The sequence below is a fragment of the Odocoileus virginianus genome, chromosome 7, assembly GCF_023699985.2.
Source record: "Odocoileus virginianus isolate 20LAN1187 ecotype Illinois chromosome 7, Ovbor_1.2, whole genome shotgun sequence".
NCBI classification, from domain to species: Eukaryota; Metazoa; Chordata; class Mammalia; order Artiodactyla; family Cervidae; genus Odocoileus; species Odocoileus virginianus.
The window spans coordinates 20,610,625-20,682,713 of record NC_069680.1 but is presented as its reverse complement, the minus strand read 5'-3'; the positions used below and the strand labels follow the sequence as shown (position 1 = coordinate 20,682,713).

General features: G+C 40.9%; 1 protein-coding gene across 5 annotated transcripts; it reads left to right on the top strand.

Moving 5' to 3' along the window:
* Positions 1-13,140: 13,140 nt before the first annotated feature.
* FAM204A (family with sequence similarity 204 member A) lies at positions 13,141-41,999 on the top strand. 5 transcript variants are annotated; one of them, XM_070470265.1, is made up of 10 exons: positions 13,141-13,236; positions 13,620-13,778; positions 18,753-18,790; positions 19,239-19,477; positions 19,999-20,086; positions 20,213-20,243; positions 20,429-20,528; positions 29,004-29,093; positions 40,940-41,046; positions 41,347-41,999. In XM_070470265.1, the coding sequence occupies exons 4-10, from the start codon at positions 19,244-19,246 to the stop codon at positions 41,396-41,398; spliced, it is 702 nt and encodes a 233-aa protein (XP_070326366.1). In that variant the 5' UTR covers positions 13,141-13,236; positions 13,620-13,778; positions 18,753-18,790; positions 19,239-19,243; the 3' UTR covers positions 41,399-41,999. The 5 variants fall into 5 exon arrangements, with proteins under 5 accessions (XP_070326366.1, XP_070326367.1, XP_070326364.1 ...); XM_070470267.1 differs by lacking the exon at positions 13,620-13,778 and adding an exon at positions 13,556-13,601 and having other exon boundaries at positions 13,219-13,236; XM_070470266.1 differs by lacking the exon at positions 18,753-18,790.
* Positions 42,000-72,089: the final 30,090 nt, after the last annotated feature.

Genomic DNA, 72,089 nt, shown 5'->3' with positions numbered 1-72,089 from the left:
CTCTTTCCCAAATAAGACCTATAATTTCCCAGGTTTTTCTGAAATGAATTTCCCTACCAGATACACCTACTAAGTTATTTTTATCCTCCTATTTCCCTTTTTTTCCCCCAAGGCCAGTATATATCCAACATCTACCAAGAAACTATCCTGGAATTTCAATCAGATTTCATTGCTTCCTACTTACTGCAATCATAACACTTTATTCTGTTTTTGAAATAGCACTTATTGTTGTCTGCTTTATATGTTAGGGTTATTTATATCTGTCTGCTCCTCTCCCCAACAAGATTTTGGATTTTTGGGTGGCAGGGACCATGTTCTTACCTTTCTCATTTAATCGTCCTTCCCTTTCATCCTAAAATAGTCAATGTCTCCCACGGTGCCTTATATCTAGTAGAAATTAAATCAATATTGAATAAATTGCATTAAAGCTTCATTTTAAAAATGTAAGAAAGTAGGTTCCTGTATTTTTAAAGGAAATGTAAGGGTTTTTTTTCTAATAGCATTTTTAATGAAAAAATACCTGTTATTAGCTAAGTGTTCTTATATAGAAAAATTTTTCTCAATAAGAAGGTATTCCATATAGGTAGAGAAATTTTCATGCTACATTAACTCATTTTTCATCATATAATTATTGACTGAATGTCCAATGTATAGGACAAGAGAGCTGGCAGACAATACAAAAAGTAGTAAAGGGAAAGTGCTAGTCGCTCAGCCGTGTCAAACTCTTTGTGATCCAGTGGACTGTAGCCCACCAGGCTCCTCTATCCATGGAATTCTCCAGGCAAGAATACTGGAGTGGGTAGCCATTCCCTTCTCCGGGGAATCTTTCCGATTCAGGGAATCTTTCCGATTCAGGGATCAAACCTGAGTCTCCTCCATTGCATGGATTCTTTACCATCTGAGTCACCAGAGAAGCCCCCAAATCTTTACCTTAAAAACTGTAACCAAAAATGAATAAACTCTAACAACAACAAACAGCAATAAGATTACATGAAAAACATGAAAATGTTTAAGAAGATACACACCTATCTGAATTAGAAATGCTTGCATTTCCAGTCATGGCCAAGTAAGCTCCTCTGTGGCCCACCATTCTACTGATGACAACTCTAGACTCTGGAAGAAGCAAAATTATTTTTTGAAGACATTGGAAAGTGAAAGAAAGCAGTCAGACACTGGAGAGTTCAGATACTCAGAAGAAGCGGACTCAAAAGGATGAGCTTATCATTGTTTTCCAGCTCTTAGCCTGAGGGAAGGTCTCAGTCAGCTTTATGCTTAAGGGCTAGAAATAGATCAGAAATACAAGCTTACTGGGGAAGAGTTTGGATCAATCACAGGTGCTAAAAAGTAAAAAGGTGTCTCAAAAAGAAGAGACAGGGGGTGAGCCCTCTCTATTCTATTTATAAACTATGCCTTGATCTTTGGACAGGGCTTCCCTGGTAGCTCAGTGGCAAAGAATTTGCCTGCCAATGCCGGAGACATGGGTTCGATCCCTGGACTGAGAAGATCCCTCAGAGAAGAAAAGGGTGACCCACTCCAGTATTCTTGCCTGGGAAATCCCATGGACAGAGGAGCCTGGTGGTTGCAGTCCATGGGTTGCAAAAAAGAGTCAGATGTGACTTAGCAACTAAGTAGCGACAACAACAACACTCTTTGGATGATCCTTGAACTATGCAAGTTAAGGACAGACTCCTTGCAGCCCAGCGAACACTAAAATAACTGAATTTAGATTTTAACTGCCACCTATCAAAGGGAGACAGAGGTTGTACTTTGAGCTTAGCCAGTTAACTGCCTGCTCTGAAACAAATCAAAAGCAGCAGCAACGACAACAACAAAACGATGTTCTTTAGAGGAATGTAAGAGAATCCAGTGTTTCTACAACACGTCATTCAGTTTCCTGGATGAAATCCAAATTTTTTCATTGTCTGTAGACATGAGAAAATATGAAATGTTAAAAAAAAAAAAAAAGGAAAGTCAATGGAGACTAACCTGGAATGCCCCCAATGTTGGAATCAAAAAATAAAAACTTTAAAATAGTTATGCTAAGGCTTGAAAGGAGAATACTATACTATAATGAGTGAGGAGCCAAGGAAATATCAGTCAAGATATATAAATTACATAAAAAGAACTGAATAGAAATGATAGAATAGAGAAATAAAATACATATAATGAAAACTTCACTACATAGCTTAATAGCAGCATAAGTATGACAAAAAAAAGATTCAGAGAACTGAAAGATGCATCATTATAAGTCATACAATCTGAAGAACAGAGGAAAACATTTGTAATAAATGATCAGAGCCTCAGGGTGTTGTAGATCAATATCAGAACGTCAAATATTTGAGAAATGGAATGACAGAGGGGAATATAAAAAATGTTTGAAGAAATAATGGCTGAAAACTATCCAAATTTGTTTAAAGACATAAATTTTCTAGTTCAAGAAGTTCAGTGAGCACTTACAAAACATATAAAATCTAAAATGTGCACCTAGAAACATTATAATTCAACTGCTGAAAACCAAAGGTAAAGAGACAATTGTATAAGCACATGAGGAAATTTCTGTGCTTTGAAAGACACTTAAGAAAAGAAAGACACAACCACAGACCTCATTAGTTATTAGGAAAATTAAAATTAATACCACAAAGAGATACCACTAGACATTTATTTGAGTGGCTAAAATTCTTTTTTGTGTCTCTGGCAAGAATTTGGAGCAACTGAAGCTTTCACCTATGGCTGATGGGAATAAACAGTGGTACAACCACTTTGGAAAACAGTTGGTGGCTACATATATAGTTAAACACAAATTACCATATAACCCAGCAATCCCGCTCCTAGGTATTGACTCAAGGGGAATGGAAACCTTTATTCACACAAAAACCTACATTAGTGCTTTTAGTGTTCTTGGTTCATAATTCATAATTGGTAAAGATGAAAACCATTCCAAATATCCTTCATCTGGTGAATGAATAAATAAACTGTATGTTAGCCACGTAACTGAATACTACCCAGCAATAAAAAGGAACAAACTGCTGACAGATTCAACAAGAATGATTCTCAAATGCATTACATTACATGAGAAAGGCCAGACTCAAAAGACTACACACAACTAGATTTTACTTGTATAACTTCATTCTGGAAAGGGCAAAACCGTGAGGACAGAAAACATCTCAGTGGTTTCCAGGAGCTGTGGGTGGAAGAAATAATTTACTTCCAAGAGACATGAGGGAACTTGAGCCAATGGCAAAATGTCATGTATATCGATTGCAGTAGTGGTTACATGAGTATATGCATTTGTCAGATTTCATAGAATGTACACTATCGGGGTAATAGAAATAGAAATCTTTTTTCCTTTATTTTTTTATTTTTTAAATTATGACAGTATGATAACACATTTACAGGAGACTTGGAAAATACAGAGCAAAATTACATATATTAGTAGCTCCACTGTATATTACAATTATTTTTAAGTAGATAAAGTATCGATTTTAGTTGCAGTTTCAATATCAAACTCTCAAAAATTAATAGAATGAATAGACAAAAAAGTGGAAGGATATAGTAGGCACGAAAAGTACTATGAACCAATTCTACGTAATTAAGATTTATACAATTTTCACACAACAGTAGGATACAAATTCAAGTTCCCATAGACTATAAACCAGGAGACAGTGGAACATATCCAGGGACGTAAAACAAGATGCAAAAATTTCACAGACTAAAGATATTGAAATCATACAGAGTCTGTTTTCTTATCACTATGGAATTATGTTAAAAATCAGTATCAAAAGATATTTGAAAATAACCCACATATTTTCAAGTGCAATGGGACATTTACCAAGAAAGATCTTTGACAAAGCCATTGAAAGCCTCAATAAAGTTAAAAGGCTGAAAAAGCACAGAGGGTGATTGCAGAGAAGAAAGCATTCAAATGAGAAATTAATATCAAAATGAGAAATCACTATCAAAGATACTTTAAAAACCAGTAAGGGGTAAATTTGATTGTACTTAAATTCTACCTCAATAAACTTGACTGAGAAAAAGAATGATATTTTCAGGTAAAAGAAAATGAAGAAAATCCATTGCTAGCAAATGTACTGTAACAAAACATGTTAAAGGAAATTCTTCAGAATGAAAGTAAATGAAAGCAGATATAAATTCACATCCATAAGATGGAGTGAAGAGCATCAGAAATACTAAATGTGTAGGTAGATGTAAAAAACAAATTCCACCTCTTTATTCCTTTAAAACACATTTAAGGTTTAAAGCAAACACTGGATTGTGGGGTTCACAATATGTGTGGCTCCAGCGTCTGTGACAACATTGAGGTTGTGTCTAGAATGGCAGATGTACCTATACAGCTCCAAGGTTTCCACATTTTTCATGAACTGTTAAAATACTAACTTAAAGTCATCTGTGAATAGTTAAGGATGAACACTATAACCCCTAGAGTGACCACCAAACCAATATATAAGTTTAAATGAAATTCTAGAAAGGACCTATGAAATGCACCTGGAAAGAGGGAAGGCATTGCTCTAGGGATGGTCAGGCTCAGAGCTGGGAGGCAGGATGGCAGAGTCTGTGTAGCTCAGTTACTAATTTGGTTGGATGGGCTGAGAACTTAGCCATGGAGTAAAATGTGCTTTCCTTTCTTTTTGATTCAAGTATAGTTCATTTATAGTGTGCTGTCAGTTTCAGGTATATAGCACAGTGATTCAGAGATTATATCTATCTCTTTTGATATATTCTTTTTTCTGGTTCTTTTCCCTTACAGGTTATTAGAAAATATTTTTAAAATGTGTTTACTTTTGGCTGTGCTGGGTCCCCACTGCTTTGCGCGTGCTTTCTCCAGCTGCAGTGAGCAGGGGTTACTCTTCATTGCATGCTCGGGTTTCTCATTGTGGTGGCTTCTCTTGTTGAAGGGTGCAGGCTCTAGGCACACAAGCTTCAGTAGTTGCAGCCCTTGGGCTCAGTAGTTGTGATGTGCAGGCTCAGTGGTGGGGGCACATGGGCTTAGTTGCTCCGTGGCATGTGGAATCTTTTTGGACCAGGGACTGAACCCGTGTCCCCTGCATTGGCAGGCAAATTCCTATCCACTGTGCCACCAGAGAAGTCCACCAAACATTTTGAGTATAATTCCCTGTGCTATACGGTAGGTCCTTGCTGAAAATGTGCTTTTCTTAACTGGAATTAAATTAGTACTTACCCACAGTTTAATCAGTCAGTTCAGTTCAGTTCAGTCGCTCAGTCGTGTCCGACTCTTTGTGAACCCATGAATCGCAGCACGCCAGGCCTCTCGGTCCATCACCAACTCCCGGAGTTTACTCAAACTCATGTCCATTGATTCGGTGATGCCATCCAGCCATCCCATCCTCTGTCGTCCCCTTCTCCTCCTGCCCCCAATCCCTCCCTGCATCAGGGTCTTTTCCGACGAGTCAACTCTTCGCATGAGGTGGCCAAAGTAATGATAGAAAGCAAATCAAAAACATTTCCAAGTTAAAACCTAGCAAGGGAAAATTGTATGAGACAGCTCACTCAGGATGGCCTCAGTTTAGCAAATACATGGTTTCAAGTGTTTGTTTCGTTAAAAGAAATTCAGAAAAGCCATTTCACTAGAGACAGACAATATCCTAAATGCCAATTCAGTTCCTGGGTCATAGAAAATAATGCCATGTGGCAATAAAAACCAAACAAAATAAAGAATAATACTGAATAAGAAATGATTCTTGCTTACTTTGAAAGATGGAAACTTTGGAAAACTTTCTGATAGGCTCTTTCCTTTCAGACATTCAAAGTGAGATGCTAGTTCCGTAATTAGTTGCTTCACTTTAAACTTCCAGCTCTCTTTTTCCTCACCAGCACATCATCACCTTGTGCTTGGCAGTCTGGATGAGTGTGGTGGGTAGCGGTGTTTTATGTATCACAAAAAAAGATGATGGAGAATAAGACACCAATATTACTGGGTTAAAACTGGAAAAGAAGCTTCCAAATGGGGTATCTGTATCTATGAGGAAGAGATTTGCTGGAATTTCCATCTTGTGAACTGTAAAGATTGAAGGGGAGGCAGAGTACCTTTTTCCATTCTCTGTACCAGAGGACATGTGTTGGTCAGCCTCCAAGCAGGCCACCTACATGACCACTGCTTACCTGGAACAGCTTTGCTGTTTTTTGGAATAATTTGAGGATGTGGTCCTGAAGGTGGAAGGGAGGTGAGAGGTGGCATACAACATGTTTGCTTGAGTAGGTTATTTGAAAGTCAGATTTGACTAACGAAGTTTCTTGATGAAAAGGATGCTTGAAGATTGTGTTGAATCCATAAAACTGAATGCAATATAGGAATGGGTAGAAAGTAGGGAGCAGTAAAAGAACAAAAGCATGAAAGTGAGAATGAAAGGGAATGAATGAATGAGGAAAACATTACCCTTGATGATCAGATTTCTTATCCTCATTACCATTACTTTTACCCAGATGCTTATCATTTATCCCATGATGGTCTTCTAGCTAGGCATCTTTCATGTTGGCTCACCTACTTCCAAATCCATCTTTCTTATTCACAAGACTATAATATTAATCTTGTTGTGGAGGACCTGCTTCTTCTAATTATTCCCTTGATCAGAATCCATTGATTTCCTCCTCTGTATCAAGGTAGAAATTGTGTGTTTGCCTTAGGGAAGTCCCCTAGGACGTTGACCCACATTGGTTTTTTATGTCTGACCTAAACCACAGCATTCTTGCCATTCTACATTGGTTCCTAAACACCTTCCCTGTTTCTCTTCATCTCATGCCTTGACATCTCCACTTTCATCATCCATCTGTCTTCTCCCCAAACACTGGATATTTGTGCCAGGACAAGGACTTTACCTTCAAAGGAGCTCACAGTCCAACAAGGTTAGACTCACCTATGACAACTGATCGCATTTCAGTGTGATGAAGCCCTAGCTGGGCTGTGCATCAGTTATTATGAAGGCACAGAGAATAAAGGCATGAACTGTGTGTCAGGATAGATTTAACTTAGAATATAATATTTTAATTTAAGTTCTGAAGAATGAAAAGAAGCTCAACAGCTAAAATGAGAAAGGCATTCCAGGAAACAGAGATAGCACATGCCAAGTTCCATTCTGGGGGGCTTCCCTGCGGTCTTATGGTTAAGACTCTGTGCTTCCATTCCAGGGGTCCCGAGTTTAATCCCTGGTTGGGGAACTAAGATCCCACACATTGTACAGAGCACTCAAAAAAAGTCCTCTTTGGGACTTGTGTAATTTCTACTTATATCATGGACCTCATAATTTTAGTAATTATGGTACAAAATATGCCATTTAAAACAACATTACATTTCTTGCACTAAAGACTTCTTGACAGGACAGTTTACATACTTCATTTGTATTCTCTTCAAACCTTAGCAAAATGCTAAGCATTAGGTCCAAAGTAAGGATCACAAAGATGCTGACAGATTAATCTGGCAAATCTGTTAACATTTATATTCTTGGTTTTTTTGTGTATGTGTTCCCATAGAACTTTATTTACGGATACTAACATTTGGATTTCATGTAGTTTTCACAAGTAATATTATTCTCTGATGATTTTAAAACAGTATTTTCAGAGCAATTTTAAATTCACAGTAAAATTGAAGCAAGATACAGAGATTCTTCCATATATCAATCGCCCTCCCCCTACACCATGACAGGTATTCTCTACCAGCACGCTACATTTGTTACCACTGATGAACCCACAGTGATACATCATAATCACCCAAAGTCCATAGTTTACATTACAGTTTGCTTTTGATGTGGTACACTCTACCAGTTTGGACAAATGCTTATGGTATCATTATGGTATCATACAGAGTATTTTCTCTGCCCTAAAAATCCTCTGTGCTCTGCCTATTCACTTCCCCTCCCCTCAAACATGCACACACACACTCCTTAGTTTTTACAGGTAAAGGGAGAAAACTGGTGTTTATTGACTATTTACATTCCAAGATGAATGTTAAAAGCTTTACATGTGTTTTCTCATTTAGAGAGATTAAGCGGACAATGGGCTGTTTTGGAAGATGAAGGTATTAGGAAAAGGGAGAGTAACATAGATTTCTTTTTTTTCGTTTATTTTTATTAGTTGGAGGCTAATTACAACAGTAACATAGATTTCAATGCAGCAATCAATGAATTATTGAATAGGATGGGATTTGATAATAGGATGGGATTTGATCATTCACTACTACCAAGAAAGATGGAGACAGAAGACACATTTTGCTCCTGAAGCCTCTCTTTCCATGAGTTCCCACCCAGTACTCATCCCACTGGGTAGTGATGATGTCTACACTTTATTGACTGCACTGCGTTGGGATTTACCAGGAACTTCACTGTAAAAGGGACAGTGTGTGACAGTGGAAAGAGCAGGAACATCAGAGTCCAGTGAAACTTTCCGATCTTAGTTTTGCATATTATTATTGTGCCTCTTGAGAAACCTGTATGCAGGTCAGGAAGCAACAGTTAGAACTGGACATGGAATGACAAACTGGTTCCAAATAGGAAAAGTAGTATGTTAAGGCTGTATACTGTCACCCTGCTTATTTAACTTATATGCAGAGTACATCATGAGAAAGGCTGGGCTGGATGAAGCACAAGCTGGAATCCAGATTGCCAGGAGAAATATCGATAACCTCAGATACGCAGATGACACCACACTTATGGCAAAAGCAAAGAAGAACTAAAGAGCCTCTTGATGAAAGTGAAAAAGGAGAGTGAAAAAGTTGGCTTAAAATTCAACATTCATAAAACTAAGGTCATGGCATCTGGTCCCATCACTTCATGGCAAATAGATGGGGAAACAGTGGAAACAGTGGCTGACTTTATTTTTTTGGGCTCCAAAATCATTGCAGATGGTGATTGCAGCCATGAAATTGAAAGACACTTACTCCTTGGAAGGAAAGTTATGACCAACCGAGACAGCATATTAAAAAGCAGAGACATTACTTTGTCAACAAAGGTCCGTCTAGTCAAGGCTATGGTTTTTCCAGTAGTCATGTATGGATGTGAGAGTTGGACTATAAAGAAAGCTGAGTGCCGGAGAATTGATGCTTTTGAACTGTGGTGTTGGAGAAGACTCTTGAGAGTCCCTTGGACTTCAAGGATGTCCAACCAGTCCATCCTAAAGGAGATCAGTCCTGTGTGTTCATTGGAAGGATGGATGCCAAAGCTGAAAACTCCAATACTTTGGCCACCTCATGGGAAGAGGTGACTCATTTGAAAAGACCCTGATGCTGGGAAAGATTGAGGGCAGGAGGAGAAGGGGACGACAGAGGATGATGTGGTTGGATGGCATCACCAACTCGGTGGACATGGGTTTGGGTAGACTCTGGCAGTTGGTGATGGACAGGGAGGCCTGGCGTGCTACGGTTCATGGGGTCGCAAAGAGTCAGACACGACTGAGTGACTAAACTGAACTGAACTGAACTGATTTGACCCTTGACTATATTTGTGACATTAGATCAGTTTCTTAAACTCTTGAAGCCTTAATTTCTTTTGTCTGTTAAATGGATACAATAATAACCACCTCTTGGGTTTATATGACATTAGTTACATGGGGTTGCTAAGAGTGGAACATGACTGAGCAACTTCACTTTCACTTTTCACTTCCATGCATTGGAGAAGGAAATGGCAACCCACTCCAGTGTTCTTGTCTGGAGAATCCCAGGGACGGCGGAGCCTGGTGGGCTGCTGTCTATGGGGTCGCACAGAGTCAGACAGGACTAAAGCGACTTAGCAGCAGCAGCAGCAGTTACATAATAGCAAGCACCCAGAAATGTTTCCCCTCCTATCTTCCTATGTACAACCAGTTGGACCAGAAGAATCTAAAAGTAAGGCATGATGAATAAAGAAACAGTACTTTTCTTTGGCAAAATCCTATATGACAGAAATTTCCTTTCCTCAAATGTCAACTGTTGCTAATGTCATAGTGTTAGTTGTTCAACATATTTTTGGAAGATTAACATTACCTAGAGATGCTCCAATTTGCAAGTTTAAAAAATCCAGACAGAGAAATTGTCATATGATATCTAAAGTTCAGAACTCCCTTGATTCTATTCTTTTGCATAAGTCATTAGCCTAATTTTTCTTCAATGCAGAAAGAAGGGCACTTTATACAAATGCAAAGAACTGTTCTCTTTCTCAGTTTCAGCCAGAAGTACATTTATCATACGTTCAACAAAGTAGCATTCACTTTTTCCAACTGAGACATATTTAAGGGACTGCAATATATTTGGGGAAATTTTCATCAGAGATTTAGCAGCTACCAAAAAAAAGACCTCCACAATTAATTTTTTATAACATGAGTGTGACTTGTAATCTCTATGCTTAGGATAAATATTACTAAATATAAGGAAAAACAATTCATAAACTATAATATTTCTTGGCAAAGAAAAACTGCTTTATGATTTTTAAGATGTTTGAAAATTTAAATGAAACTTACATGTTTGAAATTAGTGCCAGATGCAACACAATTCAAGCACAATTCTCTAGATGAATCACATTTACTATGATTTAGTAAAAGAAATTCAATAATTCTGTATTTCATAGAAATCTCACAAAAACAATATTTCATTCACAAAATGCATGATTTGGCAGGTTTCCAAAGCAGGAATTTGCTGGAGGGAAGGTAAATTTATTGATTAAAATAAATCAAATGACTGACAGCTCCTTTAGAAAACTGGCAAAATAATAATATTCAGAGACTGAAAGTCTTACAACCGAAACCAGAAGAAATGTCTGAGCTATTTACATGTATTATAGGAATCCAATAATGTCACAAGAGTAAGTTAATCAGATATTTGAACATTCTCAAATTAACATTGAGAACATTTTAAACTATGTATTTTGGGAGTAGGATTTTCCAAAAATCTTTGATATGAAATCCGGTGGTTGTAAGTCTTTAGAGTACTTATAATTATATTCCCCATTTATCCTTTGCAGATTTATATGCACTAAATAATGAGTATTCTGTGATAGAATTTATATAGAAACAATCCAGACAGTTCTTAAACAGGCCGACAATACTTCCTTCCAATCCTTTGTCTCAGTTCTTCCCTCTCAGCATTTGTTATGGACTGATTGTTCCGGTACTCCTAAAATTCAAACACTAGAATGCTAAACCCAGGGTGGCTGTATTTGGAGATGGGGTGGTTAAATAACTGATTAAGGTTAAATGAGGTCATAAGGGTAGGGCCCTGATCCAATAGGATTAGTGTCCTCTTGAGAAGAAACACCAGAGAGCTCTTTCTGTCCCTTTTCCTCTCTTTACACAGTGCACAGAGATTTTATGAGCACACAGCAAGATGACTGCTCCCTACAAGCCAAGAGAAGAGGTATCAGAATGAAAGCTACTTTGCTAGCACCTTGATCTTAGATGGCCCAACCTCCAGAACTATGAGATATAAATTTTTGTTGTGTAAGCTATATAGGCTTCCCTGGTGGCTCAGTTGTAAAGAATCCACCTGCCAATGCAGGAGATGAGGGTTCCATCTCTGGATCAGGAAGATCCCCTGGAGAAAGAAATGGCAATCCACTCCAGTATTCTTGCCTGGAACATCCCATGGATAGAGGAGTCTGGCAGGCTACAATCCACGGGGTCACAAAAGAGTCAGACAGGACTTAGTGACTAAATAACAACAACAAAGCTACTTAATCTGTGATATTTTATTATGGCAACCCCGGCAGACTAAGATAGCAATTAGGAGGCTTAATGTAAGAGCCACAACAGAATTTTCTGACACACTCTCTCTTTAACTGCTAAACTTGTTTTCCTATCTGGATACAGGGAAAACACTATTGAGAGGCTGGACACACTTGGCCTGGAGAGTTTCACACAGATCCTGAAATCATTCAGCCCTCTTCTATTCTAAAATCAGAGAACGTGAATGTAAGAAAGGGTCTTTGTAACCCAAGCTTGTCAATCCAGATTTTGCTATCATTCTGGGGTCATAGAAAACTACTCCATATACCTAGCACATCTTCTGGAAAACAGTGGGGGTTAGGTTCAGTTCAGTTCAGTTCAGTCGCGTCCGACTCTTTGCGACCCCATGAACTGCAGCACACCAGGCCTCCCTGTCCATCACAAACTCCCGGAGTTTACCCAAACTCATGCCCATTGAGTCGGTGATGCCATCCAGCCATCTCATCCTCTGTCGTCCCCTTCTCCTCCTGCCCCCAATCCCTCCAAGCATCAGGGTCTTTTCCAATGAGGGGGTTAGGTAGTGGATAGTTAAGTATTAAACATGTTTATACTAAGTCATATGTTATTTAGTGCCATACACAATTTTTACACAGTTTTGGAATGCTTCAAAGGCATTATTGACAAGGTCAGTGACAATAACAACAAATAGCTGAAAGACTGGAAATGAATGGGGGCCAGGTAATGCCTTAAGGGGTTAACATGTATTTTGTTACATGATCGTTACCACACTAGAAAACAGAAATGTATTTTTATTATTACAGAACATTATTTCAGAGTATGAAAGCATTTCTAAAATAGTCCCACTCCCATCATGGTCATATGCTGTTTTATTTTCCTCATAGTTTTTTTTGGGGGGGGGAGGTTATTTTTTTTCCCCTTGCTTATTTTCTATGTTCCTCCCAACCCCCTTCTCAGAGCCTAAGTCAGTGGCTGCCAGGGAAAAGGAGCTCAGTGAGTTTTTGGCCAAGGCCACACAGCCGGTCTGTAGCAGCTGCCACCATCACCAGATGCTAAGCGCCACGAGAGCAGGGGTAGAGACCATTTTGCTCTAAACAGAGGCTGGCACGGTGCCTGCTCAAAAAAATATGTACGGGGAGGGGGTGGGAAAGTAAGGAAGGGAGCGGGAGGAAAGTTTGAATGAATGGAAACGTTCCCAGAAGGGTCTAGAGAGCTGCTGCAGCGAGTCTCGGTCTTTGGGGAATGAACTCACTTTAAGGTCTATGACAGCACTTTCCTCACCACAGAGCACCAGAGTACAGCAGGGGATGGAAAAAGAAGTCTTTAAGGCGTCTAGAAGAAAGGAGAAAATGGCGAGAGAAAAGCAGAGGGGAAAAAAAGAAATAGAAAGAAATGAATCGCCCTTTTTCGTCTATTTAAAAGGCGAGGCAAGCGCGATCGGTTACCATGGCGACCCCAGGCCAGAACGGCCCCAGCCCATTGGCCGAGATGTCGGAGCCAATGAGAAGGCGCGATGTTGCCAGGTCTTAAGATGGCTGCCGGTCGGCACTGTCCGGACCGGTGAGTACGGCTGATTGCGAGGCTGACTCCTGGGCTCCAAGGTGACGGGTTCGGGGAAGACCGGGTGCCAGGAGCTAGGGAGCAAGCGTGGGCGGCCTCACAGCCTCTCGGCCGAGCTCGTAAAGCCTTTGGTCAGGCCCGCCAAGCCTTTGACCGGGCCCGTGGGAACGTCGGCCGAACCGGCCTCCGCTTTGCTCTGACGCGGCGTCGCGGCGGAGTCCCCGTCCTGTTGGTGGGAGAGGGGTTCTCCGTCCCACCCCGGCCGGAGTGAGACGGGATGAGAAGGCTTTCGACCCGGGAAACGCGCTCTTGTTTACAGTTGCCGTACCCGGAAGCGAGCTGCAGTTGATGGGAGAGCCAACAAGGTAAACATCCTATTTCAGAATCTGTGGCGCTTAGTTCTGTGCCGGGAGGGGATTCTTCCCATCTGGGAGTCGGAGTGTGGCCCCGCCGCAGGGGGAGCCTGCAGAGTTCCGGGTGGTTCAGCCGTGCCGCGAAAGGTGTACTTTTCTAGAGCCTCCGCTCTTGCAGTCTTCCACCCTGTAAGTATTCTCACGGAGACATCCAGTTTGAAAATGGGCTTTGAACTATTGGCTACCTGTAAATCTTTCTTGCAGGGTCTTGACTCTCGGGGAGTGTTTTCTAGCCCTAGGCTGAACAAGACACTCGCTTTTGACATATGCGTACGTGCAAAATCCTGCTAAATAGTTTATCTGGGTAATCGGATTGGTAACTTAATTCCGGTTAGGCCTGAGATTCAGTTGTACTTTCTGTTCATTTTTGAGAAAACGGAGCACATTTATTTCATAAACGTGAACAGGGCATTTGCATTAATGTTAATGATAACATGCTTAGAAGTATTTCAGTTAAGTAATTAATGCCCAGTCACAAAAACTGATTATTGTGTAAATTATTTAACAGGATCTTTATACTGGTAGGTGGTGGTTTACGATTTCTGTAAGATTTAAGTTCAGATCAGACAAGATTTTCCGTTTTCTGTGATTATTTTTAATTGAATACAAAATTTGGGAGATAAGGCAACTTCATTCAGTAAAAATGGAATTGAAAGTCTGGAATATGAGAGTCAGGGGACATTTACCCATAAACTGCTTAGTTGAGTTTTGATTATAAGCAGTTACCTGGACTGCAGAAAATGTGATATTATTACCCAGGCCTGTATTCAATGTGGTATAACATTTTTATATAGCTTTCTGCCCTTAAAAAGTGAGAAAAAAATTTCTTCTTGATTAAATTTTAACAGAATTACAGGCTGAAGATATTCTTCAGACCCACTCTCAAATCTTCGTCACCAAGAATATAATACTACTTAAACTCTGCACTCTAAAGAGTTTTGAGTCACAGAGTTCTATTTTTCTAAGATTAGTGGATCACCAATCATTGGATGAGTCTGTTACCGCATCTGTAAAAGGGTTTTAGGTAATAATTCCTAGTGGAAGGGTCATTGTGAGGGTTAAGGGTAAAACAGTGCCTGTCACATTGTTTGTATGCCATTTATAGCGATGGCCTGGTTTGTTTTTCTTTTTGGTTCTGTTTCTTCTGTCACAGTGGTGTTTCTTTCCCTTTCTCCAGAACATCTTTTAGGTGTTTCCTCTGGAGTGCAGGGTCTTACCGAAAACTTGCAAGCTTGGCTGTGGTGGCTGGGTTAGGAGAGAAACCTTATCTTCTGGGGTGTTGGGGTTTAATTAGTATTGTTCTGACTGAGAGAGAATGGAGTGTTACATTAAAGAATGAGGTGATTCTGGGCATTTGGGCACACATAATATTGAGATCCATAAAAAGGCATAGTAGAGCCTCTAGACGTCTCAGAGATTTGATCAAACCCTTCATGTTTTAGGTTAAGGGTGAAGACCCAGAAGATGCAGTAACTTTTCCACAGTTATGTTGATCGGGACTATAAACCCATCTTCTGACTTCTAAAACTGTTCTTTTCCCTTGCTGTACCGCTGGCTCCCAATCCTTTCACAACCTAGAATCTCATTTATTGTAATTTGATATCTCCGTGGATGCTGTATTTTGAAATATTGCCTCTACTAAACTATACCCATTTAATTTGTGTTTTTTCCTTTTTAGTAAAACTTAGGCCTTTAGCTACCAATCAGATGAATGAAAATGTGGTGAACAATAATGTTTCATTGAATTTAAGTTTCCTAACCTAAAGGTGCATAATATTGTTTGAGGGAAAATGAAATATGTTGGGCTTTTTGAGTAATGAAATTAGCTTAGAAATCTCAATTACTATCTTCATAAAACTTTGAAAAACACCTAGCTGAGGAGCTGCTGAGCTGTGTCATGTTCTTCTAGATACACTGCTATCTGCCCAGGTGTGCTAAGTAGCAGCTGTGCTTGATTTCCAAGGGCAAAAGAAAGCCCAGCCATTCGGACTAGGATGTGACATAAATGTTTTTGTTCATCATAAATGATGTCAACCCTGGACTGCATAGCATACACAGAATTTTTCTTTGTAGAATAACTGTGGATTGGGAAGAATCTTCACTCCAGCAGTACAGAGTATGTGAAATGGAGAAGCTGATATTAAAAATCGCAGAGAATAGGGGGATTCTGAATGATTCACATCTTCTTTGGGGCTAAATGATTGAAGTATTTGACTTACAGGCTAAAAGCATGAAAGTTAATATATCAACACATGGACTGTTATATAGACTTGACTATAGTCTACACTAAAAAACTTGTTTCTTGGTCTCTGGTATGTGATGTTTCTTGAGAATGGCTGAGTAATGCTCACATTTGAAGGGTTATCTGCTTTAAAATGAAAGAGTGCACTCTGAAAGGTATGAGATGAAAGATGCTTCAAAGAACTAGAGAATCAGAATCCAGAGCAACCGAAACAGAAGTAACAGGAGGCCTAATGGGACCAACTGGTACTGTAGTACAATTGGAAATGTATAAATAACATGCATATGCTTTGACTAGAAAGACAGTGTTTTTGAATCTAAGCCCAAAACAAGTCACAAAGCAGCCACTCCATATTGGCTGATTTGCAGTCAGAGCTGCTGCTCAGATGGGCAGCTTCACTTTGCAGGCTGCTCAGTTAACTATCTGTGTTTGTCAGTGGCCACCAAGTTGTACTGCTATTTGTGTATATGTGTATGTTATGGTCACAGGAGAATGGCACATCACTTTAAAGATATTTAGGGATTAAATTCAGAAACATGTCTTATTTGATCTCCACCTTTTATGGATTTGGACATAGAGTCCACTTTTTAAAAATTATTTTAATTTTTCCCCCACCATGGGCATACGCAGGAAGTTATCATACTAGCCAATAGCCTGCTGAGGACAGTTCTTAATGCCACATCAGCAAGAACTTATTAAACATATATGAAGTTGAAGAAGTCCAAAAGTGATCAGAAATGATTAAGAGCTGATGAAAAAAGGCGTGCCCTCTCCACGGTTACTAGCCCTGCTTCCCAAGGTGAAGCCCCTTGGGGTGCCCAGAACGTAGACTTACCCTGTGACGATACTGCAGCAGTGGCCCCGTGGGAGAACTGTGCCCTTCTGAGCTGCCACAGCTGAAGTCTGGGCTGAGTGGTCCTTGGCTGCTGATGGACAGAAACTTGCCATTTGTATAAGAATGTTGGTCCCATGAGGGTGGGCATTTTTGCCCATTCTGTATACTGCTGTTTTGAAGAGTGCCCGGCACACAGTGGGTATGCCGAAGATGCTGTGGACAGGGAGAAGAAACCGTGGCTCCAAACCATAGAACCCCCAATTAGTTCTAAGAAAGCTAACTCTGAAACTTGTTACCATCCTTAAGTCCTGAAGTGGATAGTGAGTCTGAAGGTGTATTATATGCCAGTGGCAAAGTCATGATAGAGCAGATTATCACAGCCTTCCTCCTGCTTCGCAGAAGAGCAGAAATGTTTTTATTAATAGCTCCACACCTGTTTTTCTGTATTGGCTTGTTATACGTCATGTCTTTTGTGCTAACAGTATCTCAGTACTGCCTCCACTCCAACTTTTAAAATCCTCAGTCCAGATGTAGGGATGGATTCAGGTTTCCCCAGTGGCTCAGTGGTGAAGAATCTGCCTACAGTGAAGGAAAGGTGGGTTTGATCCCTGGGTGGGGAAGATCCCCCTGGAGGAGGAAATGGCAACCCACTCCAGAAAAGTCTGAACTTCAGGCATTCCAACTGCCTGAAAAGTCCCATGGACAGAGGAGCCTGATAGGCTACAGTCCTTGGGGTTGCAGAGTTGGACATGACTGGGCAACTAAGCACGCATACACAGAGTAGGTTTTATAGGGCTTGGAATTTATGTAATTTGAGTCCTCTTTAAAAAAAGGAATACAGATTCAAAATACAAAATCAGGTATAGTGCTTTGGAAGAACTTACGCAAAAGACAAGCCTTGAAGCTTAGGTTCAGTCTTCCTGGTAATTTGCTTCTGATTTTATTGCTCCATTCAGAAAACCAGACATCAGTGTTTTTAATTGAAAGTTCATGTCAGACTGTGGAAATCAGGGAGTTAAATGACTTGTATCAATTACTAAATAAATTCATCTCAAACATTAGAAATTTCAAAACTTCCTAATATAGATGCTGCCACCCATAATAGAAATGATAAAAATGCAGTACATGGCCACAGAAATAAATGATAATGGCACAAAGAACCGGTCATTGATCAAGTCCCCAGAACCTCCTGAACACTGTGTAGAGTGTTTAAGTAGCTTACCTCATTTCATTCTGAGAATAACCCTGTGTGCAGAGTAGTTAGCCCCATATTACAGATGAAAACACAGGGTCAGAGGTGTTAAAAATGACTTCCTCAGAATTACAGTTAGAGTAGTTAGATGTTAGAAATCTTCCTCTGAAACAGCCAAGACAGTGTTTTGGTGAAGATGCTTTACAGAGAGGCAGCAGCTGATGAGACTGGACCCAAACTGTGAAAAGTGAGAGCTGATTCTTTGGACTTGGGAGGAGGTCCTTAAAAGTTATCAGGAATCCATTGTTGAGAGTATGCAAAATGCCATGACACTTTGTCTCAGAGACTGTGCTGGTGGTTTTCTTACAGTCGTTAACACAGTAGAGGGCAGAAAGATAGCGAGAAAGATTTCCACCCTTCCGTTTCATTCCTTCAGTTGACGGTAAATCGTGAGCAGAGCAACCAGCTTCTCTATTCTAGGGATCTTTTAAATGAACTAGTTTGGGCTTATTGTGTATGCTAAACTAGACTGATTACAACTTCAGTTTTTAAAAATTATTTTTATTAGACTTAACAATAGTTAATGATTCTCTCTACCAATGGGCTGTATAACTAATGATAAAAGTCACCCTGAACTTGTTTTCCGAATACAGTATTGTTACTTTAAAAAGCTATACGTTTTTGTTAATTTGTGAAAATTATACTCCATTTAGTATTACTTTAACAAGCTGTGTAAAATGTAAAACTGGGCCATCCTTTTACCACTATACTTTTCTCAAACTGCTTGCACAGCTTAAACATTTTCCTTTGTGTAATTGTTTTCCTCCTCCATAGATAATAAGTCCCCTGAAGTTTTATACGTTCAAATACAGGTGAGAAATCCAATTTTATTTTCTTCTCTAATTGTTACAGCTTGAAATATAGTGTTATAATTCTTAAATTACCTCCAGTGTATATTTTTAGGCTTTTAACATTCTTGACTATGCTTTTACTGAATTTCCTCTCTTTTTTGGACAGAATTATTCATGTATTAGAGGATCAAGGTTTTGTTGTCATTAAGTCATTCAGCTGTAGGTGTGTCTTGTAACAGACTTACTTAAACTACCTTACACTTCTAAAAAATTTATATAAGCAAAATATTTAAGCTATTTTGATATGGAGGGTATATCCTGCTTTGTACCAATTTTTAAAAAGTATAAATGGACTTTCCCCAAACCATTGGTATAATTATTAGATTCCTGGTATATCTTTTAATGATTTTAAAATTCTTTCCGTGTCTACTTTGTATATCTTAATTCATTTTTTTTCCCCCTCGAGCAGAAAAGATGTGGAGTGGGCTGCTCCCTCCTGGCCTAAATGAAAGTGATGTTGAATTGAGTTCTGACGATGATACCACATTAGAGAGCTCTGAACTTAACTCACAAGAGGGCAGAGAAGATGGGACCTGTAAAAAGACAGAGGCCACAGACGTTCCTCCAGACGGACCAGACGCTGAAGCAGAGGCAAATATAAATGCGTATGAAGAGTGTCCGTCTGGGATTTCCTTAAATATGTGGAATGTAGGTTTTCCCTCACATATTCTCACTGAAGTCTGTGCCTGTGTATCTGCCAGGGTCAGAATGTGTATGTTCTTGGTGGGTAACGGGTAGGAAAGATTGATTCTGAATGATTTTATTACTCTCTGTGTCTATGGCCAACTCATTGGTCACTCAGGTACTTGCATTCATTTTTGTTTTCTTTTTCATAATAAGAGGAAGAAAAAAACATTTAGTAGGATTAACTACTTTGCTTAACACAATGCATGAGGAGTTTCAGTCTTAATCTCTTTGTTACAAAGTCTATGAGTCATTGACTTTTACCTCTAAATTACCAGATTGACTTGTTTGGAAATAAATGAAGATAATTCAGGTTGTAAAAGTCTCAGACAATAGAGCATCTTAAGAACTAAACTACTTTCATTATATTTGTATTTTTATAAATGTTAAGAATATAGTTTTTGTTGACATGTTATTTTTCAAATGTATACTTTGCTTCAAAACATATTTGCTCTTTTTTTTTTTTTTTTTTTGCTTTTATGTAGAAATTTCAAGAATTGCATAAAAAGCACTCTGAACAGAAAACTTCATCTTCTAGATCCGAAAAGAAAAAAAGAAAACGCTCCAGAAAAGGTGTTTTAATTCAGGTTAATTGTCAATAGTGTTAAATTGTGACCAGTTGGACTTAACAATTTTTAATAACCATCATTTTGAAATAACCAAATGCTTAGGTATTGATACTTTGTGAATTCTTTTCAGGTAAATTGAAGAATGAAGAAGAATCTCATAGGTAGGTGGAATTTAAAATGTCTGTCTGTCCTAGACAGTATTGTAGAACTTGTACAAATAGTTGAATTACCTCTGAAACCTAAGAAGTAGTTGATGTAATATAATTGTAGTAATGAATTAAAAACAGTAAATGTAAAAATGAGTGCATTTTGTGTGAAACCTAAGTTATTGTCTATCTTTTTACAGTGAACAGTCTTCAAGTGAAACCCAGTGGAAGGAGCTTACCCAGTATTTTGGAGTCAATGAGAGGTTTGACCCACCTGTTAAAAGGAAAAAAGTTGAAAAGGTAAGATCTCTTTTATTGCATTTTCTATTCGCCAGTGGTAACTGTTTGTAATTAGTCTTGCCTAAGGTATTTCTCCTCATTGATTCATTCAGTGAAGAAGTTAATGTGTGAAGGATGCTAGATAAACAAGTCAATATATAGTTACAAGTCATTTTTTTAAAACTGTTAAAAAAGAAACAGGGTATTGTGAAGAAATTAACATGGAGGCCCCACGTTAGCTGAGTGGTCTCTGAAGGCCTGTCTCACTAAGACTGAGGGATGGCAAGGAGCCATCTGTGTGAGACCCACTAGTGCAGAGGTGATAACCTGGGTAAAGATCCTGCTGGGGAGGAAGGGCCATCATGGGACATGTGAGGAGCAGTGAGAAGGTCAGCCTGGCTGGATGGAGTCAGCCAGGAGAACGTGAATGGTCCAGGATTAGACTGGAGAAGCAGGCAGGCAGGGACCAAACTGCGCAGGACCGTAAAGGACGCAGCGAGGAACTGGGTTTTGGTTACGAAGCAGTTGAGAACCATTCAAGGGATTTATGTGAAGGGTTCACATAAAGCGATCACAGTTAAGTTTGAAAAGATTGCATCTTACATCGAAGATGGACCTTGGAGCAGCAAAAGGAGATGGGAACAGTTAAGAGACTCAGCTAGACATGAGATGATGGGAGCTTGAGTGAGAATGGTCCTGCTGAAGGGAGACGAGAGCATGGGTTTGAGGTACACTGTAGAAGTAGAATGGACAGTATTTGCCTCTGGCTTGCTTATGAAGTGGTGGGGAGATTGGAATTAGGAGGATGGGAGAGAACCATTCAGGCTTTTACTTAAGCAGTGGTGTGAATAGCTACATTGATAACAACGATGAGAAAGCTTTGAAGGGGAGATTTAGAGTGAGGCCTATCCAAAGTTCATTTCGGGGCATGGGTGGTATCAGTAAGCAGAATAGAGTAGACCACTGGTAAGATGAGGCAGGAGCTTGGAGGAGAGTCTGTCTTGAGATGCATGCTTGGCAGTTGCCAGTCTATAGATGGCGTTAATATTTGTTTGGTAGAGGCTAGAATGAATGAGTAACTTACACATTTATCTCGGGGAATGTTGACAGATGTCAGGAGCGTGGAAATTGAGCTCTAGGCTGGAATGGAGGTACAGAGGCCTCTTGGTTAAAGCCCAAGGATATTGTGTCTTGCATATACGGACAGGATCATTGCTGTATAATACTGTATGTATGTAGATATTGTTACTGTTTTCTGGTTCATCAGTATTTCTTGTGAAAAACTGCTTGATTTTTAAACCCATCATTGGGGTTTAAAATTGGGTGCCTCATTGAGGGCACATGCATTAAAGAACTGGCACAACAGAGTTTTTACATGTGAACTGTTGATTCCAACTTTGCCAAGAATTCTTGCCACCTAGTCTGTTGGACACTGGGGAATTGGTACCAGGATCACCTTGTACTGCAAATAGTTAGAGATGTTGAGCAATCTCCTTTTCCCGAATGTTCAAGCAGGTACAGAAATGCTAAATTTATTACAGAAATCACTGGTTAGAGCTGAAGCTAAGACCCAGACTTTGTTCTACCATTCTCAGTTCTCCAGCTTCACCATCCAAAAGGCTGATAAGCATTTTAACGTGATTGCTGTGCTCTTGACGACTGTGATTCTGGTGGCCTGGGAGGAGGGATCTTGTGGGGAGGATGCTCTTGACTGTGACAAACCTGCTCCAAAGCATGAGGGAGGAGGCTCATGCTAACAGCAGTGGTCCCCAGGCCATCTCTGGCCAACCTGCTTTAGAGTCCTAACTGCTGACTAGATTGTTATTTTGAGGGGAAAATGTTAATTAAAAAAAAATTTGTTTTATTTTACCGCCATGATGCATTCATGTAGGCTCTTAGTTCCCTAACTAGGGATCAAACTTGGGCCCCTGCAGTGAAAGCACCAAGTCCTAACCTCTGGACCACCAGGGAATTCCCAGAAATGGTGAAATACTGGTTCTCGTCAGAAATATTTTTTAATGATCTTCAGTTGTTTATAATATTTGTTATGTTTTCTCATAACTATATTGTAAGTCACTCAGTCATGTCTGACTCTGCAACTCCATGGACTGTAGCCTGCCAGGCTCCTCTGTCCATGGGATTTTCCAGGTAAGAAAGGGTTGCCATTCCCTTCTCCAGGGGGTGTTCCTGACATTGGAATCGAACCTGGGTCTCCTGCATTGCAGGCAGATTCTTTACCGTCTGAGCCACCAGTGAATCTTGTATTTACTTTAGAATATCTAAATTGTTTCTTAGTGAAGTTAAAGCTATAAAATTCAGTATTTTAGCCTTTTCAAAAAGTAGAAATTTTGAGAGTATTTTTTACAGTCTATCTGTATTAGAATATTATTGCCCTCCATGTATGACATTGTACTTTCTTGATAATTGGCAAGATATGGCTAAGTTATTCTTTGTCTAAAGTTTGGAATTTGTGAAGAGTAACTTTAATAACGGATACTAGGATTCCTTGTGCACAGTCTTTTGTACAGCTCAGTTTTAAGAGCTAGTGTTCTGTTTCACATTGTATATTAGATGTATTCTAGAAAACAATGATAAGTCAAACTCTATTTTAAAAAGAAATTTCTGTTTAAGGGAATACTGCTGTAAATCCTTTTATAAATACTCACTGATCTGTTTTAGAAGTTTGGATTTTCTTAACAGCAGCATTTCTCTGTATAAGTGATATCTGACTAAGAAAGTCGTGGCATCTCCTGAACAAGGAAACTGATGCTGGCCAGGCTAGTACTAACCCAGGATGTTGCCAGCACTTAACATTCTATTAGTAAGTGTAAGCATAAGAGGAAAGGAAGGATTCAGTGAAGCCAGATGATTTCATATTCTCTTGGTGAAAAGTGAAAGTTAAGTCGCTCAGTTGTGTCCAACTCTTTGCGACCCCATGGACTGTAGCCAGCCAGGCTCCTCCATCCATGGGATTCTCCAGGCAAGAATACTGGAGTGGATTGCCATTTCCTTCTCCAGGGATCGAACCCAGGTCTTCTGCATTGCAGGCAGATGCTTTAACCTCTGAGCCACCAGGGAAGCCCAATTTTCTTGGTAGTTCAGCCTAATTGCATGCCAGCAGGTTCACACTTATTCTTTGGTTTGGGATCACTGTTTTCCATGCCCCCTTGGGCTATCATGCCAGTCTCTACTGTGAGTCCAACAGAGTAAATAGACAGTAAAAGATGTCCACTTTGGAGACACCAAGATAAAAGCTAAGAATAAATGTCAGTCCACCAGATAATAGCTACTGCCTGAGAAATCTAGAGAGGATCATGAAAATCCCTGATGCAGTTTGGACAAAACCAGCATGGATTTCTGGCCCATTATTTTACTTCTCAGGGGCAAAGGTTGGTCTGTTACCATATTAGCAACCCTTTTTAGTCCCCTTTTCACTCAGTCACTCAACTCTCAAGAATGGTAAAATGAAACGAACTTCTTACTTCTGTTGTGTGATCCATCTTTTTTATTCTTTTTTACCCCACCCCCCTTTTTTGGAACACTGCCAGACTATTGAAACTGTTGCTCAACCAAGGATGTGTATTTTTAACACTGCTGTTACCTGCTTCCCTGACAATGCACAGAGGCTTATATTTTAAAATATAATCTTCCTAATATATAGAGCTGTTGTGAAAGTGTTCTTATATTAAATAAAGCTATAATTGTGTTTCTGGCAGCAGTTCTGGGTCTTACAAAACTTCTATAATCGTAGCATAATTAATGTTGAATCTATGTGGGAATTTCTTTAGAATAAATTTTACTCATTAATTTCATTATAAATGCCTCAAGTATTCTTTAGTGGCATCAATTTGATTAGTCAGCAGTCATCTTTGGGAGTAGTTTTATGTCTACTTAATGGGTACTTTTTGGCAGGAAAAACCAAAGGTACGTTTAATAATTTGTAGAGTAACTGCACGAGGTCTTTGATAACTTTTGTTTATGAGAGGAAGCTGCTGTCGTACTCTGTGCCTATTTTCAAACTTGTTTTTTTAGAAGAATACTTTTTCTTACTAGGCTCTCACATGGAGATCCGGTACACAGATCATAGGCTGGCTGCCTGGAGTGGTAGGGAGTCGGGTGGCTGGTGGTGGGAATGTAGAGGTACCCGATGTTCCTCTGGTATCAGGTATAGAGTTTTCTCTCTCGATCTTTATGTGATCCCTGTTGGGTGGGTTAATACCCACCAGCTATTACTCTCATAATACAGATGAAGCAACTGAAACCCAGCATGATTTGTCTAAGAAAACAGAGCAGGTTGAAAAGGAAAATGGTCCCAAATCTAGATTCTTTTGAAGTAATAGTCCAACTTAGTTTTACTTTGTTTTTTATTTGCTGAGTGTGTCTATCTTTTTTGCGATCCCATGGACTGTAACCTGCCAGGCTTCTCTGTCCATAGGATATTCCAGGCAAGAATACTGGAGTGGGTTGTCATTTCCTTCTCCAGGGGATCTTTTCTGACTTGATTCAAATAGTTCAAGTGGGTGTGATTTATATGTAAAAGTAACAACACTTAATTCTTTTTTTTCTTCCTCCTTTATGGAGAGAGTTACCTAATTTTTTCCCTAGATATTTAGATCTGATCATAGAGCAGCAAACTTGAGTGGACAGTTCGTTTGTATAAGGTTTAAAAGTTGAATGTATTATCTGATTGAATATTCAGTAGCAAAATATCTGTAGAAATGCATTATGTTACAGTTTGACCTAAATAGTTTTAATCGGTATATTAAAAGAGATTTTACTACACACATATGGATGGTTAATCCTTAATGTTAAGCCTAGTACCAATAAATTTCTTAGATTCTTACAGTAATACTGCCTTGACATCTGCAATAAAACTGTTAGCGGTCACTTATTGCCTTATGGGAACCTGTCAGATACTGGCCTTAGGAGATTTTCCACCTGTGACCAAATTGCCATCCCTAAGTTTGTCTGTACTGAGATATATCTTAAGCTAAATTCTGGGTCCTGCCAGAGGCATCTTAGGAGCACACTGAGGCCTTATCATCAATCCTGTCCCCATCAGTCCTGAATATTCATTGGAGGAACTGATGTTGAAGTTGAAATTCCAATACTTTGGCCACCTAATGCAAAGAGCTGACTCATTTGAGAAGACTCTGATGCTGGGAAAGATTGAAGGCGGGAGGAGGAGGGGACGACAGAGGATGAGATGGTTGGATGGCATCACTGACTCAGTGGACATAAGTTTGAGTAAACTCCGGGAGTTGGTGATGGACAGGGAGGCCTGGTGTGCTGCAGTCCATGGGGTCGCAAAGAGTTGGACATGACTGAGCAACTGAGCTGACTGATGGACGGACTGAGGCCCTGCAGAGGATCAGCAGTGCTTCTGTGCGTCCTGCTACTCCTGTGGTGTGAAAGATGTTTCTGGTAAAGGTTACTCTGGGGTCCAGCTTATGACTTGTACAAAGCCTTACTACTCAAATCTTAGTTCATGAGATGACTGACTGACTCAAAGTTGAAATCTTGGGTCTTATACTTGTGTCTGAGCCCTTGTAACTGTAATGAGGTCTGTAGTTACATAGAGGTGAACCTTCTCTTTGTTTTAATGGTATCCTGATAGGTATAACCTTATTTATTGAGTGACTACTGTTCTAAAAACTTTGCTAGGTATCCTATTTTTTGCCTTTACTGTAACTCTGCAAAGTATGTGGTGATATTCTCATCTTACAGGTGAGAGAACTGCAGCCTGTAGTTTAGGAACAAAACTCAGGGTTTCTTGGCCAGTAGGTAGAGGAGCTGGAATTTGAATCCAGGTTTAACCTCAGCAACTATGTTCTTTGTAAACTGTTGTTAGCTTTTGGTCTTAAGGTGATAGAAATGTTTGACCTCGGGGTTTTTATTATTATTTAAGCATTTTGAAAATATTTGGAATGTTACTGTCTTCTTATAGAAGCAAAGAGTATGGGTGTGCATACGGAAGCAGAAAATTTTCAGCGCCAAAAGGAGCTGTTATATTTTACTTAAATAAATTGCTTAAAAAGAAAAAGAGAAGAGAAAAGGGGGAGGAAAACAGCAAAGTCATATCTAGTGAAACTTTATTGATATAAAAAAAACTTATGAAAGAGCTAAAAACAAAGTTGAACGTGTAAGGGGAATTCTAGAATTTTATTTCTAGGGGAGAATTTTGGTCGTCCATGTGAGTTTCTGATTTTCTCTAAGGAAACTGAAGCTTGTGAGTTAAGTACCTCCTTTGCCTAGTGCTGTCATCACCTTTCTCTGACTTCTGGCCCAGTGCTCTTTCTGCTATATTAGAGGCTGGTTGGAATGGCTCGGGGAATGGGAGGTCATTGATAGTAGAGAGATTTGTAATTTTAGCTCATTTATTTTTCAGTGAAAATTATACCGATCAGCTCAGCAGTTCATATAAGTTTCCAGAAAAAGGGAGTGTTCTTGTTTTCTGTTTTGGGGACTTTCACTGGAATCTGTGTCTCCATGGTAACCAAAGGGAGTTAAGTTGATGGGTTTCTAGGCCTCACCCCCAGAGTTTTCTGATTCAAATTTGCATTTTTAACAAGTTCTCAAGTAGTGCTGATGCTGCTGGTTCAGACTTGAACTTTGATAACTTAAGGCTTAGAGTCTAGTTTGAAAAGGTTATTCATGAGTTGCAGGCCTGAAGGGAGGAGAGGAGACTCAGGATGGGGCTGAAGGGCTGTGAGAATAAATATGATGGTGCTAGAGTATGGGGTCCAAATGAAGCCCCTATAGGTTCACTTTCTCTGAGGACTCGAGGTAAGTGGAAGGACAGAATCTTGTGTTTGTAGAGAATTCTAGATTGTAAAGCTCTTATGTGACCTAGAGCAAGTGTATTCAAAGGTTCCAGGAGATAAAGAACTTGTGCCTGAGTCTAACCCAGTATACGCCTTCTTTCTTTGAAGAAGTCTGATTGTCCTCATCATCCCTTACCCATCCTCTTCTAATAAAAAAATCAACTAGGCAAACCTATGCATAGTCATGTAGTTGATTTGCATTCTGGCACAAGCTCAGTTCACAGACTGTCCTCATTTGCAGACTTGAACTGGAACATAGACCACACTTGTAGAGTCCCTGACCGCGAGTGTAGGGTTGGGGGGGGTGGCTATTATTTAGTGGCCCCAGAAGATGAAGGATGTTGGAAGAGTGAGTCCAGGATGTTGTTTCGGTCATCAGGAGAAGAAATCTGCAGCAATACAAAAAAAGAGGCATTTCTGGAGACTGGTGGATGACCACGAGACCGGGATGGAGAAAGGACAGTAGAGCAGCGTGGCCTGGGCTCAGGGGCTCCGAGAGGCTCCCGAGTGGCGCTCTGAAGCTCCGGTCCAGAGCGAGGGAGAACCGCACCGTCCTCCAGGCCTGGGTGGGGTGACGGGTTGTGAGAGGGACAGTCTTCGCTTAATGTAGGTGTCCTCAGCAGCCTCCTTGGTCTTTTTAGGCGTGGGCGTTTTTAGAGTCTTGTGTCAACAAGGCTCCATGGGAGTGAAGTTTCTCTTGTAATCAAGCAGTACTCTGATGGAAGAGACATTGCTTGGACTTCTTTTATTAGGTTAAGTAGGGAGAAGTCTATTAACCAAAAATGAGATAAGCCATTGGGAAAAACTTTTCTTCTAAGAAATATGTATTAGACTATCTCTTTAAAAAATTTGTATTTTCTTTGGTAACTATTTCTACAAACCAAAACTCAGTTATTTAAATCTAACAAGTATCTTTTCATAGGGTATGATATATCCTACCGAGTCTGTTTGGTAATCCCATGAAAATTTTAATTATGACTTCATGAAGTATCTTCAGCTAGTAAATAGCATTTCCATAGGAAAGTAAAATATAACTTTCCTCCTGTGTTTTAATATCCAACTTAATACCCTTAGTCAGAGACTAGGAGGGGCTGGTGAATGCAAGTATGGGCAGTAGAGAAAGAGGCAGAGGAAAAGGGTGGTTTAGAATATGGGCTCTGGGCAAATCTATTAATAGATTCATGTGATGGCTTAACACTTAACAGACTCTGTGACTTGGACAAATTGATGAGTCCAAGCTTCTGTTTCCTTGTGTTCAAAACAGGATAACAGTTTTATTTCATCCAATTGTTATATGGATTAAATGAGCTTTGTTATAGTGAGAAAGGGTGTGCTATATAATATATATAATATAATAAGCATGCCATAATTTCAAGCTTATTATTATTAACATATTGTTATCAAGGGAAAGTTTAGTCCTTAGGATCACAGAAATGTGGATTTGCATTTCCTTCTTAATTCGATTAGTCTGACCCTGGATAAGTCAGTTAATATTGCTGATTCACTTTCTTGTCAGTAAATGGGGAGTGGTAGCAACTCCCACTGCAGTCACTGTAGGAATGAAGTAGTCTAAGTACATAATGTGTGTGGTGTGGTCCCGTGACATGGTCTTTACTAGCAAGGGTTTGCCTTTCTTTCCTGCCTCTAAGTTTGAGATTTCTTTTCTTTCTAGTCGGGACTTGAGAAGAGGATAGACCAAGCTGTGGAAGAGTGGAACATTGAGAAGGCCGAGGAACTCAGCAACCAGCTAGCTACTCGAGAGGTGAGTCAGCCCCACCATGACGCCCTGCTGTGCTTTCAAATCTTCTGAAATGAGTGTATGTTCTTTGCATGATCACGAGTAAGTGCAGTGTTCAAATATTTGATCTAAGATTTTCCTTCCTGTCCAGTTTCTTCCCTCTTAATCTCCCATTTATTTTGAAATACTGGGTTTTATTTTTGTCTTTAATGTTAATAAATTATTCTGATCTAAATCTTAATGCTGGAAATAATCCATGGTTGATCTTCAGCCTCTAGATTTCATCTAGTTCAGAGCTCTTTCTGCCATTTGTGCTGAAAAGGCTAGCTTTCTTTTTCCATTTTCGTCTTTAGCTCAGTTTAACTCTCCCTGAGGGCAGCCGTGAGTTCTGGGGTCACATCTCTCAGCGTGTTCCTAACCCTTTCTCCCCAGAATGCTTTCTTACTGCATATTCTAAATAGTTCCCTCAGCCCTAAAGAACTCTCAGCCTTTTTTTAACCTAAAAGTCTGTAGTATAAAGCTAATAGGTATATTGAATATTCTTTTCCCAAGTACCAAGGCATCCAGAAGATTCTCACTTGCACCTTCTGGGAGAAAGTTGCAAAATTTGTAAAACAATTTCTGTTTGCCCTTCACTCAGATACCTGAAATGTTAACAGTTAACGTTTGCTTGATCATTCTTCTCTGATTTATGTACCTTATTTAGATTTGCCAACTATGTCAATGATTGCCTTGAAAATTTTCTTTTTTCTGGTCTCAGATGCTGAGTTTTGTTGTTGTGTCTTTTTAGTCTTCTTTAGTCTGGAATGTTTCCTCAGTCTGTGTTTCTCAGGACCTTAGTAATTTTGAAGAGTAGCTGATGATTTTGTAGGATGTCTGTCAAGTTTGCTTTGTCTGGTGCTTCCTCATGATTAGATTCATGTTATGCATGTATTGGTGGGAAAATCACAGAAGTGTCCTCAGTGTAGGATATCAGAATGCATGTGGCATCTATTTGTCTATTTTACTGACGATGTTCCTTTGATTATTTGCTTAAGGTGGTGTCTCCAGATTTATTCTAACATTATTTTTCCCTGTGTAAATTAATAAGTATCTCACAGAGAGGTGAGAGATGATTTGAGACTGTGGATATTCTTTTTCTCACTATTCTTTACCTACTAATTTTAGCTGTCATTGCTGATTGTTTTCCAGCTTGAGATAATTACTATTAAAATTAAGATCTTGAAAACATTATTTGAATGTAGTTTTCATCTTTACCTGGCAAATCAGATCTAAAATTTGCCTTCAGTGAGATACTGGATTCTAGAATCTCTTATGTATGTATGTTATATTTTCCCTAAGTGATGTGCTGGGAGGGTTGGGGTCGTGGGGCTGGTGTGCACCAGGGTTGCATGTTCAGTCCCTGGTTGTCTGCCTCATCAGTGGTCACCTGTGAGCAGGAGGCAGCGTGTCAGAGCGAGCAGGAGTAGAGCCTCTGAGGCCTCAGGCCTGTGTGTTTCCTTTGAGGGTGTTGAGTTTCTGTTTCTGTTTTGCTTTGTCATACTGCTATTTTTGAAATGGGAATTGTGTACTACTGACTAGGTATTTTCCATTTTAATAATAATAAATAATAATAGTACATAATATAATAATAACAATAATATTTATATAAATAAGTAATAACCATTTAGGTTATTATTTCCTGTCACGCTTTATGACAAATGAGATTGCTTTAGAAATATACACCATTTATAGCACTTGTAAGGATAGTAAGCATTTTCTCAAGAGTTCTTTTTACTTTCATACCAGCATAACGTTTTGTTCTAATGAAAGAAAATTTATCTAGTGTGGGGTTAAAGACTTCTGGTTAAAAGGAAAAAGAGTAATTTGTGCCCTCCTCTTTTCCTTGTATAAGTAGAAAGACATCTGGAAAGTGTTTACTGGCTAGACACAGCCACTGGAGAGATACTGATGCCATGTTAATTAAACACCCGTGGAAGAATAACTAAAGTAATCAAGATGGAATTCTTGAATAAATAGTTTAGTTTGAGGTTTAAGTTTTTCAAATTTATCTCCTTGGTGCCAATCACTGGATATGAAAGATGAGATTTTGAGAAGTAAGTAATCGTGAGTTTGGGGCAGAAACCCTTTATGAATTAAAGGTATACATGCATGATAGGTGTCCTTTTGAAAGTCAGGTATACAGGTTTTTAATCAGTACCGTTTTCTTTTTTCAAGAAGCAGTGAGTGGGATGTGCTGATAAAGCCTTTGCTCAAAGGCACAGATCTCAGAGTTCTTAAAGCCTTTTCCAACTGTAATAAGTGAAACTAATTTTTGATGTTTAACATTTATAAGCCTGTGAAACCAATAGGGCAGTATCAGTATTGAGAAGAGTGAAGCCAAAAGTAGAACCTATGTCTGAGAATGGGCCTTGAAAACAGTTCCTCAAAACAGAACAGAACAAAATAAAACAAACTGGTATGTCAAAATAAAGCTGTCAGTGCACTGGCATTATGACACAGCAAGCACGTATTTTTCCAGAATCATATACCCTTAAATTCGTGATGACATTAAAGATGGGTGTAATCTGGTGTGGGGGATGGATGGCTTAAGTTCACATGTTGGAAACCAAGATTGTGCTGTCATATTTGACTTTGCCGTGTAGTAATGTGGTTACTTTGGGAAAGTCCATCCTATCGATTAAATCCTTCTTTGTTGTTAACAATCTTGGAGGAGAGATAAAAGTGGAAAAATACGTTTGGTTTGTGTCATACTGATGAAAATGTTCTAATTTGAAAAAAAATAGCTCTTAAAAAATTACTATTTATGTATGTATACATACACATGCACATTCACACACATGTTTGAGCACATTTATAGCTTCTTAACCTCAGGCCTAAACTGGAAGAACATTCCATTTATTGATAGTGATCCTCAAAAATGCCATCCTTTGGTTCTTATCTTTTCTGACATGCTTTGTTACAGTCCAGATCATACCAATGTGTAGAAACCAGTAGAAACAAGTATTTAAAATTAAGTGCTAAGCCTAGCTTTAATAAAGTAAGCAGCATTTCAGTTGAATCTCACATTTTGAAAACAGACTTTGTCTCTAGGCATCTTCATATTAGCCTGCTGAACATAAAAACCAACTTGGTTTGGCAGCAGACAGTGAATTTCTACCATTGAATGAGTCACACCTACATTAACTAGAAAATATATTGCTTTCAATTATAGCTGTACCATGTTAGGGCAAAAATGAGTGGGGAAGAGAGGTTGCCAGTGCATTCTGTTTGAGCTTTGCACCCTGAAGGTTACCTTTCTGTAAGCGATTCAGACAGGATGGCCTTTGACAGCACCAACTTAACTTAATTCCTTGGAAACATCAGTACATACTTCATGTTGTAATGTTACAACTATTTTATGTAACTTATAGTAATTAAAAAAATTATTTTCAAGATATTAATATTCATATCTAAAATATTTTGGTTATAATCTGCTACTATCTTTGCTATGGTCAATAGCCTTCAGTTGGAGTAATGATATAAAATGTTTCATATCTTAATCTTTTGCATCAACTTATTACTTCAGCCTTTAGTACTCTTAAGCACAGTATTTATTTAGAATCTAACCAAGGTGTCACAAGTACAAATGATTAAAAAAAAGTGTCTCACTTTGATAGTATTCTTCTTATAGGTAATGATAAATATTTCATTGGCAGTATGAATTAAACTGAAAATTTAATTTTAGCTTTATTAAATTTCTTAAATAGGCTACTTAGATTTTTGGATTCCAAAACAGGTGAAGTTAATAATGTTGAAATAGTAATAGCTTGTTAATATTTAAATGGGCAAGGTAGGAATGGTCTTTTTAAAAAACCAATGTTTGAATTGATTGAGTTGTATTCTTTCCTAGCTAAATACACTAAATACTGTGTAAATTTGGGGTAGATTATTAATTTGTCATTGAAGTTCTATTTTTAGAGCCATTTCCTAGAAAAATCTTAAGGCATTTTGTTGGAGAGGGATATATACACACATTTGAGGAGTTAGTTTCTGTATTTTATGTTAACGTGCAAGAAGAAACATTTCTTATGAAATATATTTCCTATTTCTCAGAAATATTTCCTATGCTACAGCACTTGTTCTGGCACTCAGAATTTTTCTATTACAATTCATTGTTGGGCTGTAGTTTCGTCAGGATTCTGGCTATAATTCACCCTTTCATTTTGATTATTAATGTCATGTCGATGTACACACTGCATTGTCTTGATGGAATAAGAGCTTCAGTTCACCCCCCTCCCCCCAAAATAATCTCCCCTAATAGAACAGTTTTGACAGATGTAGCTATCAAAGTACCTGGAGCATTTGCATATCCAGAGTTCAGAACTGAAACATTTGTTTCAAGTTTTGAGATAGAGATGCTGCCAAACCTGGTAAGTTTGAAGTTGCTTCTGATCAGTGCTGTTTCCAGAGCTCTGATGTTTTAGGAAAGTTGTTTGCTTGCATCACATACAAAAAAAAAAAAGAGCTGAGTTGATGGATATTATAGTGAAGAAAGTCTTGTGGTTCTAAACTCTTGATTCTCTAATCCAGAGGGCAAAATTATTTTCTTCCTGTTTTTGTGACTACTTTTAGAATTCTCTTAACAACCTTGATTCCAGAGGTAAGGCAGTTTGTTCAGATATGAAGCTGAACATATATTCCAATTAGCTGTTATCAGAATTTATCAGTAGAACCTGTGACTCTAAGGCGGCCAGGAGGTGCTTTCTATTTTCTTAATTATTATGGTTTCTAACCACTGAAAATAGGGTAAACGAAGTACAACTACATTAAGTAGTACCCATTGGTACATATTAAGAATTTAAAATTAAATATCTCCATTTCAACATCTTATTTTTACAGAAAGGAGATTTCCTTTGTTGTGAATTCCAGGAGTGTGTATGAAGAATAGGTTGTTTCAGAGTCATCTAATGCCTGAACTGTCTGGCAAAATTTATTTTATGTCCCTCTTTGAAATTTTACTGCCCTACCTCCCACCCCTTACTTTTTCTTTCTTTTGGTCTTTCCATTAGACAGCAGAGTGTAGGACCATTTTCTCTGCAGTATATTTCACTGATTATCACTGGGAGGGAATCCAGGACACTGGGGAAAAGAAGTCCTCACTGAACAGGCTCTTGCTGGTCGGCAGTGATCAGCCACCTGGGGAAGCTGCCTGCCAGGGAGGGAGGGGTGTGTGCCTCCGTTAAGGATCATGTAGAAATGACTCACTTTCATTAACTTTGGTCATTTCTCAGTGGTTTTTTAATTTAAACCTTCCTCTTTGTGTCATTTTGTAGTCTGTGCATAGTCCGGGGGGCTTTTCAATGGTAATTTTAATTCTTTGAAGCCTTGTTCTCCTTAGTTCTTAAAAGTAATTCAGTTATTTCATATAGATGAACAGGTAGCACAGTGTATGGAAAATCAGCTCTGCCTGTCCAGGTGAGGGAAGGCCTAGTTGAATTCCTTTACGTGGAGCTGAAAGATACGTTCTTACCTATAAAAAATGGTGTACATCCTTGAAGTTGGAGCATTTTAATATGAGAAAAATAAAAATGGTACTGAGTGAAAGGTTTTCCTCTCAAGCTTTTAGGTGTGCTTTTTAGATCTCATTGCACTGAGGACATTTTCTTTTAACCTCTGGGGTATGATTGGGTGATCACCTAGAATGGTGTTCCTTATGCTCTCTTTTAATTATGTTTATGGTGCTTTTAACAAACCTTAAAAAAAGATTTCAGATGTTACAAGTCTAATTAAAGAGACAGACAAAGCACAGTTTATACTGTAGATTTTTTCTGCAGTTCAATTAATCAGCATGTTTTCTCTTTTAATTAAAACCATTTTAGTAAATTAAAGCCCACAGCAAAACACATATATAATTTGTTTGTAATTAGCTCTTAATTGGTGGTAGTTGAAGCTTAGCACCCTTGGTTTCTTTCTTCATGATTGCCATTTTATTAGCAGCCAGTCATTAATTAATCTTTTTCTAATTAGCTTATAAAACTGTTGATGGCACATTATTGTAAATGTGATTTTAAGTTCAAAGCTTGTTAATAAGCTTTCTTACTTAGAAGAACAGAGATAAAGAAATTGCTGAAAACAGTACTACAGTTCTTTAAAAAAAAAAAAGAAAAACTGTCTTTCTGATGGGGACTGTGTAAAGCATCTAACAGCTTATGGTTAATTTTTTTCCCTTATGAATGGAATAAGTTGCTTGAATATAAATGTCTCTATCCAGGAGTAATTTCAACAGTATAACATCTTTTCTCCCCCCTTTGGAATACTGTGATCTACATATAATTTGAAGCCTTAATAGTCATCATTAAACCAGGTGTTACATAAACTATTTCATTATGAAATCAGAGTTGAGGATATGAATCAAAATATATCTTCTCACACATCATGGGCTAAATACATTTTTTTTTATAAATTGCAACGTGAATCATATATATTTATACATGTAAATATGTAATATATGTAATATATTCTAATATATTCTATACAAATATATCTTATATTTTAAAAACAGGGTTTGTTGGGTTATGCCTTGAAGTAAAAACTATTTGGCTTTAACTGATTTGAAGTTACAGGTATTAAAATAAATAACAGGTGTTCGTGTAGTTGTGCACACAACAGAGATATATGTAGTACACAAACATAGAAGCCTGTGCATGCACATTTTAAGGTGACAGTGAAATTAGGCTCTTCTTTCTAACAGAGGGAAGAAGACTTGATTTAAAGTCAGTATTGAAATGACTGGATATGGCATAGCTTATTTGCTGTCCTCCGAGCTTCGGCACCTCAGGTATGTCCGTGGAAATGTACCAGTCCCACTGGAGACATCCTGAATTCCCTGTAGCACCTGCCGTGTTAACCTGTGGTTTGAATAAAACACTATTAGCCACTTCATATTGTTTATTGAAATATACTATCAGTTTCATAAAACTTAACTTCATGGTATTCTGAGCTGTTCATCAGTATTTTTTCAAAGTTTTGAAAGTTATTAAAAAGAAAAAAATAAAGCATCATCAGTCCTTGGAAGTGCTTTTTCTTTGCTGTTTGAACTTTGCATGTTATTTCAACTTTGGCTATTTCTCTGCTTGTTTTTAAGAAGGCATTTATGATGCCATGCAACAGACACTAGAAAGGGATAGCTGACAAGGAAAAAATTAAAAATTGGATAAAAAGTAAATGAATAATGTCATATTACCAAAAAGATGAGAGGCTAATTTGTGCCGACTTTTTGCTAATTTTGTTCAAGCCTCAAAATGAGGAGCTGTCACCCGTTCTGTGTAGCACTGATGACAGTGCCAATGATCCATGAAATAAGCTGCCGCTGGCTTTGTTCTGATAAGAATGAACAAATCTGCACAATGTTCGGCTCCCAGAATCTCATTTTCATACTTGCATGCAGGCGAAAAGAAATAAGCTGTTTGCAGGCTTGATTAATCAGACATTGGAGGGGTTTTTGTCTCTTTGATCTCTTTCGTCTCCTAGGTAACTTGCTTGACATTAATGTTGAGCTTGAGTAAAGACAATCAGGAATTGTCGACCAAACTGATATAAAAATTAAAGACCTTAACACTTTAAGTACTCCAGTAATGGTTCCGCTTTACTTCAGAAAACATCTGTTTTCATTTAATTAAAGAACAAAAGAGAATGGCATAAATATTTTTCATAGAGACCTATTATTCCATAAAAAGTTAAAGTATGATAATTGGTATTTTTAAATAAGTGCCTTGAAAGTGTGCAAAAGGGAGGGAAACTTCATAAATCTGTTACAAGCTAGTAATTTGAAGATGAGTAAAATTTTTTATGAAATGGATGAGAAGTTTACAGTGATGCTAGATGAAGCTGTTTGAATCAGATTCTTCAAATGATTATCAGCAAACTTTAGCAGGGCAAGGTTTAGCAAGAAAAACTAACTTTATTTTTCAAGTTTGTCTTTTAAAAATCTTGACTGTGTTACACTATGTGCCATTATATCTGTTTTACAACCCAATATGATTTACACATGCTCAACCTGTAAAATTGAAAGGAATTAAAAAAATGTCGCCGTGCATTTGCTTGAGGTTATGCAGACGCTTTTACAAATCTTCCAAGTGGCTGTAAAGATGAATGCCTCAAGGGTCCAGCCAGGGCCCTGCTTTTCCAACCAGCTAAAGCCCTTATCTTAAATCCAAGCAAAGTACCATTAATCTTTTTGAAAGACCTTTTATGGCTTTTAATATATCCCAAATTAGAACATTTTACACCCTTGGTTCCTGAAATATGGTGATAAAAAGCCTTTAGAGCTTAATTTTCCTTACCGCTTGCTCTGACCAATTTGCAGTTCTTTGTGATAATGTTTAGACACCTTAATTAAAATGCAGCAAAATATTGGATGTTCTATATGGAAAATGCTGATACTTTTGCGACACGTAGAAAAAATTCTGTATATATTTTTATTCTTGAAAAAAATTTCTTCCCACATGGTGTTGCTCTAGTTATCTGATGACCCGAAACCATTTTTTAATATAAAAACCATTGACCAAGCTTTTGTGATGTTTACATTGGGCCCGAAGATGCTTTTTTCTTTTCAGAGGAGTGAAAGGGGGGATTCTTGGGGGCCTATATTGTTTGTTTGTAATATTGAAACATAGCATAGTATTCTTTTATCTTCTGGAGCTTGGCTTAGTCTTCTTGCCTGGGAAAACACCTTTCTTCTCAACTGTCTCTTCTGTAGAAGATCTTATGATCCTTTCAGATTTCCAGATATTTCCGTTTTTTCTTTTCTCCTTGGGAATAAGTAAAACACATTCGTCTTAAGCATGCAAAGGCCCTGGCATTGATACGACTTTTCATCATCCTTACAAGCTAAAAGATCCTTTTAGTTAAATACATAGACCAGGCTTGTTTAATGTTTATCAGTTAAAGAACATTTCATTGAACATAACCCCAGGCAAAATACAGTTAGAAAATACAAACTTTCCTACAAACAAGCCTGAAAGTATTGCCTATGTACCTGATCGCTTACGCTGTTCACTTAGTCTACAAAACAATGGAGCCCTCTCGTGTAAACACATGTTTCTTACATTGTCATGAGTGCTTTATAAGAAGTTTACTCTGTCTTATGTGGTGCATGCACGCTCAGTCTTTGCTGTGATGCCGATTGCGCTGGGTTTGGCCTTCATGTTGCTAGAAATTCTCCCTTCTAAGAGTATGTGACTATGCTGAAAGGAGTTCCACGTGAATCAAATGACCACAGTCAGCATCCAGACATATTGAGATAGATGGTCTTTGGTTTGCTTACTCCAAATCCAGAAAACCCATATTGGGAAATTTCAATAAGCTAAAAATAGAAGCTACACCCTAATTTGCGACAGTTTCAGGAAATAATTTTGTCCCACGGTTAATGGTACATAGCAGCTGTATAGTTCAGGTCATTTTTGTTTCATACTCAAAAGTATAGGCTCAATTTAAATAGAATATAAACTAGCTGAGGTGGGGTGATCTCAGCAAAGCTATCATATGTCAGCTTTGTATTTGCTGTCTAACACGTAGGAGTATAATTAGACAGACAAATACTGGATTCCGCGTTTTACCTTTTGGAGGTGGGAGACAGAGGAGGAGACTGTCCTCCATGGACGTGGGGAGACGCGCGTGCCTCTTAACCAGAAGTGGTAAGCTGCGTGCGCTGACAGTAGGCGGTTCCTCAGGAGCACTTCCTGCTCCCCTCGCGCCCCCGAGCACCCTCAGCCAGGTGGGGTCGTACTCTGACCAGAGGGCTGCGAGCAGAAACGCTGCGCGTCGCTTTTGGACTAAAGCACTGAAGAGGCAGTGTGAGCCCCTCCAGCCAGCTCTTCTCCGCCGCTGAGACTCGAGAGCCGCGTGTTGAGATGCTGGCAGCACCAGATGGAGAGCCTGGCCAGTCCACAGCTGATGTGAAGTGAAACAGAAACAAAAGTTCAGCCAGTGAGATTTGGAGATTTGTCTGATACTGCCATTTTGACTAGCCTAGCCCAACAGGCACTAACGTGATTTTTTTTTACATTTATGACAAATGGATGGCATTTTAGTCAATAGGAAATCCATCTTCATAATGAATGATGCCACAGCATTCTTCTGAGCTTCATTTTCTCCTTCGATGAGGAAGCTACAGCCCTTGGATTCTTAGCCTTTTCTTGGTTGACTTAGATGAACTGTTCTGTGGTGAAGAACTGAAAGTGAAAAGAGCCAGGAGAACAGGGCGGGGATTGACGCCATCAGCTGTAACAGCCCCTACTCCCTAGCTCCCTGCACCCCAGCCCTCTTGTTCAAAGCCGTATCTGCAGCGCCTACAACAGTGCCTGGCAAAATAATGCCTTTGTGCCCTCGTTATATTGGTTGCATGAATGTCCTCATTGTGAGAAAAGATGGTGATGACGGTAGTGGTGCTGGTGTTGGCTTGGGTGTCAGGAAGACTCTGAGTTGGTCTGTTGTCACAGGTGGGCTCGCAGCCACAATCCACCCTCATTCCATCAGTGGCTTTCCTCTGGGTTTCGACCACCTCAGCACACTGGCTTGACTGTCACATTGCTTGCATCTGCTTACCTTCTTTATGTGTATTCTTCCCTGGACTGAAAAATTGGATCTGTTTTTGTTCTTGTTTGTAAACGCCGGACAGTGCTTGACAACCGCTTGTTTATTTCATCCTAAAAGAAGCTGTTCTCCAAGGTGAGCTGAAAGGAGTGGCAGGCAAGCCAAACCTCACTTTCCTCGGTCAGCTTTTCTCCTTACCCGTGAGCCCCTAACCGCCTGCTGTGCCTCACTGTTGGCAAGCAGGTCCCCAAACCTTGGGCTCTAATTCTCTGCCTGGAGAGTGGCTTCTGGGTCCTTTCCTCTTGTCCGCAAGTCTGCTGGCTGCTGAAACTCAGTAGGCTGTGGTCAGAGAAAAGGAAAGAAACACCAGGAAGATTTTTGTAGCCCTTGTTGTTTTAACGGATACTTTTGAGCCTTCCATGTAGGCGGGCATTTTTAAAATTGGAGCCCACTAAAAACAGAAGAGCCCCATGCCTATCCTGAGGACCAGCTCTGCGGCCAGAGGGCTGTGCAGAGTCCAGTGTCGGAACCGTAGGCTGTGGCGTAGAAGCTGAGGGGCGGGAGAAATACAAAAAGAAGTTGGTGGTGCATTGAGTTAGAGGAGTCTTGGGGGCCGGGGCTGAGAGGACGCTTTGTTCTGCGGGGCCTTGAGGACTGGGGCGGATGGATGGAAGGAGTGTGAAGAGGGGTGCTGGCAGGGAACGCCCTGCCTTTTTGCCTCTTGGCACCCCTTATATTCTTTTTTTCTGTCAGTGAGTGAAAAGCAATTGCCCATCACACAAAGTGTGTTTATCAAGTAGTAATTAGCTTTCCCGTGTTTTATTAATCACATCTATGACTGCCAATCCGAGCTTCTGATCAGTGTGAGATAACGGGTGCGCCCATACCGAGTTGCCTAATTCTAGCCCAAAGCAAAGACACTGGATGTCTCTGTCAGCCTTATCAGGGTAAATTCCTGTCTGTCCTACTGAAATGCGTAAAGCGCTTCAAGATCTTCATCCACAGGCTTGGTGGACCCTCGAGGGGCCTTGGTGTGGGAAGGCGCTCCATCCGGGCGACTGGTCCAGCTGGGTGAAGGGCTAAGGGAGGAGAGGAGAGAAGGAATGGCATCTTTGCATTTGTGGTGGGACTTTGGCTGTTTCAGAGGCCCAAGCATTAGGAGTTTCCATTCTTAGCATGTGTAAAATAAGGTTGACCTGGCTTTCTTACCCACAAATTCTCGAGTATCTGTATCACTGTAATTCTTGTATCAGCTAGAATATTTATTTTCGCTTTTTCTCCTTTGTAATTCTTAGCTTGGTGTAAAAATTGCCAGAGCTATTGCCTGCCACAACTTTGTGACAGCCAAGAAGGAGGCTGAAAATTCACAGGTTGCACGAAAGAAGAAGAAACTTGCCTGGGGGTGAGCTTTAAGACTTTTTTTTTAAAATTAGTGATTCTACTAACTTCAAAGCAGTTACAGAAATCCTGTGATACGTTTTGTGAATCCAGTTTGTGCATAGTTGTTATTCATTTTATTCTTTGGATCTTTGCTGAATGTTTATCAGATTGTAAATATAGAGGCATGTCTTCATCCTATTTGATATTTATTTTGTAATTGATGGAGTCTGTGAAAACTTTTTTATTTTACTTTGGCCCTTAGTAAACATGTAACTTCAGTAAAATATTTAGAAATGATTCATTTTCATGTTCTTCATTTTAGATTTGAAGCAAAGAAGAGGTGGGAAACCAAAAGCAACATGGGATATATGTGACTTGCCAGAGTTCTTCAAGACCTTTGAGGCTTCACTCGAGTCTTCAGTTGCTCAATTTACTAAAAAAGATTTTCCTGCTTATGTTAACTATGCCAGAAAATTGATGGAAATAGAAAAAATAAGCATAAAATTTGGGAGTTGATTATCAAATTGTTTTTCATTCTTTTACTGAAGAGTCCTTCCCATTGAAGTGAGTGAAGTGGACCATCCCGTTATTTGTGCAAGTAATCTAAGCATACGTACAGGGAGGGGGAAAAGATAGGACTTGATTTGTTTGTTTATATAGACCTCCAGTGTAAACTCGGCTTCACTTTTCGTCCATTTGCTGGAGCAGAGCCAGTGAGCTCCTTGTACTTCCTTATCTGCAGTCAGTGTGACTGCACTGACTGTGGAGTTGTGTTTTTAAGATGGTATTTGTTTATAATGGATTAGTCATAAGTGCAAGAAAGATCCTGTGTTTACAGATGACTTTATCTTAATGTTATAAAAGTAATTATCTGTTCTTTATTGGAGGCAGTAGAGTTGATATTTCATAGTCACATAATAAAGGCAATTGATTAATCTTTTGTACCTTCAGATTAAAGAACACCATTTTAAAAAAGGACAGAATCTTACAGTATTTGGAGAATGATTTAAATTCAGGTTCTCTGCCTGGAAATGTCTTCCTAAATATCTCTCTCAGCCATGTCGTTCTTTAAATTATGAGATGGTTCTTAGAGAAATTGATATAGTCGTACTAGACAGTTATAACTCAAGACATTGTAACTTTGAACCTTCTAAGAACAAACATGATTTGATTGTTTTCATTCCTCTTCCCCATTACTCTGGGAAAGACTGAGTGATTGCATAAGGATAAAGAAGACTGGTGCCCTGCTAAGTGTTTTACTGGTGTGTTTCAGAGTCCTAACTAGAACGGGCTTTGAGAAATTATCTCAAGCTGGTGGACACGCCCACAACTGGATGATGTGATTTTCTTTTTTTGGCAGGCCTGGGTTATTTTGGCATCTCCCGCTTGGTGCTCAGGAGAGGTCAAGAACTGCCTGTTGTGGTTTTTTCCGTCAGTTCTTTTCCCTTCCTGCGCCTTCATCAGAGGTTCTCTAGCCATCTGATACAAACTTTCTCTAGGTTAGAAATATAAATTCAGGAACATAAGAAATGAATCATGGTGATAGTATTTTGTTAATTTTAGACTTACAAATAGTAATCAAATTTTACTAATTTATGGTGACATATTTAATGTGTTTTCTGTTCTGGAATAAGTGAGCAAATTGTTGCCATTTAAGAGAACAAAAATCATATCTTGCTTCCACTTAAGTGATGAAAGCCAGTGTAGTAGAGAAAGTGAGATTTTAGAAAATTGTGTCCCTACTTATGGACTTAATCATTAAAAGATACTCAGATCAAACATTGGAAAATCTTATATTTTAAGATTTAATATTCCCTGTTGAATTTTATAAATATAATCATACAGCCTTTACCTGTAACATCTTACTTTAACCTCTTAGTAGGTGAATGCAAACTTAGAATATAGGAGATTTTCCTCTAAAAAAAAATTCATCATGGGGGAAATATCCACTGCACAATCCATTGGTTTTGTCTGAAATATGAAAAATGTTCTCTCTGAGCAGGCAGGTAGTGTAACAGTCTCACGTACGGGGCTCCAAGACAGTCAGTCATCTCCCTGCATTGTCTGCTCACCTTTTCCCGCTTATCTACTTCCTTAGCACATGTCATGACCCCTGTGGACACATTTCCCCTCTCTTCTCATGCTGAGGCCTGGCCATAGTGGTCACCTTTAGGGTCTGGTTTGGGAGCCCCCGACCCAACATCCAGCTGTCCAAACCCTCCCACCTGCCCTGGGGCCAGCAGTCACTCATTCCTTCCACTCAGGAGTCCCACATGGATGAGGACGTTTTCCCTGAGTGGACGGCATGGTGGAATCAGGTCTCGGGATTCGTTGGATAAGAGAGCCGTGTTGCAGAAGTCCCTTTCTCCTCGAGGCCTGGCCTGTGAAAGAATCAGATCGTCCAGCAGAGGAAGGAGTGGGAAGGGAAGAGGATTTGAGGAAGAGGAAGGCACTGGTTTTCTTCGGTTAGCCCTTCTGGCATATCATTTGGGACTGCTTTATTTTTAATCTGCTTTAATTTGAATTTTCCTCATTAAAGCATTAAAATGGGGACATTATTCTTAGAAAACCCAGGTTGCCCCCAAAAGTATAGTCATTTGTCCTCTCCATCTGGTGACAGCGAAATAAGGGATTCTCTTTGGATCAGTAATAATTTCAGTTCCTGAAGCTTTAACATGTGCATTTACTACCATCAGAATGCCTGAATTAGATTAGTAATGTAAATGTCAGTTACTGTTACCTGAGATTAATATGTTTCAGGCCATGGGTATGCCATTAATGTAACTATGATTTACTGTTTGAGTACTTCAGGCTAAAACACCTTACTAAAGAATAGTAATTTTGAGCTTTGCAGCCCTGGTTCTGAGAAGTAACGTTGACAGTGCATTCCTCTTTGGAAGCCCTCAGGATGTTTCTGATTTTCCACAGAACATTCTCATTTCTTTCACCAAAAGGAGAGTTTGAATATATAATCTCAGGTTTGCTATAATTAGTTCTGATGACAGACCTAAATACCTTGGCCCAAACTGTAAATCAGTAGTTAAACAGGTTTCTGCAACTGATCATAAATCTCAAACTCCATATTTTAAATGCGCTTATTTTTTTTAGAGAGACAGCTACGGAAGGAACAGGCCAAGGACAGGAATAAAATGTTACCTGAGCTTTGGCTAACAGCTTAAAACTTCATCTTTAAAACATACCGAGTTCCCTGATGCCTTTTGTCTAAAATGTTATCTTGTAAATATTGTAATAACTTAGCTTATTCTTCACTCTAAGACAAGTTTGAAGTTAATTCTTTTTTATATAATTTTATTTTTTTATTTATTTGGCAAGCAGGAGCTACTCTGGTTGCTGTCCACGGGCTTCTCATTGCAGTGACTTCTCTTGTTGCGGAGCAGGGGCTCTGAAGCACAGGCTCAGTAGTTGTGGCCCACGGGCTTAGGTGCTCCGAGGCATGTGGGATCTTCTAGCCCAAGATCGAACCTGCGTCTGTTTCATTGGCAGACGAATGGATTCTTTACCAGTGAGCCACCAGGGGAGCCCCTGAACTTAATTCTTCAAAGATGAATATTAGTTTTCAGATGTTCAAGTTTTCATTTGTTGGGTAAGTATATCACATTTTTAGAAAGGTATGTCCTGCTAAACTGTAAAAAACTATCAGGTTGATCCTTAAAAAAATTGTTCACAGTTGGCATCTTACCTCAGAGGTAAGGTTTGAGGAAACAAGATAATAACCTTAACATCAGGCCCCATTTAGGAAAATTAGTGAAACCTGGTTAACTTCAGAACCAACTGAAATAATTCAAGTTTTTCCCTGTTGGCAGAAGTTGCTTTATTTTTAGTATCTGGCAGAGCAGCAAATGCTCTGCATGTCAATTTAATGTTTTTTGAAGCCAACTGTTTATTCATTGGCTTAAAATTTACACTCTACTAAAGTCTTTGCCTTGACTTCCATGAAACAAATAGTAATGTTTGGACAATATTGTCCAATGTGCACGAAAATCTTTTTCCAAGACCAAATGTAGATTGGTATTTGTGGCATCAGTGCCTTCTATCATGGTAATAGATCACACACACACACACACAAATACCTTGAAAAGGCTAAGTCAAAGCCAGGACAGTTCAAGGAATTAATTTTTATCATGAAATAATCAGAGCATCTTTCTAGATTTTCAGGTTTTTAAACTGCTAAGAAATGGAATCTTTATAGAGTAAATTTCAGTGAACTGTCAAAAGATTATTTTATTGATCTTTGTATTTATTCTTGAACTTGGTAACATTCTGAGACAGTGAGACCTGTTTTTCCAGTTTTGAGGTTGAGGTGCTCTGTAGATTTTGATAAAATGAATAGAGTTGCATTCTTTAGTCTTTATTATTTTATCCTCCCTCCATACTACTCACTGTAAAAGACGCATGCATGCACGCACTCATTCAGTGTTGTAGCTGTGATCAGCACAAGGACTGGCTGGGAAAGGATTCTTAACTCCAGTGAAGAACATGGAAGCGTGTAGCAGATGAAGATGCCGTGGAGAAACTCAGGAGTCAAACCATCTGCGCCTTTGTGTCTCAATGAAGTATATTTTTTCTTCATCTCCTCCAATCTGTGAGCATTCTAGAGACGTATGTTCACTTTGCTAGAATTTCTTCAAACACAGCAGTACTATATCAGCTTCCGGCCGCTCTAGCTTTTGTGACCTTGATCCCTGGAACACAACCATAGGCCTTTGATGGGACTATCCATTAAATGCCATGCAGTATGCTGGGTGTTTAGATGTGCTTTTCAAATCAAGAATTAGCTGAGAGATAATTATCTTTTTATTAGCATTAGTAATTCCTTTTTACATTCAAGTAAGAAAGCATAAGACTTCTCTGAGTAGGATGGAATTTAGAAAAAAGTTAAGTACATACCTTTTATGGCCAGACCAGGTTTCTTAAGGAAACAGAATAAAGGACTGAAGGGAAGGGAGGGTATAGTGTCCAAGGAAAGCCTTGGCTCCTGGCTGCTCCTGCCCCAGGGTCCTTTATGTTTCCTCTCTGGCATCATTCTAGAAGGCCCAGCCCACACCTCCCCCCCGGGCCCATGGGCTGCCTCTTGCTGAGTTGCTGCAGGGGGCCTGCCCTGTGACAGGTATGGAATGAGGTAATCTTTTCCCACCTCTAATTTCTGAAAGGTGTGTCTGTCCAGTTATTACTTGTTCATTGAACTGAAAGGTTTAGAAACCAACAGCTATGGTACAAGCTGTAATTATTGATGTCTGTTTCATATTCATCTGTAAGTTCTGGCATTTGATCAAGGAGTTAATATATCACTTCATCTTCAGACTGAATATGCCTCAGCTATAAACATTATATTTTTTGATGGATAGTATACAATTATGACTGCCCAGAATAAAAAGTGTTTTCATTTGTGTGATACTAGAAGAAGTAACTATGAATGTCACAAGGAGTAGTGAAACAATGAAGCCTTGCGTTGCTTCAAATTCCTCCCTACTTAATATCTGAGAGACATTCACTGAACACCTACCCTGTTAGACCCTAAGCTAACTCACGCAGATGCAAAAGTGGATGTGCACAGTCTGCTGGGAAATGTTTAGGAAGCATGTTTTGGACAACTTGGTTTTCAGGTAGGCTGTTAATACAAAGGGGCTTCCCAGGTGGTTCAAGTGGTGAGGGGTCCACCTGCCAGTGCAGGACACAGGCGGGAAGCGCGGGCTCGATCCCTGGGTCGGGAAGATGCCCTGGAGGAGGAGATGGCTACCCACTCCAGTATTCTTGCCTGGGAAATCCAGGCAAGTCTGACTTGCTCAGACTTGTCATGACTCGCTCAGTCATGTCCGACTCTTTGCGACCCCATGGACTATACAGTCCATGGAATTCTCCAGGCCAGAATACTGGAGTGGGTAGCCTTTCCCTTCTCCAGGGGATCTTCCCAACCCAGGGATCGAACCCAGGTCTCCTGCATTGCAGGCAGGTTCTTTACCAGCTGAGTCACAAGGGAAGCCCAAGAAATAACCTATATGTAATAAATAACCTAGATGTAAAATTTTTAATTACATGGGCACACGTTCTTTTCTCTGCAGGATGTGAAGTCTCCTTGCTGGTCAGCTTGACTACAGCCATTCACTAGCACTCAACCTCACTGGCACCCTGACTTTCACCTTATTTTGTAGCCTCACTCAGAGGTGAGGCCCACTGAGGTGAAACTTGGGAATGAATCCAGCTGTTTTGCACAATGCTCCATAATTTTAAGCTTAGTTTTTCTTAGGCTATATCAACATGTCCTTCCTTCTACAATGGCTAAGTCACAGTGCCTGCCCAGGGTAGGGAAATGTTAATACTGCAATAAATACGCCCCCAAACTACAATAACTCAAACAGTAGAAGTCTATTTCCTGCTCGTGGGACAAAGGGGGACACCCCATCAGTGGGGGGCTCTATTTCTTAGAGTCATTCAGAGATCCAGGTTGACAGCAGCTCTCTGACTTTCTCTACCTAGTAAACCTGGGGGTCACCATCCCAGCCAACCGGAAGGGAAGAAGCCACAGGAACGCTTGGAGGAGGTTATGGGCCTGGCCTGGAAGAGGAATGGGTTACTTCTGCTCACTCTGTACTGGCTAGAACCTCATTACTTCTCCTAACTGCATCAGAGGCTGGAAAATGTAGACTGTTTCCCTGGAAGGAGGAGAAATACATTTAGTAAACGGCTAGCCGTGTTTGCCACATCCATGACCATCACATGTGACCTTGCTGTGTGGTATCCAGGTGATGCTAAGACATGATGTTGAATACCACAAACTACTACTTGTTACTTGATGTAAGCGTTGTACTTGGATGTTTTGACACAGCTGGTCAAAAAGCCTCTCATATTTGCCAAGTAATGTGCATGGTAGATAGAGGTCTCAAGCATCTCCCATGATGTATGGGAAATGCTGAAGTAGAGTCACATTTCAGCAAGACTCAAATGAGAATGTAGTTGCCACCTGGAAAATCAGTCAAGGTCATGGGAAAGGCGATGCTTCAGTCAGTTCAGATCAGTTGCTCAGTCGTGTCCAACTCTTTACGACCCCATGGACTGCAGCACTCCAGGCTTCCCTTCCATCACCAACTCTCAGAGCTTGCTCAAGCTCATGTCCATTGAGTCGGTGATGCCATCCAACCATCTAATCCTCTGTCATCCGCTTCTCCTGACTTCAATCTTTCACAGCATCAGGGTCTTTTCCAATGAGTCCGTTCTTCGCATCAGTTGGCCAAAGTTTTGGAGTTTCAGCTTCAGCATCAGTCCTTCCGATGAATATTCAGAACTGATTTCCTTTAGGATGGACTGGTTGGATCTCTTTGCAGTCCAAGGGACTCTCAAGAGTCTTCTCCAACATCACAGTTTAAGAGCATCAATTCTTTGGCACTCAGCTTTCTTTACGGTTCAATTCTCACATCCATACATGACTGCTGGAAAAACCGTAGCTTTGACTAGACAGCATATTAAAGGCGATGCTTAGTTTAAATCATAAAGGTTAAGATTGGGACTTCATCCAGGGGACCCACTAAAACAAGATCATCCCAGGAAGAAGGAAGCACAGGAATTAAGCAGTGGGGTTGTATGGGAGGGTGGCGGCGGAGCTGGAGAATGATGGTGCTGGAGAGGGTGGCTGCAACCCACCTCCACACAGACAGTGAGATGTGGGAGGGTGTTTGGACTTAGGTCTCTAGGGAGTGAGGACACATCCGCTTATATTAAACAAGAAATGGCATACGAGAGATGGTGGTTTAGGAGACAGGCCTGAAGCTAGGACAGCTAGGGTATTTCAGTATCCTGGGGAGGAACTGATGAGACCCTAAACCAAGGCTGTAGGAATTGTGGGGAGAGTGTGAATGCTGGGAGTTTTGGGGGGGGAGACAACAGCATTTGCACAGGGGCACGGGAGGGTTGGGTGCCCACGGATGGTGATGTGGGTTGAGTGAAGCAGGTAGCAGAGAGCAGGTAATGTAGGTAGAGTTTAGTAATTTAGTTGTGTGAAATCAGACATTTAATAATAACCCTGATGCTGGGGAAGATTGAAGGCAGGAGGAGAAGCAGGGTAACAGAGGATGAGATGGTTGGATGGCATCACTGACTTAATGGACAAGAGTTTGAGCAAACTCCAGGAGATGGTGACGGGCAGGCAGGGAAGCCTGGCATGCTGCAGTCCATGGGGTCGCAAAGAGTCGGGCGTGACTTAGAAACTGAAGCACCACAACATATTTAGTAAGGTAGATGATCTTAGGCACACGGTGTCAAGCAAAACGCCCATGCAATTTGCTTCTGGAAGGTCGGAAGAGAAGGCTGTTGAAGAAAACAGACACTTATTTAAAAGATGGAATATCAACAGCAACACAACACCGCTGAGCCATTGAGCAAGGTAACAGTGGCATCAGAAAGCCTGGTGATCTGGGTCAAATCGAAGATTTAAATCTGGATCACAATAGGTGGTGCCTCAGATGAGGTTTCCTAGAAGTAATGTCCCAGACACCTTCTGAAAGCAATTTATAAATGTGTGCATTTCTGGAAACACCTGTAAGGGAGAGAGTGAAGCCCATGAGGAAGTGAAAGAGCTGGTCAGGTCGTGGCTCTGTGAACCACTCACTGCAAAGGAGCTGGCTCCTCACACCCTCAGCCCAGTCAGCTGGTAGGGGGGTGGGGGTGGCTGTGGGTCTTTCCTGGTGCACTACTTCCCTGGGCAAGGGGGCCTCCCTTGGTGGAGGGCACTTCTGTCAAAGAGGGGCAGCCTGGCACTGCTATTGGCTGTAGCAGCAGCTGGGGGATGGAAAAACCCCCCCTCCCATAAACACACACACACACACACACACACACACACACACACACACACACACACAGTAAAGTGAGGTGGATGTGTGTGCAGACACAGGTCAGACAGCCCTGATCATGGCCATGGGCTCAGCTCTACCCAGGGGAGGTTATTTGAACCAACAGCGTGGGCTGGTGGCTTGAAGTCAGAAGGGTTTAAAGAATCCACCCCTTATCTGATAGGACTTCCCTGACAGCTCAGTTGTAAAGAATCTGCCTGCAATGCAGGAGACCCCGGTTCGATTCCTGGGTCAGGAAGATGTGCTGGAGAAGGGATAGGCTACCCACTCGAATATTCTGGCCTAGAAAATTCCATGGACTGTATAGTCCATGGAATCACCAAGAGTTGGACATGACTGAGTGACTTTCCCTTTCACTGGTCTGATATCTTGATTACATGAGAAACAGAGATGCCTGGTAGTGGTGGGTAGAAGCCTGCTGGATTCGAAATCAGAAGTGATTATTGATTCCAGTAATAAATGAAACCCCTTAATAACTGTCTCTGAGATGTATGAAAACTGAGCTGCTTAAAGGTTTTAAAAACTCATGAGCAGGGACTTCCCTGGTGGGCTAGTGGTTAATACTCTGTGCTGCCTGTGCAGGGGGTACTGGTCAGGGAACTAAGACCCCACATGCCTTGTGGCACAGCAAAAAGATTAAGAAGCTCATTAGCGCTTGCAAGCACACCCATGAGCAACTGTGAGCACTGCAGGTGCTGTACAAGAGTTTGGACACTGGATAAAGGATAGAAATTGAAACCCTCTACTACTAGAAGACATTTGCTTAAATAGGTGTGTATCTTATAGTTACAGATTATTTCAACTTCTATCCTTTTTCCAGCTTCCCAGGTAGCACTTGTTGTAAAGAACCTGCCTGCCAATGCTAAAGACGTAAGAGACACGTTTGATCCCTGGGTCAGGAAGATTCCCTGGAGGAGGGCATGGCATCCCACTCTAGTATTCTTGCCTGGAGAATCCCCATGGACAGAGGAGTCTGGCAGGCTATAGTCCATAGGGTCGCAGAGTCGGACACAACTGAAGTGACTTAAAATATGCACTTAAATAGGTAGATAAATGTATGTACATATTTTGATATGTACATATAGTTACAGACAGGAGGAGCTCCCAAAGAAAGTTTAGTGGAACCTTGGTCCATTAAGAAAAACAGGTTTCTGTGGTCAAATGCATTTGGGAACCATTGCATGTTATTACCACTGTGACCTTGACCGCTGTCACTTATCAGCACCTCAAGGCCTCTGAGAAGTCAAGAACCTTCTGCTGGTGTTATCACAATGCTTCTCAAATTTGTTGAACAATGTAATCTTTTTTTTTCACCCGCCGCTTATTAACAATACACATGTTTACTCACAACACTCTGGGAAACACAAACCTAACTGTACAACATCTAGAATGGTGACATTTTAGAGTATATAAGACTTCTCTGGGGGAAACCTGTCTGGGAAGGGCCTTTGTGCTTTCTCTAGATTTTCGCTGAACTACCCCACCCATTCCCACCCATCCCCATCCTCTACTCACAAGTTTTCATTGGTATTTCTTTCCAGGGCATGGAGACCATATCCTCTGTACCCTTACAGTATGTAGATTTCTGAGTCCAACCCAGACCTACTGAATCCCTGAGCATGTGGCTTGGAATTGTTTTGTTTGATTTTAAAGGTCTCTGTGGTTTCTAATGCAACTAGACTGGCACAGAATTATGGACCAACATTTTATGTGGATGGAAGGATGGTGGATGGCTGGATGGCTGGATGAGTCAGTGTATACATACCTGGTCCTTTCAGCCAAACCATTTGAAGTCTTGATGTCCTTATTAAATAATCATGACTGATTGAGAAAAAAGCCTTGGAACTAATTGTTACTGTTCCACTGAAAAAAACTTTTGAACATGTTGAGAATCAATACAGTTTTTCCCCTATGTACAAACGAATTTCATTCCTAATGCTGAAGGATCGTCAGCAGTAGGAGACAGAGGACAAGCTGCAATTTCACTCACGCCTGGTGTTGATGGAATGCATGTTTGCATCTTTTAAAGTTCTCAACTTGAAGGTTCATATGTAGGGGACTTACTGTATTGTATATGCTCCTGCCTTGAGACACCTTAATTTTACATGCACCATATAAAAGTCTAGCAGGTTGAAAAGTTAAAATGTTTTTCATTATACTTTCATTATATTCTTGGAAGCATCTCTCTAAAGAAGTGGATACATGTTGTACTTTTTTTATAGAAGAGGAAACTGAGATGCTGGGAGATTTAGGAGAGAACTCTAAAGCAAGCAGACCTTCTCTATAACATACAAGAGCTGGGGTTAGGGTCCTAGCCAGGCCTTTGCTCTTTCTCCCTCTTCCAGTGATTCTTAAAGTATGATCCATGAACTATCAGCAAGCAGGTGAATCACTTGTTAGAAATGTAAACTTCCCCGTGTAGGAAGCTGGGACATCAGAGACGACAACAAGTCAATGAAACTTGCACATCTTATCACAAGATGGAGCTTCCCTTGTGACTCAGCTGGTAAAGAATTTTCCTGCAATGCGGGAGGCCTGAGTGCGATTCCTGGGTTGGGAAGATCCCCTGGAGAAGGGAAAGGCTACCTACTCCAGTATTCTGGCCTGGAGAATTCCATGGACTACAGTCCATGGGGTCGCAAAGAGTTGAACAGGACTGAGCGACTTTCGCTTTCACTTTTCTTTCAGTTATCACAAATGATAGGGAGAGAGGGATACCTCAGTATAAATACTGAGTCTAATTCCATTAATATAAATGCTTATATCCCCAAACAGGCTGGCTCTACTCATAAGCCACTTTCATTAAAGGAAAAAGAAAAAAAAAAAAAGCCAGAAAAAGAAAGGTTCCGTGTCAAAGAACTCAATTGGAATCCTCGCTTGGTCCTCGCTTCCTTGCCAGCAGTGCTCAAAAAGAAAAGAGAAGAAAATCCGAAGTCCGTGTGCATAAAAGTTCCATTCCCCATGGCGGAGGGTTTAATTAAAATCTTCAGATGTTTCTCTGCAGCTTGGAAGGCATTTTTTTATGAAATTCATATATTACTGGAAGTGGCTCCAACAATTCTCGAGGTCAAAAGCTTTGTAAATGACATCAGTGGTTCAGGAGCACACCGCCCTCTTCAGGATCTCTGTCCTGGTTTCTTTGCCTCCAGTCTCATGGCGGGAAGGGCTGGCTGCTCCAGGAGGCGGTAGGGGGTTTTCCAAACATGCGGTCAAATGACAGAATCCAGAAGAAATGGACTTCCCCGTGTGTTCCTCCCTGATTCTTTCAGTAAATAGGTGTTGAGTGCTTGCCACGTGCCAGGTCCAAGTGGAAGCACTGAGGATACAGCAGTGAGCAAAACAGACAAACCCTGAAAATCACGGGGCTCGTATTCTGGTGGGGAAGACAGATCATAAACAAACTAGACAGCATCCCGGTGGTTCCCGGGGTGAGCTCCTGGGCTGGCAGCCCCTGGGAGATGGAGAGATGCATGTTCTCAAGTTCTAGGACAGACACTGATGTGACAAGCCCTCCAGGTGATGCCGATGGACACTCACGTGTGAGTACTCCTGTGGGGAGAAGTTATGGAGAAAAGGAGAGCATCCAGCGTGGGGATGGCTGATACCAGCAAATGTTAAAACAGTGAAGCCCTTACCCCCTGCACTCTGGAGGAGCCCAGATTCCAATGCCAGCACTCCCACTATGAACTGTGTCACCTCAAACAGGGCAACCTCTCTGTGTCTTGGGTCTCCTCCTGAAAAATGGAGATACGAAGAGTACCTATCTTATAGGACTGTGAGGATTAAAGAAAATGATGAATATGAAAGTGCTCATGGGACTTCTCTGATGGTCCCGTGGCTAAGACTCCATACTCCCAATGCAGTAGTTCCGAGTTCAATCCTGGTCAGGGAACTAGATCCCACATGCCGGAACTGAATTTGCATGTCGCAAACTGAATAAGGTCCTGCCTACTACAACTAAGACCCAGTGCAACCAAATAAAAAAATAGTTTAAAGTGCTCAGATCCTGACACACAGCAAATCATATCTTTGTAGGGAGACAGTTCTCTGGGGTTTCTTGCATTACTCCCATCTTGCAAGTATGGTGTTAACTACCCTTTGTTGCAAACTATTTTGTGAGAGTGTTTATATATAAACAGGATTCCCTGATGGTTCAGCAGGTAAAAAATCTGCCTGCAATGCAGAATACATGGGTTCGATCCCTGGGTCAGGAAGATTCCCTGGAAAAGGACATGGCAACCTGCTCCAGTATCCTTGCCTAGGAAGTCTCATGGACAGAGGAGCCTAGCGGGCTACAGTCCACAAAGTTGCACAGTGTCCTACATGACTGAGCACGCACACACATGTATGCACGTTGGGTATAAGCAGCCTTAGAAGAGTGAGATGGTGTCTCTCTCTGGGGCAAAGAGCTATACCTACTGTCCAGTATAACAAAGAATGTCCTCCTCTGGAGCTAAGGCAGCCAAGCTTACTCTCTTTATAAAGATACAGCTCTCTAAAGAACTTCTTTCATGAAAGCCATGCAGGGACACGTGTCATTGAGCCCTCTTCAGTTCAGTTCAGTTGCTCAGTTGTGTCTGACTCTTTGCAACCCCATGAATCGCAGCACGCCCAGGCCTCCCTGTCCATCACCAACTCCTGGAGTTTACTCAAACCCATGTCCATTGAGTCGGTGATGCCATCCAGCCATCTCATCCTCTGTCGTCCCCTTCTCCTGCCCCCAATCCCTCCCAGCATCAGGGTCTTTTCCAATGAGTCAGCTCTTCCCATGAGGTGGCCAAAGTATTGGAGTTTCAGCCTCAGCATCACTCCTTCCAATGAACACCCAAGACTGATCTCCTTTAGGATGGACTGGTTGTATCTCCTTGCAGTCCAAGGGACTCTCAAGAGTCTTCTCCAACACCACAGTTCAAAAGCATCAATTTTTCGGCACTCAGCTTTCTTCACAGTCCAACTCTCGCATCCATACATGACCACTGGAAAAACCATAGCCTTGACCAGACGGGCGCCCTCTAAGTATCACATTATTGGAATCAGTGCAAAAAGTGCTGAGACAGTGGCTACTGCTTGTGAGTACAGTAAGTCTCCTACATAAGAACTTTCAAGTTGTGGGCTTTCAAAGATGCAAATATGTAATTTACTAATGAAGATCTGATAAAATTGAAGGCCTAGAGGAAGGACGAAGAGAGATAAGAAGAAGAAGTAAGTGAAGGACCAAAGAGATTCACAATATGCAAGAAAAGGCAAAGGGATTCTCTTGACTTGAGGAGGCGCTGTTAGATTTTTGAGACACAGGGCCTAAATGCAGAACTATACATGAAGGTTGCAACAGCCGTTCAGAATGCAATCCAGTGCTGCCGTGTCATGTAAGATGAGAAGAAAAGAGCTACTACTCAGACTTACTGGATTTTCTTTTTTTAAAAAACAGGATAGATAGAATTGAATCTAGTAAGAAACCAGAACTTAAATCATCAACATCAGTTGTGAGTGAGATTGCAGCTTGCCCTCTGCTCCTATTGCTGTTGATCCTTCAGCTCTACCATCTCCCACCTCTTATCCCTCCTCCGGTCAGTAACTCTTCTTGCCTGTTCACTCACTGCCAGCTCCTGGATGCCAGCGGTTGAACTGTACTACTGTACTTTTCAAGGTACTATAAGATTAAAAATGTTTTCTTTTTTTGTTTTTATATATTATTTGTGTGAAAGTATTATAAACCTACTACAGTACAGTACTATATAGCTGATTGTGTTAGCTGGGAACCTAAGCTAACTTTGCTGGAGTTATGGACAACTTGGACTTATGAACACAATTTCAGGACAGAACTCATTCATATGCAGGGGACTTACTGTAATAAATTGTCCCCAGTCTCTGACCCAGGAGTCTAGTATCCTCTACCAACATCTATAAAACAGTGGCAAACTGACTTGCTGGCTTTAAATAGGGTGAAATCTCAGCCCTTTCAGAGCTCTTGATGATACTGTATGAATGTTTGTCTGAAGGTGTGTTAGTATTGCTGCTGTTATTCCCCTATGTACCAAATTTCGTAACAAAAATACACCTGGTGACTCCAGCCTTCAAAGAGTTTCCTAATGACCCAAAGAGGTTAAATATCTATGTAAAGATGACATGAAAGACAGTAAAGCAGGTTTGAATCTAGGTTCTGGACTCTCACTCACTAAGCCTCAATGTCTTATTTGTCAAGTGTTGTTAGTAATAATGCTTATTGAGTGAACTTCTTGTGGACCTTAAGATAATGCATGTAGAAAGTTTAGCCCAAGGTCTTGTGTGAAGTACTCAGTTATCATTAGCTGGCATTACTGTATTTTGTGTATTCAATATTATCAAAGCATTTTCTACCCTCTCCCTGGATCTTTAGGGAAGTCAGACCCCAGTACTGTACCACATTCCAGGCAGAAGCTGCCTTTCAACTACCCAAACCCCTACTCAATGTATTCCTGGATTCTGTCCAAAAAAGTTCTTGAAATTCAGCTCCTATAGCTGGGGTAGAGGACTGATTTTAGAGTCAAAAAGCTCTCATTTCATATATAACTTGAGGTTTAATAGTATAATATAATAATTTGAAGTTTATATGGTTCAGTTCAATTCAGTCACTCAGTTGTGTCTGACTCTTTGCGACCCCATGGACTGCAGCATGCCAGGCTTCTCTGTCCATCACCAACTCCCAGAGCTTGCTCAAACTCATGTCCATCAAGTTGGTGATGCTATTCATCCATATCATCCTCTGTCATCCCCTTCTCCTCCTGCCCCCAATCTGTCCCAGCATCAGGGTCTTTTCCAGTGAGTCAGGTCTTCGCATCAGGTAGCCAAAATATTGCAGCTTCAGCTTCAGCATCAGTCCTTTCAATGAATATTCAGGACTGATTTCCTTTAGGATGGACTGGTTGGATCTCCTTGCAGTCCAAGGGACTCTCAAGAGTCTTCTCCAACACCACAGTTCAAAAGCATCAATTCTTTGACACTCAGCTTTCTTTATAGTCCAACTCTCACATCCATTCATGACTACTGGAAAAAGAATAGCTTTGACTAGATGGACCTTTGTCGGCAAAGTAATGTTTCTGCTTTTTAACATGCTGTCTAGGTTGGTGATAGCTTTTCTTCCAAGGAGCAAGAATCTTTTAATATGGCTGCTGTCACCACCTGCAGTGGTTTTGGAGCCCAAGAATAAAGTCTCTTACTGTTTCCATTGTTTTGCCATCTATTTGCCATGAAGTGATGGGACTGGATGCCATGATCTTTGTTTTTGAATGTTGAGTTTTAAGCCAGCTTTTTAACTCTCCTCTTTCACTTTCATCAAGAGGCTCTTTAGTTCCTCTTCACTTTCTGCCATAAGGGTGGTGTCATCTGCATATCTGAGGTTATTGATATTTCTCCCAGCAATCTTAATTCCAGCTTGTGCTTCATCCAGCCTGGCATTTTGCATGATGTATTCTGCATATAAGTTAAATATTCAGGGTGACAAGATACAGCCTTGACATCTCCCTTTCCCAATTTCCCAATTATTTGGTTGGTTGGTTGTAAAGATTTTATTACTGTGCATAAAACCCCAGCACATAATTTACATTCAGCCGATGTTATTCAGCCCCCTTAGCTGCAATAGCATGGTTTAGTGACCATTCCTGTTCATGACGGCGTCCCAAGGATGTTTTGTAACGGCTGGCACATAGCAGGTGTTCAATAAAAAAAAAAAAAGAAATTGACTGAATGAACCCAAGTACCTACTATATAATTAATAAATTCTGAAAAAAAAATTTTTGGCCATGCCATGTGGCATGTGGGACCTTGGTTCCCCTGACCAGCGATCGAACCCACACCCCTTTCACTGGAAATACAGTCTTAACCACTGGACAACCAGGGAAATCCCTAATTAATAAATTCCTATTTTTCCTTCCTTTAGAGACCTTTCTGCTCTAAAATGTCCTCAGAACATTTTTCTGAAATAAAAAATTTTTGACAAAGCTCCTCATTTCCTCAGCTGCCTCTCTGCCACTGGCCTGTTAACTTTCTGGAGGCCACAGCAAGACTCTCTCTGTGAGAAAACACACATGTGAACATATACACAGCATTCTGGCATGAACACAGTGGTTCTTGGCTCTCCTAAACCCATCCCATTTAGAGGACCCCATTTACATGCTCCTGTTCTACAGGACACAGTCCACTAATAAGAAGCCAAGAAAACCCATCCCCTCTGTCTGTCCCAAATCAAGAAGCTATTATGGATAACCTATGTAACACAGTGGCTATTTCATCCTTCTAGTCAAGTCTGCCCCCTTCATGGATCACAGCTTTGTGGTGGTGAAAGGGTTTGCATAACTCACATGATGCTATGGGCCATGCTGTACGGGGCCACCCAAGATGACCCGAGATGGATGTGTCATAGTGAAGAGGAAGACTGAAGGTGAAAGGAGATGGGGGTGGCAGAGGGTGAAATGATTAGTTAGATAGTATCACTGACTCCATGGACATGAATTTGAGCAAACTCCAGGAGACAGTGAAGAACAGGGAGGCCTGGCGTACTGCAGTCCATGGGTGGGGGTGGCGGGGTTGGGGGGGTGGTCACAAGGAGTTGGACATGACTGAGCAACTGAACAACAACAAAAGCCAAGTCTACATAAAACCTACTTCCCATCTACTTGTGATTTAGGGGAGCAAAGCTGAAGGAATTCAGATATTTTAGGTTCCTTAAAATAGACTTGTGATCTTTGAATAAACTCATGGAAATGTTATTTGTAAAAATGGGTTCATTCAGTCTCACTGATCATGCTTATCATCCTGAGAAGTCTTAATGTACTTTCTACATTTCCCCTCTCCTTCCATTCTCTAGTTGTGAGAACACCCAATGGTCAAAGAATAATCCGCCTTCTCTGAGCCCTAGAAAACTGGGCAGTCAAGACATTTCTGGAAGCAGAAAGGAGAATTGAACGGGAGAAAACTTTCTAAAATAAATCACATCAAGTGCCATGTTTAACCTCAAAAAAACACTTTACCAGGGTCGGTAATTGATTGACAGGGAAACTCAAAGGGAGAAGTGGGGAGTGGATGAAAATACTTACGTAAAACTGCCCAAAGGAAGAACCTGAAAAGTTCAGGCATAGATTTTCTAAGAAGATGAAAGGATAGGCTTTCATGCATTCAAGAATTAGGCAGTGAGTTTTTTCCATTTGGAAGCTAAAAAAAGAGAATGATCTGCTGCCCAAGACAAAGAAGAAAATGATTTGGGCCCAGAGGGAACTGTCGCTCATACCTGCACTGTCCAGGGGGCTGGAGGAGGATTAGAGCCGCCATTTTGGCTTCTCTAGAGTGAAGCAGCGAAACAATGTCTAGTAGTTGCTAGGCAACCATTAGCTCATCGCTCTGCCCTTTTCCATTAAACATTATCTGCCTTCTTAGATTGTTTTAATTTATATTTTTAAACAGGGAAGGTAAGGCAACAGAGAATTATCAGTGTGACCTAACACTAAAAATGCATTTGAGGTAAAGATTTTTGCTAAGGTTAGATCACGCTTGGGTGAGACGTTAAAATTAGTGACCGTTGACTAAAACCTCTTCCCTCAAACATTTCATCACTTGACCTCATGTTTCCTGGTGCCAAAAATAACACTGGAGACAGAAGATAATCTCTGAAGGTTGTAAAACTTAAGGTCAGAGGTTTTTACATTGATTCAGTTTGATTCATTCTCTCAGTTCTCTGCTATGACCTACCCAACCTAGAGCTTGTTGTAAAACAAGTTTATCAGCAAAGAATGGCTGTTTGAGGTGGTGAAATGGAGTTCTGGCTCTGCTCAGCTTTGCAGGCAACAGAAATCACGTTATTCACAGTATCTGAACAGAGAGATAGGGAAAGACCACCTGTTTATGTAAGGAAAAATTTCTGGAACATAAAAATGAAAAGTACCTGAGAGACAATATGAGTCTTTGTTCAGAAACTCATGTGCATTCAAGTTTTAGAGATACATTTGTGACTTTTACAAAAGAGGGTGAGGAGGTACTCAGCAAAAAGGGTACAGAATCAGAACTAGGAGATTTACTGTTAGCCTGTCATGGACCATGCACATAGGGTCTTTTTTTGAATTTCAGTGGGTTCACTGTTTGGCTCAGGGGACCTGTCTGGGAAGGGATTCGGGGAAAAAAGGTGAATTCCGTGGACTGGGACTCAAAACATAAAGCTGCATTTATAATAAAGGTAGCTCTCTAACTTCCATACACATCCAAGATAAAGAAGATAAGAGTGGGTATAAGGTCTGGGAGAGTGAAACATGCAACTAACTACATTCCAAGCCTGATTCTTCTGCTCATAAGTTGTGGGACCTTGGGCAACTTTCCTGTGTTGTTTATCTGTAAGTGAGGGTAATAATATCTACTTTACCAGGGCTGTTATGAGAACCAAACAATATTAATGGATAGTAAATTGCAGTCACCATTATTATTACTTTATTGTTGCTAGTAAACCACTTGCACTACCGATAGTAGTGCTTCTTTACAGTAGAGAAGCACTGGGTCACATTGCCCTTTTCAGATGTCTGTTTTTCTTCCAGACTGTATTTAGTCTTCTAGATGCAACTTCATCTGGACTGGAAGAGTATACGTACCATATGATTCCAACTATATGACATTCTGGAAAAGGCCAAGGTCTGGAGACAATAAAAATAATCAGGGTTTACCAGGGCTGGGGCTGAGGGACAAGAAAAGAGATGAAAATATGGAGCACAGAAGATCTGAGGGACAGTAAACGCACCGTGTATGATATAATGACGGATCTGTGTGATACATTTGAATGAACACTGAGAGTGAACCCTAAGGTAAGCAGTGGGCTTTGGGTGATTATGATGTGACAGTCTAGGTTCATCCTGGTAACAAATGTATCACTGAGAAGTAATACTGATTATGGAGAAGGGTATGCAAGTGTAGGGGCAGGGCATATGGGACAGCTCTGTATTTTCCTCTCGATTTTGTTAGAAACCTAAAACTGCTCTTTAAAAAATTGTCTTTACATTAAAAAAGAAAAGAAGAGAATGTAGGCTTCTCTCTTGCCGTCACTTTCCTCTGCAAGCTTACAGTCCAGTGCAGGAGAAAAAGGTTATTAGACTCACTCAAATAGATTAAGAGTAAACTGGGGTAAGGGGCTTCCCCAGTGGCTCAGAGGTAAAGAACTCGTCTGCCAGTGCAGGAGACTCAGGAGACGCAGGTTCGATCCCTGGGTGGGGAAGATCCTCTGGAGAAGGGAATGGAAACCCACTCCAGTACTCTTGCCTGGGGAATCCCATGGACAGAGGAGCTGGGTGGGCTACAGTCCATGGGGTCACAAGAGTCAGACACGGCTTAGTGACTAAAACAACAAGCAACAAAAACTGGGGGGAATGGTGTAAAGGAACTCCTGATTCTCGGTGAGGCCACAGTGAATGGACGTGACTGGATTAAGATCCAGGAGGACCTGAGAGGCGTCTTTGAGGACAGGGGAGTGGGATTCAGCTCTGAAAAGGCGAGTCCATGGAAGCGAGGGGACACACAAGGGGGCAGTCTGCGTGAGGCCCCCGGGTGCAGGGCAGAAGCACACTTAGAGGCTCGAGGCTGTTGGGGTAACTAAGAGAAATCCAGGAGTGGATAGGTCAGGGGCAAAGCTGCAGGTCAGCTATAGTATAAGTCCGGCCCAATCGCACAGCCTGTTGATGACCCAACTGGGCTGTGATTTCAGTGACAGTGTTTTAGGTCTTTCCTTCCAAACGAATCAAATTCTCTGAAGACTCTACCTTTCTTCCTTAGAGGTTGAAGGCTTGCCTACTAAGTCTCCGGGACCTAAGTGACTAAATGGGTGGGCATCTCAACTCCTGGCATGTGCACCTTCCCTCACCACCCTGGATTGGTGTATTTTCCCTCCTCCCACCATGTCCAATGGGCTCACAGTTAGAGTCTGCCTGCCAATGCGGGAGACACAGGAGATGTGATCCTTGGGTTGGGAGGATCCCCTGGAGGAGGGAATGGCAACCCACTCCAGTATTCTTGCCTGGAAAATCCCATGGACAGAGGAGCCTAGCAGGCTACAGTCCAGGGGATCACAAAGAGTCATGTATGACTTACCCAGTAAAAAAACCACACCACCACCACCATGTCAAATATCTCTGAGTCCAAAGGCATTCTGTTTGTCTTCTCCACAGACAGGGTGGGGAAGGATATCAGTTTAAAAGCCACATGCTTGTAAACAGATTTTCCATCTGTGCTCCTTACTTGTCCAACCACCCTTCACCCCCATGTCCAGAGGCGACTGGAACCATTATAATGTCTTATACCCTGTGTATACTGAGTGGGTCTTGGCTTTCCCCATTGGCCTCTTAAGGATCTGATCATCTCAGGTTTACTTTATTCTTTCCAGATTCTATTAACTTGGTTACTAATGACTTTTTTCTATTTACTGTCCTTGTAGAAACATCCTTTTAAAAATGATTTTACTACTATCTGGTGAAAGGAATAAAAATTGATATGTTCCATCCACCATTCTTGTCCAGAATTCTTAGTTTTTAAAATCAACTCCATGAAGTATGACATATGTACAAAAAGCTTCATCCATTTAAAATGTGCAATTCAAGGATTTCCCTAGGGGTCCAGTGGTTAAGGCTCCGTGCTCCCAATGCAGGGGTCCTGGGTTTGATCCCTGGTCAGGGAACTAGACCCCACATATCACAACTAAAGATCTTGAATGCCACAATTAAGACCTGGCACGGCCAAATCAATCAATAAATTTAAAAAAAAATTTAAAAATGTGCAATTCACTAGTTTTAACAGAAGTATATACCTAGAAACTTCTACCATAATTAAGATATAAAACATTTCCATCACCCCCAAATAGTCCTGGTGCTCCATTGGCAGTCCAAACCTCCCTCCAGTATCTCAAGTAGAGACACTATTTTTAACACTATAGATTAGTTTGTATTTTCTATAACTTTACAAAAACGGAATCATGCAATATTTACTCTTTTTTTGGTCTGGTCTTTTTTTTTACTCAGCGTAATGATTTTGAGATTCATTCCTATTGATGCATACACAGTGGTTTACTCTTTTGTATTACTAAGTAGTATTCCATTGTGTGGGTATACCACCCATTGTTTATCCTCCTGCTAAAGGGCATCGTTTCTAGTTTGGGGCTATTGTGACCAAAACCGCTGTGAAGATTTGTGCACAAGTCTTTGCATGGAAACTCTTTCATTTGTTTTAAGAAATATTTATTTATTTGGCTGTGCCAGGTCTTACTCGCAACACGGGGACCTTTGATCTTCATTGTGGCATGCAGGATCTTTAGCTGTGGATTGTGAACTTCTTAGTGGGTCGCGTGGGATCTAGTTTCCCGACCAGGGATCGAACCTGGGCCCCCTGCATTGGAAGCTCAGATAGCCACTGGACCATCAGAGAAGCCCCTCATTCATTTTTAATTTAGCTATTTCAATAGCCAATTACTGGGTCTTGCTGTCCTCAACCTTTCCCTATGTCAGTATAGCCTGCACATTGCTTGCAGAACATTCTTCCCAATGCACAGCTCTGATCTTTTGCCTTTAAAGATGTCTCATAGTCTATAAGTAAAAGTCAATATTTTTTTTGCCAAGAGCATTCACATATCTTTTCACATCACTCATAATCCACCTCTCCTTTGACCACATCAAACCCACTCTCATCCGGAAGCCCCCTTCACACTCGTGGACCCCTGGACCTTCCCCTTCCCTACTCTTCCAGGAGAGCCTCCCCCATTGCTGTTCATGAGCTGTCTGGGAATTACAGCTATTACAGGAATGGAAGAAGGGCTATCACCTCCATGAAATTCAAGTTGGCCATCGATCTCGGCTTCCATTCTCCACCAGCCCTAGTATACCCTTCGTGGACTGACTGTGCTTTGCACAGAGATGGCATTCTACCTGTTGAGTAAACATGTTGGTAAATTTTACCTCTGTGTGTAGGACATAGTTAACAGGATGCAATGTATCTTGCATCACTGGGAGATCAAACAAAACATACAGGTTATCCAGGTAACCTAAAATAGTTAATGCTGAAAATAAACACTTTATGGAAGTATTTCTCAAATGAGTGATAAATGTCTCTTCCTTCTTAACCAGATTTAACTGAACATAACTGAGACTGGGTAATGGATCAGAGTAATCACTATAATCATCATTTTTAGATCTGTATGGTGATGTCAGGGATGTCCATAGAGCAGATGTATACAGCACTTTCACGCCTTCACTAAATATCCCCATACAGCTGCACTTTTATTTCCTTCCTCCATTAAGTTGTTATTTCTGACCACACAGTGTTTAGTTGCTGCCTTCTGTTACTCAAAATTACCAATGAGATAGCCTGCAGTATAAAGAAATGTGGTCTGTTCAACTGCATAGACTTATCAATCCTTAAAGATTGTGATCATGTGGTTGTGATAAAACCACCCCAGGCACAGAATGGAGAATGGCTTAGTGGCTAGAGCTGTTTGTTAGTTGATGTAGGTTATGTCTTCAACAAAGGAAAGGGGGCCCAGAATGCAGTGAACTGATGGAGGTGACCTACTGGTTAGCTACAGAGCTGAGACCAGAACCCAAGCTCCCAAACTCTGGTCCCAGGACTCACTCTGTACAATTTATTTACAGAAAGTAGGGATACACAGCTCTACTCTAATTTATACCTACATTTTGGGTGGCTGTGTTTCAGGAAGCATCATCATCAGATAGGTTTAATTTGGCCATGTAAATATTCACCAATGTGGATCTCCCCACTTTCTACTCTCGAGGGGAAACTATTTTTATTCTGTACAAAAAGTTCTCCTTGTTGATAAAATGAAACCCATTAGGGAGTTGCTCTTTGTACCAGTTGGGGAGCATGTATTTGCAATTAAAAGCAATGAAGTTTCTAGGAAGCCACAGTCAAAAAATTGTGCTCAGATGTGTAAGAGTGGATCCATATGCAGAAGGAAGGGTCTACTGGGCTTGGTTGGACTGGCTTGGAAATTAACACTGCAAGGTTTTCCCTTGCAAGACTCCAAGGGAAAGAATCAGTAGGTTGAAACCAGGCTGGCTCTATGAGAGGCTATGATAATAACCGATTTGAGAATTCCTTGGAGGATGGGATGAAGCCCTGGGCAAGGAGAGAGACTGATAAAGATTGACTGGGCTGCTCTTCAGTGAGGTCTTCCACATTCCTACCCTTCCTCCTCTCAGACCATCCCTTTTCAGTCTTTTATGTTGAATCCTTAAAGGCAGACCCCCAAGTCAAGAGATCTCTTGTTTATCTTTGAACCACTGTGGGTGATCATATTATTGGCCCCAATTCCTTACCTCTCTCTGTATTCATCTTTTCTTAGTGACTTTGTAGTTCTCCCACCAGGTCCATGAGCAGAATGGCAGAATATCATTTCATACTCCTTGAATCTGGACTTAGCCATGTGACATGTACTGGTTAGTGATATATGGGTGAAAGGATAATGTGCTAGCTCTGATCCTGAGCTTGTATTTCCTGATCCTGAGCTTGTCGTTTGGTTCCTCTACCATCACTATAAGAAAAATATACCTACATTAGGCAGGAGATCAATAGACGATGAGAGACATGTGGAATGTGGCTGCCCCAACCAACCAACAGACCTGCAATGAGAGTTACCAAGATGTCTGAAGTAGAGTCATCAGCTGAGCCCAGACTAGATCAGCCAAATCCAGGAAGACCCATAGATGTGAACAAGTATAAATCATTGATACTTTAAGCCACTGAGAGTTGGATGGTTTGTTACACTGCAGAACTGATACCAACCTCCCACAAGCTCTGAAAGAAAGGTCTATCAGAAAGCAAAAGAGCTACTAAATGAAGGGTCAGGAGAAGTCCACCTACTGTGTTAGAAACAAACAGCTAACATAGATAGAGCCCTTCTTTATTCCTGGCTAAGAAAGGAGAAGGAGGGGGAGGAGCATGAGGAAGAGAAAAAAAGAAAAAGGGAGTGAGAAGAAGGAAAAAAATAAAAGAAGGAAGGGAGGAAGGAAGGAAGAGAATTTGGGGCAATTGACTGAGGAAAAAAAGAGATGAGCCTACAGGAAGGGAACTTTGCCTGAAGATGCAGAAAAAGATCATTCTTTTGGGGAGAAAAAAAAAATGTACCAAAGGAAGCAAAACTTTTAGATAGCTTCTGCTTGGTACTTGTAATAAAATTGGAGAAAATATGGACTTTTGAAAATAAGAAGCTAAATGTAAGATAAGACAACAGTATTAACAATACACATTCTCTCGGATCACTTGCTCTGGTTCACTTGCCAGCTGCCACACTGTGAGGACACTTGAGTATTCTTATAGGAAGGTCCATGGGGGAGAAGTTTAGACCTCCTGCAAACAGCCAGTATCAATTTGCCAGCTTTGTGCTTGAGCCATCTTGGAAGTGGGTCCTCCAGCCTTCAGATGATGGCTGTTGGAAGAGAGTGCAAGGTGGAAGGGGCAATGAAATTTGCAGCCTACCCTCAGAAGTCACACTCCATCATTTCTTCAATGTCCGAGTGGTTGCATAGTCAGCCCTATTCACTGTGAAAACAACTATACAAGAATCATGAATGCCAGAAGACAAGAATCTTTGGGGGCCATCTTGGAGGCTGACTACTACACTCTGTGTATGAGATACTTGCTTAGTGGAATAATTTTTCCAGTAAACAATAGTTGCTAACATTTATTCTGTCTTGCTATGTTATAGACCCTGTTGAACATGCTTTACATATGTTTAACCTTCCCAACAACCCTATGAGGTAGGTATTATTATCCTCATTTTATAGACCAGGAAACTGAGGCATTAAGAGTTGGAGTAATTTACCCAGTGTCATTCACTTAGTATGGACTGGCTTCAGCAGCCACACTTTTGTAAGCACTGCATTATCTTGCCCCTTAAGCATACAAAAGTTCATCACTACAGCTTGTTTGCAATTATTTTGTAGGAGTGGAAGAGGAAATACCAAGATTAGGAGGGAGCTAAGAGAGGTGGTGGCGGCTTGCTTGCTACCATACTAAGAATAGCAATTCCAGAAACCAGAAGCTTCTGCCCTACTGGAAAGTTCATGCTCTACCCAGTGACCCTCTCTGCACAATGTGCAGGTGACAGTTGGCTCCCTGTTTCCTGTCACTGCCTGGTACCCTCCTCAGGATGCCTGCTGCTACAGAGTATATGCCACAACCAAGATGCCCAAGCGTTTTCACACCTCCCTAGAAAAGAACACAATTATCTTTCCATTTAAATAAACTGCCCAAGCCAGTCTATTACTAGTTATCTGCTCTCTGCTGCCAGGGGCTGCAGATGAGTGGGGAGCACCTCACTTACATGTTTGATGAGCAGTGAGCAGTAAATTATAAACAAAAATTCAACCTGCTCAGAATGGCCCTCTCCTGTACACTTGACCCCAGGTGGTTAAAAACTTGCACCAGAAGAAAGCAACGGGATTTCCTGGGGCTGCCTCTGAGGCTCCCAAAACAGAACAGGACTGGGGTAGACCAGTTGTATATTGAGACACAGTGGTGGCTCTGTGTGAGGCCACCTGTAAGGTTAGGCCACCTCTTCCTGGGCCCTCAGAAGATGCCCTGGTGTCCCTGATGTTTTGATGTCTCAGAAGATGCTGCAGTGCCAGGCTTGGAAAGAAAAACCCACAGCTTTCCTCACAAAGAAATAGAAAGTGTGGCTCAGAGCAGGGTGGAGGCATGAGGGAATAGCCTGCTGAGCACAGTGAGTGGGCACACTGCCATTTTTGCTGCTCTGACTTCATATTCCTTCTATTCTTTCTTTCTTTTTGGCTAAGGAGATGACTTAACATGTGGCTCACAGCTGACTTTTGCAGGGATCTCAGATAAATGATGAGAAGAAAAATAACACCTGGGTACCTTTACACTCTTCCTTCTGTGCAGATTGAGGATGGAGCCAGATGGCCTCTCCGCTCCACCCCCTTGGTTTATGAAAGGCTTCACTCGCTTTTCAACGGGACAGGAGAGGGAGGGAGGGACACTGGAGCTTTGTGTTCAGGGACAGGAAACAGTGTGCGTGAGCAAGCAGCCCTGGTGAGCCACTGAATATGGACCTGGTCACCGGGGCCCTTTCTCTTCCAAAAGCCTAGTTCGTGGTCCAACCAAGGACTGCTGGAGGTCACAATAAGAAGAGTATAATAATAAGCACTTGTATAGTGCTTCCCTTGTAGCTCAGCTGGTAAAGAATCTGCCTGCAATTCGGGAGACCTGGGTTTGATTCCTGGGTTGGGAAGATGCCCTGGAGAAGGTAAAGGCTACCCACTCCAGTATTCTGGCCTGGAGAATTCCATGGACCGTGTAGTCCTTGGGGTCTCAAAGAGTTGAGCATGTCTGAGCAACTTTTACTTCTACTTCATAGTGCTTATCATGACTCCCCTGGTAGCTCAGGTGGTGAAGAATCCACCTGCAATGTGGGAGACCTGGGTTTGATCCCTGGGTTGGGAAGATCCCCTGGAGGAGGGCGTGGCAACCCACTCCAGTATACTTGCCTGGAGAATCCCCATGGACAGAGGAGCCTGGCGGGCTACAGGCCAGGGTAGCAAAGAGTCAGGCATGACTGAGCGACTAAGCACAGCACATGGCACTTTAACGGAGCCAGGCTGTCTTCAAAGTGCGATGTGTAGCAGTTTCTTGCAGTAATAGATGCCTTCTTATTCCAATTTCACAGATAAGAGAAATGAGGCACAGTAAGATTAAGTTATCTGATCAGGTTTATCCACATGTAAATGGTAGAGCCAGGAACTCAGACTCAGACAGTCCAGAGCCCATGTTCGTAACCACCGTTCTCTATTGCTTTAAAGCAGGAGGATCCCTGAAGCCTTCTGACCCAGGTTTCCCAAACATTGCTCTCTCCTTAACCACTCATTAGTTTGCAACATCTGTGTCCCACTTCTAATGTCACTTACCTAACATTCTGAATTGATCACTATGTTTAATTAAATGGTAAAGAATCTGCCTGCAAGGCAGGAGACCAGGGTTTGATCCCTGGGTTGGGAAGATCCTCTGGAGATAGGAATGGCAATCCACTCCAGTATTTTTGCCTGGAGAATTCCATGGACAGAGAAGCCTGGTGGGCTACAGTCCATGGGGTCGCAAAGAGTCAGACACGACTGAAGGACTAACACACACTAAAAGGAATCTTGATGTTCCTACTAAAGATGAAAAACTCAGCATCGTTTGCCATAAGTAGAAAGGAAATGTAAATGTAAGTTCAGTGAACACTGTGTTACTGAATGTTCGCTGGGTACTGCTGCCCTCCTGAGTTGAAGGATGGAGAGAGAAGAGGGAGGGGTCATGCTCACAGAGCTTGCCCCAGTGGATGCTGTGTTCTCTCAATGAGCCACGTGGCTTGTTCCCTCCATTCTGAGAAAGTGGGTCTAGGACATCTTTCTTCTTTTCGAAAAAAATCTCTGTAAAAAAATTTCTTTCTTTTTTATTTCTTTTTGTTTATTTTATTTTTCATCTTTTGGCCATGCCACATGGCATGTGGGATCCTCGTTCCCTGACTAGGGATCGAACACACGCCCCCTGCATTGGCAGCACAGAGTCTTAACCACTGGAAAAGAAAGTGTTAGTCACTCAGTCATGTATGAGTCTTTGCGATCCCATGGACAGTAGCCCTCCAGACTTCTCTGTCCATGGAATTCTCCAGCCCAGAATACTGGAGTGGGTAGCCATTCCCTTCTCCAGGGGATCTTCCCAACCCAGGCACCAAACCCACATCTCCAGCATTTCAGGTGCATTCTGTACTATCTGAGCCACCAGGGAAGCTTCTTAACCGCTGGATCACCAGGGAAGTCCAGGACATTCTTTTTATCGCTGAGGGAACAGAAGTTCAGAAAGGGGAACTGTTGTGCCCCTGAGCACATTGGTGGCTGAGCCTGGACCAACACTTGAGACTGCCAACTCCCTAGCACGGCGGCCCCTGCACACCCATTTCTAGAAATATTTTCACACAGGCTGCACCTACCAGGTTCGTTCTTGAGTGAATTCTGACCATTTACATCTTAACTGGAGGCATGCCCTCTAAGCTGGTCCTCCAGTTCACATGTTTCTGGAGTAATTTCAATCTTCCACTCTCGCAGCTGTCACTGTCTGTCCTGGAGAGAGCCCCAGGCCACCTGTGAGCGTGGACTCACGACCCCTTCACCTAGTGGGGTCTGCCTGTCATTGTGGTATGAATCACTTAACTTATTTCCATCTGCCAACCCATTTAGAAGTTCGGCTAATAGCACTTTCTCTATGTAAATACTTCAGAGGGCTGTTAGAATCCAAGTGAGGTCATGGATTGGAAGATGCTCTGGTGGAATACACTGCTCTAAATAAGCACGCTCGTACTCACCCCAACACTCACTTATCTGGCATCCACAAGTGATGAGAAACGCGAAGGAAGGGGAAAGGCAAGTGAACAGACAAAACAGATATCTCCAAGTTGACTCATGCATTCGTGGGGCATCTACTTATCCTTTAGCACAACGTGCCAGGTGCTGGCAGGGTATGAAAGAACAGAGATAGGGTACCACGTGGCTCTGGCTTGAGGAGGTTCACAGTGTAAAAAATACCCATGCGCTAAATCGATGAGGTTCTTCACTGTGCGGATCCTTAACTTGGGCCCCACCAGTCTCCCATGGTTCCCAGACTAACAGGTTCGCGCATCTGCTTTCCTAAATCACATAACTTCAGAGCTAACAGATGAGAAGGAGGCAGGGGCTAATTTCCTGGCAAGGAAACACTGAGTTGATGTAGAAGAGGGGCTGACTTGGAGGAAAGAGACAGGAAAGCCAAGAAGCAGAAATTTATACAATGAAGTCTGAGGTCTCTTAGTGGAGGAGCTCAAAACCTTACATCAGCCCTGAAGTTTGTTGTTTTGTCGAGTTCAGTCATCAACCACCACACATTCATAGTTATCTCCTGAATCGAGGGCTTTGTTTTTGCTATTCCCTCCGCCTGGAACGCTCTTCCGCAGACCTGCCTCTTCAATTGCTTCATGTTTCTGCTCAGATGTCCCCAACCTCAGTGACACCCACCCTGACCACCTTCTTCTCAGAATTTCCCATCCTGCCTCTGGAACTTTTCCTCTGTTTTTTCCCATAGTACTTATCACCGTTGGACACACTACTTTATCTATCTATCATCTATTATCTATCATTTTTCTATCTATATTTTCTATTATGGCTTTTGTTTGACTCCCTTCTATGGAATATAAGTTCCATGAGTGCCAGAGTGTTTGGTTACCTGCACCGCCCCCCCCACCATAGGTCCCGTGGCCAGAGCATGTATTAGGTGCATGTATTAGGCCCTCAATAAATATCTGTTGGTTAACCTCCAACTCTGAGGCATTAAGGGGAAGTCAAAATGTAGTTAATATATTTTAAAAAGAGAGCAGTTGACAGCTGCTTTTGCCCTCATCATTTGTCACATTATAGAGTGTCAGTGTGCACCTTCTATTCATCCCTGGAGAGTGGACCCCATCTTCCTCATCTTTACATGCAGCCTGGGCCGGGACCCACATAGAGAAGCCAACCCTTCTCCAGCCTGCTCGCTGTCATGGATGACATGATGACTTCTCTGAAAGAATTCTGCAGAGAAACAAGTTTATTCTTTTTTTTTTTTTTTTGCCATTTGCCCAGTTTTCTTTACAATTTTCTTTCTTTCTTTTTTTTATTTAACCAGTCCTTAGAAAGTCACTGAGGAGATAAGTAACCAGGATCGCTATGAAATAACTGACATAAAGAGACAGAGAAAATATAGTATCGCAGTTCACTCGTCCATGATCAGCTACTTAGAGGAAAAACAAAAACTATAAAAGGCAAAACTTTTAAATTAGCAACCAAAAATGCCCCGCTTAACCCTAAGTACTTTTTAGGCTACTGTTGCCATAGCAACTTGAAGCCCCTCTCGGTGGTCACTGTGCCCAGTTCTATTGACGCTAAAAATTACCTTAACTTTGTGCATATGCTTGGCCAGCACAGTAAAGTCTGGGTTAACAGAAAACTAAAACTTTTTAAACCAGTGAAATTACTTTTACTGGAGCAAAAGAAACCTCTCAATTGTAATAGTTTTTCTTCTAGAAAAAAAAAAGCATAATTTGTCGGACATTAAAATAACAAAAGGGCTTTGAGAAAGGATTATGGGTTTCTGATGTTTCACCAACAGAATAGATTTACTTTATATCCGACTG

What these genes read in the sequence shown, in the direction of transcription:
- FAM204A (XM_070470266.1), top strand. Translation starts at nt 19,244, where the DNA reads ATGTGGAGTGGGCTGCTCCCTCCTGGCCTAAATGAAAGTGATGTTGAA. An exon ending in AAAGGAAAAAAGTTGAAAAG is followed by an intron (nt 20,529 to 29,003) that starts GTAAGATCTCTT and finishes TTTTCTTTCTAG; the next exon opens with TCGGGACTTGAGAAGAGGAT. An exon ending in AAGAAGAAACTTGCCTGGGG is followed by an intron (nt 41,047 to 41,346) that starts GTGAGCTTTAAG and finishes TCTTCATTTTAG; the next exon opens with ATTTGAAGCAAAGAAGAGGT.